The sequence below is a fragment of the Furipterus horrens genome, unplaced genomic scaffold, assembly GCF_987537825.1.
Source record: "Furipterus horrens unplaced genomic scaffold, mFurHor1.1.pri manual_scaffold_5, whole genome shotgun sequence".
Lineage (NCBI taxonomy): Eukaryota > Metazoa > Chordata > Mammalia > Chiroptera > Furipteridae > Furipterus > Furipterus horrens.
Genome location: NW_028327175.1, coordinates 139,647,616 through 139,719,704, shown reverse-complemented (window position 1 = coordinate 139,719,704; position 72,089 = coordinate 139,647,616). Strand labels below are relative to the sequence as shown.

Genomic DNA, 72,089 nt, shown 5'->3' with positions numbered 1-72,089 from the left:
TTTATATCTTTGTTTGTTGGGCTTCCATACAGCTCGATTTTCTGGAACTTCTGGTTGTCTCTAGTTTTGAGGTAGTTGTATTGCTTCTTAGTTGTGGAGGGAGACCCAGCATGTCTGTCTAGGCCTCCATCTTGGCCGGAAGTCCAATATGCTTTATTTTTTTTAATGCTAATAGATTTAAACCTAAAATTGGTGACTTGCATATGCTCTAAAACTCTGTTAAGTGGTCCATGGATATAAAAAGTTAGAGAAACATGGATTGATGGTAAGTATGATGACAAAGTGTTTCGATCTGTGCCTCTGAGTAACACTAATTCACAACTAGCATCCAAAGTTTCAGGAAGGAACTAAAATGACAGAGTTGTTCTCTTCCTAGGTATGAGTCACGGGAATAGGTGTTATATACTATACTATACTATACTATTTTTATAAAACAAAAAACTGTGATTTAGGTAAGTAAAATCAATAGTCACATAAACCGTACACACCAGAAGCAGACATAACTCAGGTCTTCTCACTCCTAATTCAGACCCTGCTTTACACCATTCCTTCTCAGAACTGGAGCCTTTTGGGTGCATTTGGCATAGCACAATGCCTTAGTTATTTAAACCATCAACTTAAAGGACTACTTATCCTGGTACTCAAATTGAGTTGATGGCTACTAACTAGTTGAACTTTCTGTATCACAACTAGGTGCTAGTTGTTCAGCTTTCATTGTGAAACTTCCTTCTATCCCACAAATTGTCTTCCTCCTGCCGCCTTGAGAGAGCATTCAACATAGCTCAAAGCAATGCCTACTGGAGTCCAGAGCTCTTATTCCCTGGACTTTGTACAAAATACCAGTTTATTTTCCTACCCTGCAGCCTGACCTCCAATTTCACTTCCAGACCTGGACATAAGATAAGGAAGTATCTGAATACTAGGATACAGATATACAGATATATATAATCTTTTTAAGCCTTAAACCAGCATTGCAGTTTGGAGTTGAACTGAAGGTTCACACTCATTATATTTGCCCATCTTTTAAAAATCAGTAGTAACTATTTCCACTAGATGGCTGTCTTTACCAAGAAATGTAAAAGTGATGCCAGATTGTGGCAATTTCCAAGTTTTAAAGTCTGCCTTTTACAAAGGTATGCATATGATATATGCAGCCATTTAGTAAACTTACACATTCAAAGCTTAATGATTCCATTTTTTAGCCTCCACTTTGGAAAAAGTCAACAAATGTTAAAAGTGTAATGTACTTTTAAAAAATAGACATTTTGTTTCAGATGGAAATTTTTCTTTTGTTAATTAAAATATATTTGACTTATAGCATTGTGTAAATTTAAGATGTACAGCCTGTTAACTTATTAAACTTACATATTATAATATACTTGCCATTGTAGTGATAATTAGTACCATTATCATTTTACATAATTATCATTTCTTTTTAGTGGATGGAATAATTGAGTTCTAGTTTCTTAGCTAGTTTGATTATTATAATACAATATTGTTGTCTATTGTTGTCTCTAGGATTTATTTGCAACTTGTTTCAAGTTTGTAGGCTTTAACAACATCTAAAAATTTTCTTAAAGAAATAAGTTGTTTCACCCAGAAAAAAAAGACTGAAAGACACGTATGAAAATTATCTCTGGGACTGTTGTTCATATTTTCAGATAAAAAAATACTTGTTGATTATAAAAATTAAGTGTTCAATATTTGGGATAAGAAATTGGCTATTATTCCTTAGTGTTGGCATTTGTTTTGCATCTTTTCTCCAGGTGATAAACATTATTTGTAAGTTAAAATATAATCTATTGAGTAGACTTTATCATATACTAAAATTTCTACTCTAATCATTAATGAGATTCTTACCCTCACATACTTTGTTATTTATTAGTTTCCATTGTGATTTCTTATTGGAGTCATAACTTATTTAGAATTATATTGCTTAATTTCCTAAAATCTTAGCGTTTTCCAGTGAACAGTTTTTGATTTCTAAGTGGATTCATTATGTCAGAGAACACATTCTGTACTATTTCAAGCCTTTGAACTTTTGATGAAACATGTTTTATGACCCACTATATAGTCAATTTTGATCAACGTTCCACATGCACTTGAAATGAATGTGCATTCTGTTGTTGGTATGTGTAATGATCTTCGTATGTCATTTATGTTGTTTTGTTAATTATGTTGTTCAACCCTTCTTTATAGTTACTGATATTTTGTCTGCCTGTTCTACCAGCTATTGAGATCACTATGTTAAAGTGTCCCACGATGACTGTGGACTTTCCTATTTCTCCTTTAGTTCTGTCAAGTTTTTGCTTCAATATACTTTGAAGCTATCTAATTGGGTGTAAAATTGTTATATCTTCCTGAAGAATTCACCTTTTAAAGATTATCAAATGTTTCTCCTTATTTCCAGTAATGTTTCTTGCCTTAATATGTTCCTATCTGATACTGATATAGCAGCATCAGTTTTCTTTTGATTAGTATTTACATGATATACTTTTTAATTTTTTTACTTTCAAATTTTCTATGTCCTTATATCAAAGTATGTTTCTTGTCAGCAGCACATTGTAGTTGTTATTTATTTTACATTCAATTTGACAAGTGTTTTATTAAAATATTTGGTCCATTTACATTTAATTATACTACATGTACATTTAAGTGTATTAAATGTACATTTAATGTAATGATTAATATATATTATGACAATGTCTACTATCTTGTTACTTGTTTTATATCTCACCCCAGTGGTTTTTATCTTTCACATCTTATCTTCTTTTGGGTTAATTAAATAATACTATATGATTCTTTTTCCCATCTATTAGTTATTTATATTTTTAGCTATTCTTTTAGTGGTTAGACTAAATATTATAATTTATTATGGTCTGTATTAGTTTCCTAGGGCTTCCATAAAAATTACTACAAACCAGATGGCTTAAAACAACAGAAATGTATTCTGTCATAGTTCTGGAGGCTTGAAGGCCAAATATCAAGGTGTCAGAAATATCGGTTCTTTCTGAGAGCTCTGAGGAGAAACTATTCTATGCCTCTCTCACAGTTTCTGGTGATAGCCAGCAGTCCTTGGCATCCCTTGGTTCATAGATGTACCATTAAATCTCTGTCTGCATCTTCATATGTCATTCTTCCTATGTCTCTGTATCTTCACAGGACTGTTTTCTTACAAACACACCATGTTGCCCAAGACTTTAATTGGTTCCATCCTACTGCAGTACAACCTCATCTCTACTTCACTAACTACATCTGCAATGACCATATTTCCAAATAAGGTCACATCTGAGTACTGGGGGTTAGAATTTCATGGTATTTTTTTGGAGGAACACAATTTAACCTTCAATACTACAACCTTAAATTAATTATTACTTTTACTACTTCCTGACAATGCTGGGACTTTAGAACACTTCAACTCAATTTACCATTTCCTGCCACTTGTGGTCTTGTTATCATGCATTTAATTTTATATATTTTAAATTGCAAAGAACACTACTTTTCTTTTATATAGTCAAAATCCATTTACTTTTACCCATATTTTTAGCTTTTTTCTTTCCCTTCACTTTTTTCTGCATTTTCTTTTTCCATCTTGGAGCATTTGCTCCCTCTTTTTCTCCTAGTGTGCTGAATCTTTCATTACATGTATGTTAGACCTGTTTGCTAAATCCCATATGTGAACATCTCTTTTTCATAATTGATTTTTTCCTTTCTGTTTTCTTAAATATATTAAAGTTATATTTAATATTTGACTGATATCCATAAGTCTGAATCACCTGCTCTTTCTCTTATGTTTTTGGTCATTTTGTCCTATTTCTTGATCTGCCTGATACTCTTTAATTGGCATTTAGATACTGTGTTGAAAAATGGTAGAACCTGTAGATGAAGAGGACATGTCCAGAGTGAATCCACCATTTTCTCTGCTAGGAGGTAGATTTAGAGCTGATCACTTTAATCCAATCAGGGACTAGAGTTCTTGCTGCCTCTTAATCCTTCCCACAGTGGAGCATAGCCTAGAGACTGAGTAGTTTCCCTCCTCCATGACTTGTCTTGAACTCCAATCCTCAGCAGCCTGGGACAGCCAGAAACTCCACTCTGCTTTTCAGAAACTTTCTGCCTAGCTTCTGAGCCTCATTTCTGCCCTTCACAGCTTCAGAATTCAGCAAAATGACTCACGGGAAAAAAAGAAAGAAAGAAGGAAGGAAGGAAGGAAGGAAGGAAGGAAGGAAGGAAGGAAGGAAGGAAGGAAGGAAGGAGAAGGAAGGAAGGAAGGAAGGAAAGAAAGAAAGAAAGAAAGAAAGAAAGAAAGAAAGAAAGAAAGAAAGAAAGAAAGAAAGAAAGAAAGAAAGAAAGAAAGAAAAAAAAAAAAGAAAGAAGGAAGGAAAAAGAAAGAAAGAAAGAGAAAGAGAGAGAGAAAGAAGGAAAGATGGAAGAAAAGAAAGAGAGAGAGAGAGAACGAAAGAGAGAAAGAAGGAAAGAAAGAAAAAAAAAGAAGAAAAAAAAAACACTGAACAATTGGGCTGTTTTCTGCCCCTCCGGCTTCCAATCTGTGTCACTTTAGACCCAGAAGATTGCCAAATGCTCTGATGGTTTCTCTGCCTTCCAGCAGTGCCCTTTGCCCATGACTTTAATTGGACTTTCAGCCACATTCCTTGAGCACAGAATTGTGGAATTCCCCATGGAAAAACATGGCTGTGGAATGTTATTAGTTCAGCTCTTCATGGTTTTCCCCTCTCCAGAATCTTGACCTCTCAAATTCTAAGTTGCCTTAGCAGCTTACCAATATGCATAAAGAGATTTTTTTTGTTTAACACAACTTCTCTGGTTATTCTTAAAAAGTGCATTTTTCTGCCATAAGCTACACTATTATGCTAAATGGAGAAGACCCAACCACAGAGTTTTAGAGCTTCCCCTTCAGTGAAATTATTGGTTATGCTTTGGAAAGTCAAACTACTAAATAAGAGAGTTTCTCATTTTTTAAAAATCAAGTATATGATTGCCTCTAAATCCCAGATGCATAGTAATTAGTGTGATCCATGGCAAAATGTGAATTTAAATAAATTACAAGAATTTGTCACTGAGCTATTTTGTTAAGAAACAAATGAGAAAAATAAATATACAAAATTTAAAAACAAATATATAATTAAAGCAAGTTGAAAACAAATTTTATGCAAGATTGGAGAGAAAAAAAACTTGCTAAGTTTTTCACAGAAATAGAAATGCTTTTATTACTAAATGTATGATGCATTAACCTTATAAAATAATTTGCAATTTTTTAAAAAAGTGAAGCAAAATGTAAAATTTATTTCATTTACTTCATATTGGTATAGATAATCTAACTAAAATATTTATAAAATAAAAATAGAATTATTTCAAAAAGTATTACACCTCAGTAATTATTAGCGGAGTCTTCTTTTTTACTTCAGGTGTATAGAATTGAAGTGAGTATATTAATTTTATGGCAGGTTAGTATTATCCATGTAAGTAAAGCCCCGTTGTAATTTTTTTTTTAATTTATTTAATGTCTTTTTTTTCTTTATCTCTATCTCTGGCTCCCAACTTCATTTTTTACTTTTTCATTGCCCTTCACTTTTTCTGCATTTTCTTTTCCACCTTGGAGAATTTGTTCCCCCAAGATGAGAGCCTGCATCCCTTCGTACTGTCTCTCTCTTATGTATTTAATGTACAGTAGTCCCTCTTTATATCGCAGTTCACTTATCGCGGTCTCAGTGTATCGCGGGATTTTTAAAAATATTATATTTAATTATTTATCACGGATTTTTCGCTGTATTGCGGGATTTTGCAGTACTGTATACGTATGTTGTTAAAGTTATGTAGGTTTAAAAGTGTGGAATGTGTTTAAGAACATAAGTAGTGTTTATAAAAGTGTGGAAAAGGTTAGTAAGGGACTGGGAATGGTTTATAAGTGTGTGGGAAGGGTTTATAAAGCCTTAAAATACATATAAATATTAAAATAAATGTAAGGTTTCTACTTCGTGGATTTTCACCTATCACGGGAAGTGGAAGTCTAGAACGTAATACCCGCGATAAGTGAGGGAATACTGTATGCTCTTCCAATCTACTTTTCATACATGTATTTGTCCTTGAAAATATTTGATAGTATTTTTGTGTATTTCTTAATTTACACACATGAAAATGTGCCATCAATTGCATTCTTTCTAATTTTTTGTACAACCTTGTTCGCACTGTTCTATGAAAATCCAGCTCATTTCTTCTGACCATTGCACCATATTCAATCATATGCTCATATACTTTCCTTATCCATTCTTTTATGACGGACATGTAAACTGTCCCCAACTCTTGGTTACCATAAGCAACTGCAGTAAACATCCTGTGCATGTCTCCTTGTGCATCTATATAAGAGTTTCTCTGGGGTAAAAACTCCTGAGAGAAAAAACAACAAATATTTCCTGTAAAAAAAGAAAAATGTAAAAGTTCTTCTTACAAAATAAGATGATAATGCATTTCTATCTGCTTTAGCAATAACAAAGCATGCCAAACTTTCTGCCATGAACACAAAATAGCTAAAATGGAAAAGCCAAAGTACCATTCCTATTTATGTAGAGAAATTCAAAGGAATACAAAAGATTAAAAATAAATAGGCATATAATCAATTCCCATTAAGGTAACAAGGTAAACACTGAGCCAAAGCTTCCTCACTAAATCATTTTGCAGTTGCTGTCTCATTCTCAAACCCCTGCAGCATCATCCTTAAGCAGAGGTCACTTGGTAACTTTTTTTAATGCTCTTTTCACTTATTCATTTAATCCACTTTCTCAGTCCGCCATGTTCTTGTGAACTTTCAATCCTACACATACCCACGTTTGACAAATATTTCTCACAACAATTAGTGGCTCTGAGTATTAATTTCCTAGGGCTGCTGAAAGTAAGTAGCACAAACTGGGTGGCTTATAAAAACAGAAATTTATTCTCTCACAATTCTGGAAGCTAGAAGTCTGAAATCAAAGTGTCAGCAGAGCAGAACCATGCTTCCTCTGAAACATTCTATGGAGGACCTTTCCCTGCCTCTTCGAGCTACTGGTGGTTGCCAGTAATTTTCACACTACTTTTTTCCCTGTGTTTGTGCCTGTGTCTTCTTTCTTTTCTTGTAAGGACTCCAGTAATTATATTTAGGGCCCATCTTAATTCAATATGACCTCAACTTAATTATATTAGCAAAGACCCCATTTCCAAATAAGGTCACATTCTGAGGCTCATGTTGGACACGATTTTAGTATTCAACTCAGTATATTCTGCCTTCTGGTTCCTCAAAACTCACGTACATCCTATGCACAAAATACATTCACCTCCGCCACCAAATCTGTCAAAATCTTAACCTATTCCAGTATTAAATCTAAATCTAAAATATCATCAACTCAAAAAAAAGTTCCAAATCTCATCATCTAAATCAGTATTGAGTACAGTCCATCGTGGGGCACAATTCCTCTCTATCCACAAACTTATAAAACTAGACAGTAAACTATCTGCTTTCAAAATACAATGATGGGACAGGCATAGGATAGACATTCTGATTCATAAACTGGAAAAAAAAATGGAAGGAATAAAGGGATTATCTTTCTAAAACAAGTTCACAAACCAGCAGTGCAAATTCCAAATTTCAAGGCTTAGGAGTAGTCCTTTGTGGCCTCTCAGCCCTCTGAGGTGGAAGCTCCCCTCTCTCTGGCCTCTGCACCCATGGCTCGGCCCTTAGAGTTATTCTTGCTCCATTTCATCCTGTCTCTGTTCCCTTCAGTTTGAGCTAGCTGCTTTTGCTAGTATAAAATTCTCAAAAATCTTGTCGATCTTCTGTCAAGATCGATATGACATGATTATAATAGCAATAAAACTAGGATGTGCAAGACCTATATGAAGGGAACTACAATATTTTATTGAAAGTCATTAAAAAACACATAATAAACAGAGATATGTCACGTTCAAGAATGTGAGGACTCAATATTCTCAATACAGCATGTATATTTATATATGTCAACTAATTTATGAATTCAGTGCTAGTCTTATGAAAATCCCAATGGGATTTTCAAGGAATTTGAAATTCTGATTCCAAAATTTATATGGGAGAGCAAAATCTCAGAAAAAACAAATAAGAATAAGGTGTGAGAGCTGCTCTAGCAGGTATCAAAATTTATCATAAACTGTACTGAGATAGTATTAAAGGATATATTTAGATGTATTGGAGGAAGAATACAAATATATAAAATATGGAAATCAATCAATGCAGTGACAGAGAATTCAGAAACAGACTCATGAATATATGGGAACTATAAGTGGCACTGCCACTCTCTTCTGAAAGGAGGGAATTCTTAATAAATGTTGATGAGACAATTTGTTACCTATATGGAATAAAAGCAAAAGAAGAGAAAATACATACCATACTCCAAAATCAAGTTCAGAAGAATTAAGAATTTAAGTATAAAAGGCAAAATTTTTAACCTTTAGAAGAAAATAAGAATAGCTTTGCCACTTCAAGCTAAGGGAGAATTTCTTAAACACACACAGACACAAACTCTAGTTGAAAGTACTTATAAATTCAAGTTACTAAAATTGAGACACCTTTCCATTAGGAAAGTAAAAAAGCAAGCTACAATCTCAGAGAAGATATTTCCAACACATATAACTGACAAAGGATTAGCATGTGGAATATATAAAGAATGTTCACAACTCAAAAGCAAAAGGCAAACAACCCAATAAATAAAACAGGGAAGAGATATAAATAGGCATTTTACTGAAGAGGAAATACAAACAGACCATTAGTAATAAAAAGATACTCAACTTAATTTGCATTTTTAATACTATCTTAACCATTTTTAAATGTACAGTTCAGTAGTGTTAAGTATATTCACGTTGTTGTACAATGTCCAGAATTTTCCATGTTGCAAAACTGAACTTCTATACCCATTCAACAAACCCTATTTCCTTTTCTCCTCAGCCCCTGGTAACCATCACTCAACTATCTGTTTCTATTTATCTACATTTGATGCCTCATGTTATGAACTGAACAGTAACCTCCCTGCAAATTCATGTTGAAGTCCTAACCCCCAGTACCTCTGAATGTGACTGTCTTTGGAGATAATGCCTTTCAAAAGAAAATTAAGGTTAAATAAGGCCATATGAGTGGGCCCTAACCCAATCTGACTTGTGTCCTTTTAAAAGAAGACAACATTTGGACACACAAACACGAGGGATGCATATGAACAGAGGAAAGTCCACATGAGGACACAGCAAGAAGATGGCTATCTGCAAGTCAAGAGAGAGGCCTCAGGAGAAATAAAGCTTGCCAACACCCTGATCTTGGACTTCTAGTCTCAAGAACTGAAAATGAATTTCTGCTGTGTAAGCCACCCATACTGTGGTATTTTATTATGGCAGCCCTAACAAACTAATACACCTCACGTAAGTGAAGTCATACAGCATTTTAGGGGGTGGGGATGCTGGTTTATTTCACTTATCATGTCCTCAAGTTTCATCCATGTTGTAACATACGACAGGATTTCCTCCTCTTTAAAGCTGAATAACATTCTAAGCATACACTACATTTTGTTTATACAAACACCTGTTTGTGGACATTTCAGTTGCTTCCACCTCTTAGCTGTTATGAATAATGCTGTTATGAACAAGGATGTGCAACTATCTCTTCAAGGACCTGCTTTCAATTCCTTTGTCTATATGCTAAAAAGTGGGATTTCTGGATCACATAATAGTTCTATTTTAAATTTCTGAGTAAATGCCAGACTGTTTCCCATAGCCATTGCATCATTTTACTATCCCACCAGCAGTGCACAAGGGTTCCAATTTCTCTACATTTTTACCAGCAACTACTATTTTACTATTTTGTTTTTTTTCTTATAGTAGTCATTTTAATGAATGTGCAACAATATCTCATTGAGATTTTGATCTGTGTTTATCTAATGATCATTTGATATTTTTAAAAACCCAGAGTGTGATGATTTTGGGGGGGGTGGGGGTGGAAGATGGGATAAGGGGGATAAATGGAAATGGAAAAAATACAACAAAAAAAATTTTCAGACTAAGACCTCTTTGAGATACCACATACACCCACTATATTTGAAAAATTAATCTCATAATGCCAAGGGTTGATGAAGACAAAATTTTTTAAAAAACATCCTCCTACTTGTTGCTGCTGGGCATGTACATTATTAATAATCTCTTTGAAAAACAACTTGGCATTACCTTGTAAAATGACATTCACATTCCCTATGACTCAGCTATTCCACTTCTATGTGGTCCTTTCTAGCAATTTTTCAAACCTTAGGTCACCATTCATTTGTGAGTTCTGTAACCCATTTACTGAGAGTCAGTCACAACTAATATTTTTTTAAACATTGGAAAGGTGAATATTGTAGTATTGTTTCAGTTTGTGAACTTTTATATATGTGCGTGTTTACCAGTTGAAGACACCAATCACATTTCTTATATTATGTGTCAAAAAAATTGAATGACTCTTGTTGACACAGCAATGAATGTCACCCACTGAGAAGCGTCCCTGTTGGCTAACTGTGCTCAACTTTATAAACAGGCCTCTCACACATACCCCACTTCAGGGAGAAGCTTGCAGTGAGCTGCCCACCTCCTGCACTGAGCTGCCTGCCTGTGCTGTGTTCCTGCTGTCTTAGCCAACCCTTATTCTTAGGCATACGACCTGGGTTCTGGGAATTCAGGTCAAATTTTAGCAAGCCCCAATAAATCCACTCTCCCCAAAGAAACTGCTAATGCCAGTGACTGCCTGTGCCCTTCAAAGATATCTTAGTCTGCTGGCAAGAATTCCATAACTTCTCTGCTTTAGTAACTTCTTTCTTCACAGAGCCAACACCCCCAGAGCCATCTGCAAAAAGTTCCTTCAACTCTCTCTCCCCCTTTTCCCTTTAAAAACCCCTACCTTACTATTGTTTGGGGCTGACACCACCTTCTTGGTCTCGGCTTACCTGTTTAAACTCATGGACCTGTTCTCCTGTCATTTCTCCTCTCACTCTGCTGAACCAACCTAACACTTATAAAGGAATTTCTGGAATCGTATTTCAACCAATAGGACTAAGACTTTCCCTGTCTAATTGGAGCTCATCGTTATAGCTCCATTAGCATCTTCACCTACCAATCAGAGCACCTCCACTATAACCAATCAGGACAGTGCTTTTTTGATTAATCAAACTCTGAAGATTTGGAGTCCTTATTTGCCTGAAGATGAACCAAGCGGGGAACAGGGGCAGGAACTTCTTTATATATGTCAGTTCCCCTCTGACTCAGAGTGCACTTCTCCTTCCCACAGAAAACCGAAGGCTGGAGCCCAAGCAGGTGGAGCAGGCAAAATTCTCATCCCAGGCTACCTCACTGCCACGTTTTCTATAGCCACACTCTTCATAATTGAGCTGTGAACACTATTGTGCTGTTCTCACAGCCATGCTATAATACAATTGAGTTACTTGCACTGAATAAATTTTCCTTCTTCACATACCTCAAATTGGGGATTCCTGTTGGCATTGAATTGGTTCCAACAACCATTGGTTGTCACTCTCATTTTAAATTTCTGCACATGTATACCAGGAGAATGTATACAAATGTTCATAGCACTATTATTCATAACAAGAAATTGGAAACAAACCAAGTGGCCAGTAGAATTGTAAATTTTTGGTATATTCACACAAGGCAACTCTATAAAGCAATGAAAATGAATGCATATGTATTACATCTTAAGTGATAAAAAATCACAAATAATATGTTTATAAAGCTCAAAAACAAGTAAAACTAAAATATGTTGTTGAGGAATACACACATGGAAAAGGATTAAAAGCACAAATAATATTGGGATATATTTGGCAAGTGCATGAATAGGGGAAGAAAAAGATAGATGCAACGGTGTTAGTCGTATTCTAGTTCTTAGGTGTGTTCATGGATATTCATTTTATTAATATGCCATATAATTTAAATTTATACTAAATATATTACGTACATATGTATCTTGATAATGTACATATTTCTAAAAAATGTTCCCAGTATTGTACATCGTATACCTTTGAGCACAGTAGTGAGTCAACATTTCTAAACAAAAAACTTAATTTCCTGAAAAACAGTTTAAGAAGCTAAGGCAACAGCGGGGAAATGCTTGTCAGCTTTGTCAAAGGTCAACATGTATCATTTCAGGTAAGCATATCTTTCTTTTAAACAGTTTCTCGAGGCCAGGGCATGCTGTAGGGAACAATCATAAACAGCTATATCACTACCTTTGACATGAGAATTTTGTTTTTCTTGCTTGATCAAGAAAAACAATTTTTTTTTGCAATTCATTAAAATCTGTCCTATATATCCACACCTCATTTAAGTTAGCATGGTATTGATTTATGTATGGGCTAGTTAGTCCTCAGCTAATAACTATGTAAAGAGTAATTAATGAGGGCTATATCTTTCAATTATTAATTGAGAATTGGAACCAACTTTCATTGCTTTCCTAATTTATTTTAAATGATTTTGGGACAGCTCACCCAAACTTCCCACCAAGTGGAGAACAATGCATTGATTTCCGGGAAGTAGCTTACAAGTATCAACAAAACAGCAGTTGTGCGGGGAGGGGAAAAAAAACAATAAAGAAAACAAAAAAGAAATGCCCCAGGAGAAAGGGATTGTGGAAGCTGAAACAAAATGGAAAATTTCCACACTAAGAATTCCAAAATAATGCACAAGATCGCGGTGGGTGGTGGGGTTCAAGGGCTTTTTTTCAGTGTAATAGCAGTAAGCAAGTTCAGGTGAGGAAATTCACGCTTTAAAAAAAGGGCAATAAGCAGAGTTGTTCGACTTCAGCAAAACCCACCGCAAAGATGGCGGTGGTACGAAACCCCTTCTCCGCCCACGGCCAAAGGCTCTCGCCTCAGATTTCCCACAAACCCCTCCGCGCGAACCCGCTCTCCGAAAGCTCCCCGCAGGTCTCTGACTACTGCGCAGGCGCAGCACGTCGTCACTTGTGCTCCCAGGACTCCGTGGAGCTGGCAGGAGGGGCCTTACCAGCTTCCGCCGCCGCGTCGCTTCAGGTCTCGAACGTCGAGTTCGCGCTGCCTCCGCCGCCGTGGGGCAGTCGGGGGTCGCGAGGCCCAGCGAGGGGCGCGCAGCGGCGTGGCCATGGGCCAGCGCCGATCCCGGTGACAGCAGGGAACCAAGCGGCCCGGGCCCTGAGCACGTCTCCTCCGGGGGGCCTCGCCCTCTTGCTCGCGGGGCCGGGGCTCCTACTGCCGTTGCTGGCGCTGCTGCTGGCAGCGGCGGCGGCCAAGATTATGTCGGGCCGCCGCTGCGCCGGTGGCGGCGCGGCCTGCGCGAGCGCGGCGGCCGAGGCCGTGGAGCCGACCGCCCGCGAGCTGTTCGAGGCATGCCGCAACGGGGACGTGGAGCGAGTCAAGAGGCTGGTGACGCCCGAGAAGGTGAACAGCCGCGACACAGCGGGCAGGAAATCCACCCCGCTCCACTTCGCCGCAGGTAACCCGGACGTCGCCGCCACCTCGACTCGCGCCGGACCCCACTTGCACACCCGGGCTCGCAGGCTCAAAACCAAACACAGTGCTCTTCTGCCCCAGCGTACCGCCCCCACCCCCACCCCGGGGACTCCGCTCCTCGTCTTCCCGTTCCTGTCTAGTGGGGAATTGAGATTGGAATAAGAGCTAGGAGGAGCGTGCCGCACTTGGTGAAAGTTTTTTCTTTTTTTGGCTTTGTTTTGTATCAACAATACCTGTATCAACTTCCGGTCTTGCTGCCCTAAAAGGCCTCTACCCCCCAGAAGGCATATGGGACGTAGTAGACCTTGTGATCTGAAAGGCCAGTTATCTCCAAAATCTTCCGTTCTTGCGAGTTCCACTATTATTCTTATGAATCCTTTGGGCTGAGGTGTTAAAGGCCCTTCGTAAAATGCAAAGATGTAATTTAGAAGTAGTTCAATTGCTCTTTGACACTTTTGCATTAATGTTAGTTATGTAGTCAGTCATTAGAAAGATTTTCGTGAGACTAGAACTGGAAATTGTCAAGGTCGGGAGAACTGAGGTCTTGATTTAGGCTACGTCCAGGATGGTGGTCTGTGCCACGCAGACACGCACGTTGGGGTGAAGAGTACGGTGAGAGGAAAGATGCTGCAGGTGCTTTAGCTTGGATCTAGAGTTAAATTGGGACTAACCTCGGTTCATTCTGAGACTTAGTGGGTTTGAATGACTTTTAATATTTACTAGGTTTATTTTATGATATAAGCACATTAAATTTTATCGAATTTAAAGAACTAGAAATGAGACACCCAGCTTATTTCTATAAAGCATTTATACTTTTCACTTTGAGGAAAGATGGTGGCTCTCTCCTCATGATTGACAATGGGAGTAGGTTCTCATACGATAATCCTGGTGTTTTATTTTGTGTATTATATGATTGTTTAAAATAATTTTCTACTTACTGATTTTAGAGAGAGAAACAGTGATTTGTTGTTCCACTTATTTATGCATTCAGTGGTTGATTCTTGTGTATGCCCTGACCAGGGATTGAACCACAACCTTGGCATATTGGCTGATGCTCTAACCAACTGAGCCTACCCAGCCAGGGCTAAAATAATTTTTTGAAAAAGCAGAAGGATATGCTTTAAAGTACTCTTTTGGAGTAGGAATAATGAACAGAGGAGGAGCATAAGAAAGATTTCCTTGTTCACAGACATTGCTTTTACACTTTCTGCCACCAGATATTTGTTTACTTTAATCTGTACATCTTTTAAAGTGTAAGTATTATTAGGATATATGCTTTCTTGATCATTTACAACTTTGTTGGGTTCCCACTGGGGAGGCTCGTTTGAAGGAGTATCTGTGAAAGAATTAGAAACAGCCTGTGGACGGCAGAAAGGGAAAGATACTAAAGTCACATCTCACCTGTTTAGCCATTTTGCCTAAAATTTTGGTGTGCACTGCCACCTTTTCTCCCTAATTTGGATTGCCCTGTGTGACCATGTAGTCAACATTTAAACAACTGATTTGGCAAAGTGTCATAAACCAACTGATATGTAATCCAAAGGGTAGTGTTACTTAGATTCTGTTCACTTGATCTGTGGGATAAAAATAACCAAGGAAGATCTTAGTTGCTACCTTTCAAGAATTTGGTGTATTAATGAGTTCATATCTGAAAATAGTAATATTTAGAGGTTTAAGATAGGGATTATCTTCTTATCAATTTTTTCCTCTCCTACCACCCCACCCTCAGTTTTGTCCCAACATTTCAAAGTACTTCCTACATGGGTTTCATTGTGGTTTGTTTAGACTGAAATGGAAAACTTATTTTAGGAACAAACCCATCCCTCACAATTTACTCATATTAACAGTTACAGGTTATAAGATTAAGAATTTAAGGTATAAAAACATACTAAAGATCGTTAATGGTCTACATTAAACAAGAGCTTTAAAGCCCTGCATTTCAAACTAGATATATAACATGTTCATAAATTATATAAATGTCTAATCACCATGTTGCACACCTGAGATGAATATAATATTGTATGTCAACTGTAATTAAAAAAACTTTTAATTAAAATTTTTTTTTAGTTTTTATGTCACAAAAATGTTATGTAGAAGTTGCAAATGCCAAATCACAAAAAGGAAACTTATTTTTAATTAGTTTTGTAAATTCAATCTAAATTATTAGATTAATGAGAGAGAACTTGCTTTCTTAATTTCAATATAAATGCATCCAGCTGCATTTTCTCTTAACTATATGGAGAATATGTTTTATATCTTTTGTGGGTAGTGAGTTATCAGGCATGTTAATGTGCATCTAAACATGCCATTGTAAACTCAGCATAGGTGGTGAGACTACATAGCTGCCTGACCAAGCAATTTATTGGGTTTGTACATTATAGAGTAAGCTATAGAGGAAAACGTCATTTTTTTAGCCAATTAAAGTTTGGAGGTTTTACTGGAGCAGGTGGGGGGAGCATGTTTTTATCTTTTGAAGAATGAGAGATCTGTGCAGACCAAGGAAAATGAATCATGATAGAAAAACAGTTCAGAAAAAATTGTCTTTTCATCTAATATATCCAGTTACAAGAATAATCAGTTGCCATCCCCGAAGGAGGTCTGTTAGTGAAAAAGCAGTCAACATAAACTGGGACTTTTCTTCTATTAGGTGTTTTTATTATTTCACTAGATTACATTTCTTCTAGGTAAGTATGCTTTAAGAAGTCATTTTTATGAGATAAATTGTTTCTTCTTCAATCCCGCTACTGCTAGCTTCCTTCCCCCACCCCCTACCATCCCCCCCACGCACACAGAGGATATGAATGAATTTTTTGTGACATGTCACAGAACTTGTAGAGGCAAGTTGGTGGTAGGAAGGCTGCAGCTTTAACTTTCCTGAAAGCAATAGCATTTGAAATTCTTGACAGTGTAATCCCCTAGAAAACAGTGGATTTCAGTAAAAGGGATTGCTTTTCTGAACTTGCTTCTGAAAAATAAAGAAGAGGGATAAAAATTTTGGGAGAAAGTCATCTTATTGTCCACCATAGCCAAAGAAAGAAATACATAACATTCTCTGGAATCTTAGAACTGGAGTGGGGGGGAATCTAGCAGGTAAAATAGAATTTCATGGCTTGAGAATTTTAAATATTTGGAGGGAGGTGTGCAGAGAGGTAGCATTCAGTAGAGAAATGTGTAAAATTGTTTATTAGGTTTAAGGAATTTAGATATGGAAATGGTGGAAAGAGATGGTTGATATATATACATGAATAGCAAGTTGAAAAGAGCTTGCATTGGAGGATTCTAGCTAAACAAAGTAACACTTGTTTTGTATTTGTAGTGTGTTAGGTTACTATTCTGTATTTATAGTTTGCTACTCAGCCATGTACATTGGACCAGTCAGACTATTGTATTCAATAGTGTGAATTTGCATATAAAAAATTTTTTTTAATTCAGATAAGGGAAGTGGAGTTAGAGCCTCTGGAATTTATTACACAAGCAACAGATGAAAACTAGAGTTACTTGCTCTAGAGATGAAAGAAGACTAAAGTCAGACAGTGTACTGTCTTCACATACATGGAAGACAGTCCTATAGAAAAGTGAGTGGATATGATTGATATATGGCTTCAGCAGTCAAAACAAGGACCCATAGATGGAAGCTTACAGAGGCAGACTGCTTTTAATGCACTGTTGGGCTGTGGAATTAGCAGTGGCTGGACTGGCATCTCTCAGAGATGTTGTAGAAAGGATTTCTGTATAGGCTAGGCAATAGGACCAACAGGTCAGAATCTGACTGGTATAAGAGGGCTGAGCTCTGACTGGTGTGGATTAGTTAGATGTCATCCTGCCAAGTGAAGGGTTGCCAATTGGATTCCCAATCCACGTGTCTGGGTTGAGGGTTCAGTCTGTGGTCGGGATGTGTATGAGAGGCAACCAATTGATGTTTCTTTCTCACACTGATGCTTCTCTCCCTTTCTATCTCCCTCCCTTCCCTTCTCTCTAAAAATAAATAAGTATTTTAACAAGAACAAAAAAAAAAAAAGAAAGTGGAGTGATTCTCCCAGCTGAAGGCTATAACAACTCAGCTACCAAAGATACAATAAATTTTGTACTTGTCATTCATATCCTTTCCCAAAAGGGTACTTTTAAAGACATCCAATGACATTTCAATAGTATTTTCTTCTTTTATCTATAGGCCAATGGCATAATTATGGGAGATGCACAAAGTGTACCCACATTCCTACCTAGGACTGAACTAGAGATTATTGTTTCCAAGATTATTTTTTGCTGTGGGAGGGGGGTTAAATTTTCCATTATTAGAAAACCCTGGTATCAAATAAACACTAGTGTATTTAAGAATTCAGAACCTTTCATGATTTAGCTGATCTCCCAGTGTATTATCAAGACTTGAGCTATATTTTTTTCCTCAACTCCTGCTGGACTTAAAGGTAGGTGATTGACTTCCTTAGCAGCTAGTTTGGAGTATTTGTTTCAGTACATACTTCCTCATTTAGGTTGTCAGAATTTCATCATTCCAGAGGTCATGGCATCCTTTTCCAAGTTTCTCCTAGTCTGACTAGAGAGATGGTATATCTGTCCCAAATTGAGCTAGGCAAAACCTTCTCCCTTATATTCCTCTCTATAGAAATATATGTGGGAAATACCTTTCTTAGATCATTGCTAACTGAAATAACTGGTAAGTTTAAAATGACATCCCTTGGAAAAATCTGACGAGTTCTGGCTCTATAATCAAGAGTTTAAGACTGCTTGATTATACACCCCATCTCCCAAACTGCAGGAACCTTCTCTGTTCCGTGGCATTTGTTGACATTTTCTGTATCTGAATGTTTTCTTCTGACAAAGCCATAGATGACACTAGCCTACCTTTAGATTGTCAAGACAGCACTGTCATTTCATATTGGGCCGGTTATATCATCAATGGCCCACCCATCTTCAGACTGTAAAAAGTGGGAGGTAGCAGCTCTCAGTAGAACTTCCTGAGCATTTAAGTTGGTTTCTCTGTGGTGACTTCCACTGCTTTATAGCTTTTTGGAAGCCATTCAGATAAAAAGATGTTTCCCGTGTAGCAGCAAAATATACTGTTAACAATAGTTGTGGTTAGCAAGACAGTTCCTGAAACTGCTGAAACTTATGGTACCTAGATAGTAATGAAACTTGGCAAGAAAGAAACTGAATAGACTGCTTTTCTTAGTGGTCACAAATCATCAGTTCCATCGTCTCTGTGAGGTTGTTTGCTTACTATTTCAGCAAAGTATTAAACATGCACTAAGCAAATGTTTATTAAGTTCTGTATGCTAGATCCTGGCCTTGGCCAGTGAACAGAAATGAACTGGACACAATACCTGCCATTAAGTGACAGTTTATTGATCAGCAAATTTACTTTCCAATTATGCCTGCTTTGTTTCACTGTTAGTGCTTTATAATAGATTCAAACTCTGTATGATTTCATCAGGATTTTCACACATAGAGCAGTGTTTGAAGATAAGTGCTCTTCTATAATTATAAAATAAACCACAGTATATCCTGAGCAGCCATGACTACTAACTTTAAGCTTCCGATTCCTTTGTAAAGAGATCCTTAGGATATGGAGATTGGCATTGACTCTTAAGGATATGTCTATTCATGTTCTACCTGGCCAGTGAGAACATGATCAGAATATACCTGCAAAGCTATTTTTCCGTCAAGAAATGAATGTCTAACAGATGCTTTGAACTATTCTTGAGGCCATAAGAATGGGGATTTCATCAGGGATTAGCCTGCAGAGTTTAGGAAGAATCTTGAATCTAAAAGTTTCCCCAAACTCTTAACAATGGAAGATTTTAAAATTTTAATTAGCTACATACTGACCCCCTCCAAATTATTTTGCCAAGAAGTGACCTCTAACATTCAACATTTCAGACTCTTCGTCAACTCTCTCAGTATAGCAACATGACCTCCCCTCACATGTTATAGTCCTTACAATGTGACTTTGAAATCATGCTGATATCTGCTGTCAGTCTCTAGACAGGTTCCAGACATCTTATGGCTGAGGGATCATGTTGATACAAAGTTATAGAAGTTACTGTGTCTTGGAGTGTTGGTAACTATATGAATATAATCACTTTACCCTTTCTACCAATCTTAAGCTTCAATTTCAGTATTTAGTCATACATGTCAGTATTGAGTATATGTCTGTTTCATCAATGAATTCTTTAATCATTGAATCTCTCTTATTTCCCATCAAGAAGCATTTTAGCATGGCTTTTACTCGTTCATTCTGATTTGATGTGTTTTCTTTGGAGGACTTAAATATGGATAACTTGTTTTCTTTTAGGTTTTGGGCGGAAAGATGTAGTTGAATATTTGCTTCAGAACGGTGCAAACGTCCAAGCACGCGATGATGGGGGCCTTATTCCTCTTCATAACGCATGCTCTTTTGGTCATGCGGAAGTCGTCAATCTCCTTTTGCGGCATGGTGCAGACCCAAATGCTCGTGATAATTGGAATTACACTCCTCTCCATGAAGCTGCAATTAAAGGGAAGATTGATGTTTGCATTGGTAAGGCTGTTTACTTTCCAGAATTTTTCTGAAATATAAAAATAGTTTTAACTATTCTAAATCTAAATTGACTTCATTTGTTAATATGATGAATTCCTGCCAGGATGAATTTAAATACTTAAGAACACTTCCCGATTTAAGCAGACCACTATATACTGTCATTTTGTGTATAGTACTGGGTTTAAGTTCTTTAGAGAATAGAGACAAGATTTCTGTTTTCTAGAAATCTTGATTCTGTTCTTTAGAGAATAGAGACAAGATTTCTGTTTTCTAGAAATCTTGATTCTCTTGAGAGGTAGCACACACAGAACCGGATAAAGTCATGGCAGAAGTGAACCGAAGTGTTAGCGGATAATGAGAGCAGAGAGTTGGCTGGAGTCCTGTGACTCCTTCTGGGCGTCTTTCAAGGAAGTAGTGGGAGAAAGGTTGAAAAGGTAGGGACATCTGTATAAAGAACTTTGAATTCCAGGTTAAGGAGCTTCATATTGTCATGTAGGTTGTATGGAATCATTGAAGACTTAAGGAGGGGAACAACAGTGTGATGAGAGTAGTATATTTTAGAAAGAGTGGTCTGGTAGGGGGCTGGTAGAATGGATAGCATCAGGGAGATTAGCTAGGAAACTGTGGAATAACCCAGAAGAGAAAAGATGAGGGCATGAACTAGGGTTGGCAGGATAAGTAAAAAAGCATTTAAAGGAAAAAACATCTATTTGACCAACAGGTTGATCATTGACAGAAAATTATAATGTGAGAAGGCTGCGTATTGGAGAGTGTTTATTAACCTGGTATTGATTTTTCTGAGACTAACATAGTCAGGGATTTTGGACTCTGCTACCTTAGTTCTATTTCCTGATATAAAACAGGAACAGTTGAAATCCTTCAGGCAGATAGAAAGCCAGTTCTGTGTCTTAGGAAAAATCCAGAGGCTTTGTGCTAGACTTGTATTATTCTCCCTGCCCTCCACACACCAAATCACTATTTGTACCAAAGTCACCAGCTTAGTTTAAATTGGGTAATTTATAAAGATACAAAATAGATTACCTGGTTACCTCTCCCCGATTCTCCTTCCCTATGTGTTATTTTATATTGCTACTGCCTTCTGCTCATAATCTTTTCCTAGTTTCTGGGTCTCAGACATATAAATAATTAGTTTTAATAATGTAGGGTTTTCCAAATACAGTTATAGATCTACACTATCCAGTGTAGTAGCTGAGGATTTCTAATGTGGCCAGTCGAAATTGAGGTGTATTCTAAGGGAAAAATATACTGGATTTCAAAGACTTAATACAAAAAAAAGGAATGCAGAATGTCTCAATTTTATATTGGTTACAATATAAATGTAAATATTGAAATGACAGTTTTTGCATATGTTGGGTTAAATAAAATGTGTTAAGATTAATTTAACCTGTTTTTTTTTTAATGTGGCTACTAGAACATTTTAAATTACATGTGTGGCTCACATTAATGCCCTACATTTTATTTCTGTTACAGGTAGGATAGAGTACAGTGAACATTAACCCTATCAAAGAACAGAAGTTAAGCTTCCCTTTCTGCATATATTTGCCTGTTTTCCCCAACTCCTTATTTATAGAGTATGCTATACTATCTTTATATAATAAATAACAATACAGTATATAGATAGCACAGGTCTTTTCTTGTATGTGCTTTGGGTTGTAATGTAGCAGTTTTGATTTGGGGTTTGTTAACCCTTCAGAGAGTACTTTTCTTTTTTCTTTCTTGTTCCTTTTTCTTTTAAGAATTTGTGTGTGAATTTTTTTTCCAGTACCACAGATCCCTATTCCTGGGCTATTCATAGGTTTAGAAATTTCATTTTTGTTATGATACAACAACCTTTCTAACATAGGCAGTATTCATTTGGAATGAGAAAACCAACTTTCAAGCAGACTTACATTTTATTTTCTTACACATTCTTATCTGTCTTTAGTCACTTGTCTAGCAAAGTAAAATCTGACTTTGAGCTTAGTGGTCATTCAACGTATATAATACATTAAATATTAAAGTGTATTATGTAATCTTATCTATAAAATATAACATTTACCACACTGTCGGGGTACGAAAGATCTTCAAATAACCTTGAGACCTCTGATGTGACTCAGTGGGTTGAGCGCCGGCCTGTGAACAAAAGGTCCCTGGTTCGGTTCCCAGTCAAGTCACATGACTGGGTGGCGGGCCAGGTCCCTGATTGGGGGCGTGCAAGAGGCAACCAATTGATGTTTCTCTCACACATCGATCTTTCTCTTCCTCTCTTTCTCCTACCTGTCCCCTCTCTCTGGAAATGGCTAAATAAAATCTTTTTAAAAAATAAAATAAAAAGTAGTATTGCTATTTTGCAGTGCTCTTACAGCATGGAGCTGAGCCTACCATCCGAAATACAGATGGAAGGACAGCATTGGATTTAGCAGACCCATCTGCCAAAGCAGTGCTGACTGGTAAGTTTGTGTACTCTCTTTGGGTATTACAGGAAGAATATAAAGAATGAGCTTGCTAGATAAATAGTCAGCTTCCTGTGGTTAATGACCTCAACTAGATTTTTTAAATAGTGTCTGTTCGGCTATTTATTTATTTATTTATTTATTTATTTATTTATTTATTACATCTGGATAGTTGGCATTTGATTCTTGTCTAAGAAAAGTAAACTTTTTTTTTCTTTTTAAAATTGGTGTTTGGCCTTCACTATTCCATGCTGTTCTCTGCCTTTATCTTTTTAAAAAAGTATTGGGACTCAGATGAAGCCTTGCACTAGTAGCCAATATACAATTTATATTGTGGGCAGCAGTTTGAATTTCATTTCGGCAAATCAGTGTAAACTATCCATTTTGTTAAATTGTGTTTATTTAAATTGTATTAATTTTAAAGGGTTTTTTTGTATTGTAAATATAAAAGCTATAGAGTTTCTATTTAATCCTGTTTTTACTTGTATACAGTTGTCCCTTGGAGTCCACAGGGGAATTGATTCAAGGACCCACCCCCCACCACCCAAATACAAAAATCTGGACACCCAAGTTCTTTAAGATTGTGTAAATCAGTGCATACAGTCAGCTCTCTTGAGTTCATAGATACCCAATCATACTATTTTCACTCTGACGTTGGTTAAATCTATGGATACGAAACCTGCAGAAATGGAAAGCCAACTACTTAAAATAACATTATAATAAAAACAATTTTAGTGTTGAAAAATCTTTTGGACTCACAAAAATGTTAATGATTGATTATGTTCAATTGGTGATGCCATAGGTTATCTTTTGTCATTTCTAAATGGTGATATATAGGATTTGGGAAGGGGGTGGCTTTTGAATGAAGTTGTGGATGCATTTTGTGTGTTAAGTGAATAACATATTGATTTTAGATAATAACTTAAGGAATAAAAAGGAAAGGTTCTCCTATAATTTTCCACCTAAGACAGACTTTATTTAAATTTTAGTATATTTCCTTCTTGGCCTTCCTTTTTCTATATAAATTATTTTCTATATGATTGCAGTCACACTTGATTATATAACATTGACTTTTTTTTTTTCATTTTTATACAAAGGTGTTCCATGTTCTTCATATAAATATTTTTAAACTGTACAATGTACTGTTGATTAACTATTTTCCATTTATTGAAAATTTATTTCCAAATTTATGTATTTCAAGTATAATTCAATGAGCATGTTCATGCATAAAACTGTCTTTTTTTTCCCCCCTCATTCACAGGTGAATATAAGAAAGATGAACTCTTGGAAAGTGCCAGGTGTGTTATAAACATTTATCATGAAATCTTCACCATTAAAATGTTTTTGGCAATAAACTATAAATGAAAATTAATTTTTTAAATGTTCGCATAAATGTCTTCAGATAGGATCTAATAAAGAATAAAAATTGCTAATGAATTTTTTTGTGTGTGTTAGGAGTGGCAATGAGGAAAAAATGATGGCTCTCCTCACACCATTAAATGTCAACTGCCATGCAAGTGATGGTAGAAAGGTACTTCCTTTAGCAACTAAGTTTGTCAATCTCCTGCTAACATGAAAATGCATCTATCTTATTATAAATTAAAACATTTGATGAGAATGCTGATATATTCTTTTAAGCAGTAATTTGGATTAATTTTTAAACTTAGTAAAACATTGATAATAAACATTTAATTGTTTGCTTCCTATTTGCATTAATGAACTTATACTATGCCTTTAATAATATGTTGGATTTTTAAAAACCAAATTAATGACTATTTATTTAGACAATAAAGTTACAAAGCTTTTTGGAATTTCGGTTTGGATTTTTAGCTTTTCAGACTTTTTAAAACCAGTATTTGAATTTCGTTCATTTTTCTGATTCATATTTTAGTCAACTCCATTGCATTTGGCAGCAGGATATAATAGAGTAAAGATAGTACAGCTGTTATTGCAGCATGGAGCTGATGTGCATGCTAAAGATAAAGGGTAAGTATTTGAACAAATATTAGGATTTCTTTTTTTTAATTATTTATTTGTTTGTTTGTTTGTTTATTTTTAGAGAGAGGGGAAAGCAGAAAGAGAGGGAGAGAAACATCACTGTGTTGTTGCCTCTCACTCGCGCCCCCAACTGGGGACCTGGCATGCAACTTAGTCATGTGCCCTGACTGGGAATCGAACCAGCAACACTTGGCTCTCAGGCTGACGCTCAATCCACTGAGCCACAGCAGCCAGGGCAAATTAGGATTTCCTAAATGTTGCTATTCTTATAATAATTTCTGTAACCTTATACAAATCATATTTTTTACTAAACAGCATAAGCATTTATTGAGCTTTTATAGTGTGCAGATTGCTCTGAGGATACAGGGAATTATAAAACGTTAAGGCAGCCACTTTTAGGGCTTACACTACACTTCAGGAGGCATAAAAAGATACCTAACAATACAAGTTCTGTACTAAGTGTGAGGTGATAGAGAGGGATGCTACTCTAGGAATTCCCAGGAATGGACTCTCAGTGATAGCTGTAGTGATTGTAAAGTCCTTCAGGATGAGATGGTACTTGACCTGGACTCAGTTCAAGAAAGCAGAGAGTTTAGGAACCATCACTGTGTGCAAGATAATTGGTGTGCGAAGAGAGTGCTAAATCAGATAGTACAGCATATTTAGGAAACAGTGACTAGGCCAGCTTGGCTGAAGCAGATTGTTCACATCAGAGAGAAATGAATGTTAGGGTTGGAGAAACAGGTAAGAACAAAGTTTTAGAGGACTTGTTATTTTAGCCTAAGGATTCAAACTTCATTCTTTGAGCCACATTTGCCATTGAAGGATCTTAAGCAAGGGGAATGATTATTCTAAAGGAGGAGTTACAGTAGGTACATTCTGGCAGCAATGTGTCGAGTAGATTAGGGACTGGGCATAATGAAGATCTGTAGTAGTGGTGGTAGATCAAGTGGAAATGAAAAGCAGACACAATAAAAGAGGTAGTTCAGTGTAAGAATGGATAAGACTTGTTGAATGTCTGGTTGTGATAAGAGAGAAAGGAATGGAAAGTTAATTACATTTCAAATTTTGAAGCTGAATGAGTGAGACCCAATGATCCACATACTAAAATCCAAAAGGGAAAATTATTTTAGGGAAGCATTGAGTTCACTTTTAGAACTCTTGGATTTATGAGATGATGAGGGGAACTCAGGCGGGGGTAGCTACTAAATAGTTGGAAATGAAATTAGTGGTCAGGTAAGTAAGATATTATGTAACCAAAAAAAAAAAAATGGGAAGAAAAGCCATCAGCCTTTAAAGAGGGGGTACATAGAACTAAAAACTAAAGCCATCATGATAGTGTTTGTGGTAATTAATTGTGAGTAATTCCCACAGAGGAGCAGCTTAAAGATATGTAAAGATTTTAAGGTTCTACTGTACCTTCTTATATAGAAAGTCTTCTTCCATTGCAGTCATAAAGATATTAGGTTTTGGTTTTATTAAAAAACATGAGATCTCAAAGAAGAATCCATGTTTGAGCTCTGAGTTTGGAAAAGGTATTTAGAAGTAAGCCAGGAGGGAGGGAAATCTATCCTACATCCAGGGGATAGTCCCGTGTAGAGGCATTCAGGGAACGGTCAGTAATTTGGTGTACTGTTACTGAAGGAGAAGGCTAGAGAGGGTCAGATCATCCATCACACGCCAGGCTAAGCAGTTGGAACCATCTTTTGAAAACAAGGAAGAACCAGTGAAGGATGTTAAAACAAGGAATAACCACATTAGATAACCTTTATAAAAAATTGGGCTGTAGCTTGAAGAAAATATTTTAATGGGGGTTATTTCATTAATACAGGGAGCAATAGTGAAGGCCCAAATCAAGGCAGTGGCAGTATAGTGGGGGGAAAAAAGATGGATTTGAAAGAGACTTGGGAGTTAGGATTGCTAGGATTTAGGGTTCATATAGATGTTATTAAATTTATATATGTTTTTATTAAAAGGTCGCATGAGCCATTTGCTATTTAAATCTAACTACAAATTTAAATTAATTAAAATTAAATAAGTCTAGGGAATTTAATAACAGGCTTTTCCCCCTCTTATATTGTAGTGATCTGGTGCCCTTACACAATGCCTGCTCGTATGGTCATTATGAAGTAACTGAACTTCTGGTCAAGGTTAGTTTTCTTGTACTTTTCTTATAATTATATGTTACTCTAAATAGTGTGTCTATATTCTATGTGTTTTTAGTGCTTGGTGGATATAGGGGTATTTATAATTATTATAAAATGTAGGTAATTGATAGGTCAGCATTTGCTTGAAATTTTTGAGATACCATAAGATTTTAAATATAAAGTGGCACTACCATCTTACGAATAGCATATTAAGTGATTCTATAATTTGTAGCTAAAGTGACATTTCAAAACTTGAAAAATATCAGAGAGCAATTTTTAGTAAAGCATATATTATTAAAACCACCAGCTGCATTTGTACTTGGAATTGGAACAGGCTCACTTGGTAAGCTTTGCCTCTTCCAACATGCTAGATTGCTATTGTTTAACAAGCAAGTTCCCAGAATGGGCAAGAAATTCCTTATTTTGCTCCCTTGCAGATGAGAATAGAAGATATATATTCTCCTTTGAGTCGATCCAAGGGTATTACCCACATCCCAATTTTTTTTGTCCCCCAGTCTCTATACTCTCACTCTGCCTGCACTCATTCTGCCCCTTTTCTGTCGGCGGTTGTCATAAGAAGGGAAAGAAGACGTTTGTTTCCAATGCTTCTATCCTTCCTTTGGGGCATGTGCTACCACAGAATACATCTTTCCATACAATCAACTTCATTACAATGATTAGATACTCTTGAGCAGCCCATAAGCCTTTTTAAATTTATAATATGGCTGCAGTATTATACATTTTTAGCAGTAATGCTTTTGCTTGTTGTAAAACTGAATCTTGATTTCACCAGAATATTTGGAATGTTGTTATGGATAAGAGTGAAACATGAGACAGATTGTAGTGGTACCTTTTCAGACAACCGAGTGGTGTTTCTCTAAGACCTTGTGCTTACCAAATAAGAATGGGAGGCTGGCCAGAGGTTATACATCTAGAGGAGGTTAGAACAGATGAGGGTTCAAATAGTAAACAGTAATCAAGTCCAGGACAGTCAGGAGACAGCAAGTGAGACAGAGACAGAGAATGCAGGCATAAGTCCTGAGCAACACTAATCAGTAGGCAACCCTTGCCAAAGAGTCTGGCTAGCACATGCTGGCATTTAACAGCAAACGTGCAGTGACTGCTTTTCATGATCTGGGTATGTAGGGACTGTGATGTGACTACTTGAAAAACTAACATAATTTTATGCCAGTAGAAGTATAGTGTCAGGACAAAGTATAATAATAGATGCATTATACTTGTACAGTAAAACCACATTGAGAATCTGTCATTATTCTAGGCCCTTAATATTTTTTTAATGAATTTTTTAAACTGGAGTATATTTAGTTGAGGGCCACTAGGGTGATAGGAAGTCTAGAAACCATCTGATAAGGATGAGTGAAGAAGAAGCTGAAGTTGTTTAGATTGGAAAAGAAATGCATAGGAGATGTCTTCAAATAACACAAAGAAGAATATTGGTCTTTTTTGTTCCAAGGATGACTAATAAATTAAAGTTTAAAGTACATATTCAACTTAGTAAAAGAGAACTTTTTCACAGAAGCTATCTAGTAAGTATAAAACGTTATGTTAGTTGAGAATTAGTTTCCAGTTATTCAAAGCACTAAGGGTAAGTAGCTTGTTCACCTTCTGCAGGTATGCTATGGAAGGAATTTTGTGCTTGATGAGAGGTTAAACTAGAGTGACTTCTGTGGTCCATCCAACTCTTAACATTTGGAAATGGCTAAATTTTAAAAAGACTGACAATACCAAGTAATGACAAGGCAGTGGAGTACTAGAACTCAAACACTGATGGTGGCAATGCAAAAATAACACAGCCATTTTAGAAAGGTGTTTGGCAGTCTCTAATAAAACTAAATATATCTACCATATGACCCAGCAATTCCATTCCTAGGGGTATATGGAAAAGAAATGGCAGCATATGTCCATAGAGAGACTTGTACATGAATGTTCATAACAGCTTATTCTTAATAGCCAAAATCAAAAACTAGAAATAATCCAAATGCTCAACAATAGGATGATGCATTAGTAAATTATTGTACATCTTATACTATGGAATGCTACTACTCGGCAATAAAAACAAGCTACTGATACAACAACATGAATCTCCAAAACACTGTATGTGAAAAAGCTAGACACAAAGTACATACTGTGTTACTCTGTTTTTATGAAATTCAGGAACAGATTAATATATGGTGCTAACAGTCAGAATGAGGGCAAGAATTGTCTATAAAAGGAGCATGGGAACGTTCTGTGATAATGAAAATTTCCTCTCTTGAATTGGGTGATGGTATCACAAATATGTACATTTGTCAAAACACATCAAACTACAGTAGTCCCCCTGATCCCCACCCCATCCACAGTTTCATTTTCTGCAGTTTCAGTTATCTTCAGTCAGCTTTAGTTCAAAAATATCTTAAGTGAAAATTCCAGTAATAAACAATTTATAAGTTTTACATTGCATGACATTCTGAGTAAGTGTGATGAAATTTTGCTCTATCCCACATGGGACATGAATCCAGTGTATCCCCATTGTATATTCTACCCACCCATTAATCATATGGCAGCTGTGTCTGTTATCAGATCAGTTATCCTGGTATTGCACCCTAAAAGCAAGAGTAGTGACACCAGCAATTCATGTATGCCAAAGAGAAGCCATAAAGTGCTTCCTGTAAATGAAAAGGTGAGTGCAGTACAATAAGATATTTTAAGAGAGACCACATTCATATAACTTTTATTATAGTATATTGTCACAGTGGTTCTATTTTATTATTGTTGTTAATCTCTTACTGTACCTAATTTATAAATTAAACTTTATCATAGGTATGTATGTATAGGAAAAAACATAGTATATATAGGGTTTGGTGCTATCCATGGTTTTAGGCATCTGCTGGGAGGATGGGAACAATCCCCTGTGGATAAGGGGGAACTACTGTATATACTTAAGAACTGCATTTTACCATATGTAAATTATACCTCAAAAGAAAAAACTTAGTTTTTGGAGAAGATGCATGTTAATTCTAAAGCTTCATTCTCAACTTTTTTTTTTTTTTTTTTTTTTACAATAAAAGTGTTACATAGGCCTTTGTGGGTAGGCCTAGCAACCAGCTACTGTCCTTCAGTGGGGATAGAAATATATTCTTTTCCTGAAATAATTGGTTTAAAAAGTGAACTTTGGGAACATAACCTGTTTAAGCTTGCATGATGTTAAATGACAGATTACTAATAATTCTAAATTCTCTTAAAAATTGAACACCAAATATGTGCTCCCTTCCCTACCAGCATGGTGCCTGTGTGAATGCAATGGACTTGTGGCAATTCACTCCTCTTCACGAGGCAGCCTCTAAGAACAGGGTTGAAGTGTGCTCTCTTCTCCTGAGCTACGGTGCAGACCCAACGCTGCTGAATTGTCATAATAAAAGTGCTATAGACTTGGCTCCCACACCACAATTAAAAGAAAGATTAGCATGTGAGTATAAAATGACGAATATTTAGCTAAGATATTATATCAATAAGTTAAAAATTATTTCTTTGTTTCCAGAAATGTTTAAACAATAGAGTATTTTCCTTAACCATGGGTATATGTTGTTTTGACTAGCATATTTAATCTTGTGGAAGTTTCTACTCATTCTGCTCTTAAGATGCTATGAAAAGAAAACGTATTTGTATTCATTTCTTTTTAATCGAATTAAATGCTTTTTATATGTACTATAGATGGTATGCTTTTGAAAAGAATTTGGATTTGCTCCTGTCTGTGTAGTGAAATTGCCATGATGTTCAAGTGTTATATATAGGTTGCTACCTTGTAAACATAGTTCCCAGATTTTACCATTTAATATTCTTTAGTATCTGGGTAGGTCTGTGGTTTTCCTCCCCTTGCTCCTTTTTTTTTTTTTTTAATTCTTTTTTGTTTTTAAGTATAATTTAATTGATTATGGTGTTATAGTAGGCCCAATTTTTTTCCCCTTTGCTCCCTTCTGCCTAGTACCCCTCTTTCCTCCAGCAATCCCACGCCCCCCTTAGTTCATGTCCATGGGTTGTGCATTTAAGTTCTTCAGCTTCACCCTTTCCTATATTATTCTTAACTTCCCCCTGTCTATTTTGTACCAACCAATTATGCTTCTTAGTCCCTGCACCAAATCCTCCCTTTCTCCCCCATCCCCCTCCCAGCTGATACCCCTCCAAATGATCCCCATACCTATGATTCTGTTCCTGTTCTGGTTCCTTAGTTGGATTTTGTTTTTATTTTTTAGATTCAGTTGTTGATAGTTGTGACTTTATTGTCATTTTAATGTTCATAATTTTGATCTTGTTTTTCTTAAGTAAGTCCCTTTGACATTTCATATAATAACAGCTTGGTGATGATGAGCTCTTTTAGCTTTACCTTGTCTGGGAAGCACTTTATCTGCCCTTCCATTCTAAATGACAGCTTTGCTGGATAGAGTGATCTTGGTTGTAAGTCCATGCTTTTCATCACCTTGAATACTTCTTGCCAGTCCCTTCTTGCCTGCAAAGTTTCTTTTGAAAAATCAGCTGAGAGTCTTATACACATCCCTTTGTAGATAACTCTCTGCTTTTCTCTTGCTGCTTTTAAGATTCTTTATCTTTAACCTTTGGCATTTTGATGATGATGTGTCTTGGTGTGGTCCTTTCTGGGTCTAGCTTGTTTGGGATTCTCTGTGCTTCCTGGACTTGTATGTCTATTTCCTTCACCACATATGGGGAGTTTTCCCGCACTATTTTCTCACACAAGTTTTCATCTTCTTGCTCCTCCTCTTCTCCTTCTGACACCCCTATGGTTTGGATGTTGGCATGTTTAAAGTTGTCCCAGAGGTTCCTAAGCCTCTCCTCATTTTTTTTCAATTTTTGTTTCCTCATTCTGTATTGGTTGACTGTCTTTTCTTCCTTGTGTTCCAGATCATTGATTTGAACTCCAGTTTCCTTCCCTTCACCATTGGTTTTGTGTGGATTTTTCTTCATTTAATTTAGCATAGCCTTCATTTCTTCCCTTATGTGTTTGCCGTACTTAAGCATATCTGTCAGTCCTGTGAGCATCTTTATCACCAGTGTTTTGAACTCTACCTCTGTTAGGTTGGCTGTCCCCTTGTTTGTTAGGTTGACTATCTCCTCATTGCTTAGTTCTCCCACTGGAACCTTGATCCATACCCCCTTTTGGGCCGTACTTCTCTGTCTCCTCATCCTGACAGGCTCCTGTGTTTGTTTGCCTCTGTGTCTTAGGTAGAGCTGTCGCACCTGTTATGTTGTAAGGGGCGGAGCCTTAGGGATTCATCAGTAAAGGGAGACCCATTTCACCACATTGTGGCAGTGTATGTGGGGGAGGGGTTTGAGAGGGAACATTGCTGCTTGCTCAGCACTCACCCCTTTTCTAGGCACTTCTCCCACGTCTATATGGGCCTGGCGCTCCTCTAGCTGTTGCCCTGGCTATCGTTCCCAGAATGGGTGGGTCTGCGGACATTCTAGGACTGTAGGGACCCTTTAAACAGGCGGACTCTGCTAAGAGACTGGCTTTCTTCCTCTGCCCCAACCCCCACTGGTTTACACAGTCAAAAGCAATGAGACTTTATTTTCCCCAGCACTGGGACTGTGAGCTGCAGGGTCTTGTCTGGTGCTGGTGCTGGTGCTGGGAGTGCTCCCCAGGTGTCCCTCCCTACTTTTTAAAACATGTGACTGCACTTTCCCCTGGCCCACTGCTGCCGTTGCTCCTGCCACCACCACACTGTATCATTCTCTCTGCTGTTCCGCCCCTCCTACCTGTCTGGATGACTATTCCTTCTTATATCTTTGTTTGTTGGACTTCCATGCAGCTTGATTTTCTGGAACTTCTGGTTGTCTCTAGTTTTGAGGTAGTTGTATTCCTTCTTAGTTGTGGAGGGAGATGCAGTGTGTCTGTCTAGGCTTCCATCTTGGCTGGAAGTCTAGTTCTGTGGTTTTCTGTGTATAGCTGAAGTAAACATCATAAGAAATAGCCATGTAGTTCAGATACAGTTTGCTACATAAATAGGAAACATATTTTGGAGTATTAAAGGATAGTGGATGGTTTCACAAATCTAAAGAATAAAGAAGAGGAACCATAAAATATGGAGGTGCCTTTGGAACTATCCAACTTGTCTAGTCCCGCATTCTCTGATGTGTGAACGAAGCCATCTGCTATTGCTGTAATGTTAGTGCAGGGACTATTATCACCCTCTATTTTTACTGAAAAGTTCTGTTTTGGAAAATTCTCAGTACTCTCTGGTCTAGGAATTTATTGCATTACTCTACGTACCTCCAGACCAAACAGACCTTGAGTTGACCATGGGTTAAGTCTGTGATACAGTTGGGAATGAAGTGGGTCATAACTGAAGGGAACTGTAATACCACTGTTTCCCTTTTTCAGGGGTTATATTTGGAGACTATCTTTAGACTCTCAATTTGGCTATTTTGGTAGATAATTTTGAAAATAATTTCAAGAAACATACGCTGTCTTTTACTAGGTGAGTCCTATCAATTTGTTAATTCTCATGCAGATTTAAATACTTTTCTTCATCCAGATGAATTTAAAGGCCACTCTTTGCTGCAGGCTGCACGAGAAGCTGATGTTACACGAATCAAAAAACATCTCTCTCTGGAAATGGTGAATTTTAAGCACCCTCAAACCCATGAAACAGCATTGGTAATGTTTCAGATTTAAGTTTTTACAATACAGTAACCAAAATCATGCAAAACTAATCATAATTCCTACATCTTCTGATTATACAGGGTAGCTACCATGATGGCCTACATTTAGTAATAGCATTGTTTTTAAAATCTGTGCTTTTAAAAAATTAATACCTGCACATATATAAAAAAATTATCAAAGAATACATAAGAATAGACAACCTCAGCCCCCCAAAAGGCCATGCTATTGTTCATTTGAGTATACTTACAGAAAAATGTTTTATTTATATACTGGCATATATTGTGTATAATTTTTTATTATCACGAATGGTACATATAATTTGCTTTTTTATTATAAAAATTGTAACTGTTCTGTGATTGAGAATTTGGAACCCACCCTGACCAATGTGGATCGATTGGGTGTCCTCCCACAAAGTGAAAGGTCTCCAGTTCAACTCCCTGTCAGGGTGCATTTCTGAGTTATGGGTTCGGTTCCCAGTTGGAACATGTGCAAGAGGCAGTTCATCAATGTTTGTCTCTCATAATGATTTTCCTCTCCCTTTCTTTCTCCCTCCCATCTCTCTCTAAAAATAAGCAAATAAAATCTCTAAAAAGAAAATTTGGAACCCACTGAAAATGAGAACGAAAATAATTCTACCACAAGATAAAAATCACTTGGTTTTCCTTGTAGTATAATAATTCCTTCAAAACTAGATCTAAAGTCTGTGTATCTTCCCTCTCTACTGTGTGAATAAAGTGTGCAAGTAGAGGCTACCTACCTCCCTGATAGAAGTAATAACCATTCTCTGTGGAACTGTAACCAAGTAAATGAGAACCAAACAGTCTATGGAAAAGCCTTCAGAAAGCTGGGAGCTAGTAAGTATAAGTGATGGAAGATAGGAAAGAGAATGGTATAATCAGAAGCTACCTTAGGAGCAGAAATTTAAAAGTAACCAAATCCTGTGGTATGAATTGCAGAATGTGCTTTGGGTGAGGGAAGATGGCGCTAAATAAATTATTGTGTTTAGGGGGAAATTTAACTCATAGTAGTCTTACCTCATATCTTTTATGCTTTATTTTCTTCCCTACAACCGTGATGTAAACTATGTGAAGGTTATGTAGAAACCTATCTACAAAACATTGTAGAACTTTTTTGCTACTTAAATTGTAAAACATATCCAAGTAAAACAATAGCAAAGCTGCAGACTAATAAGAAGTGCTAGTGCAAAATTAAAATCATAGCAGCATTAAGATGATACAGAGAAACTTGGAAAGACCGACATGGAAACTTTTCTGGTCTGAAGAGCTAATACTACATGTTGCTTTTCCCTAAATATTCTACTGTTAAACACCTTATTTTGTTATTTACCTTAAAACTTACTAGGAGTTAAGTACTGGATAGTTATGGTCCAGCGGCAGAGTCTTCCAGGTTTCCAGAACTTAGAGGCCCTATCCCAGGAAGGGGCAGAGGAATAGGGGAACAATTTGAAATCGATATGGTCAAAATTCTTGGAAATAAACTATTTCCAATCTGTGTACTATCCTAATAGATGTCTTGGGGTGATTACTCATAACATAACATACCAAAGGAGCTATGTTCACCAATTAAAAAAGATTTTATTGAGAGCAAAGAAATGATTTTTGTGACAGCAACAGTATCAGAACGAATCTGAAACAAAGTCATGAAGATTTGGATAAGCTTTATAATTAACAACATACCAAAATCAGAGGACAAATTTCGTATGTACTGTGTATTTAGATGTTGAAACAGCTTAAAAATTATCTAGCAGTGGATTGAGCATCGGCCTGCGAGCCAAGTGTCGCTGGTTCAATTCCCAGTCAGGTTGCACGTCAGGTTCCCAGTTAGGGGCGCGAGTGAGAGGCAACCACACAGTGATGTTTCCCTCTCTTTCTCCTTTCCCCTCTCTCTAAAAATAAAATAAAAAACAAATAAAATTTTTTTTAAATTATCTGGCACTTTTATTCCATGAATTTTCAGGTTTCAGTTTTATCATAACATACATATATACATAAACATTGATTTAGTCATTCACTCTTTTAGACATTTATTGAACATCTGTTGTGTACGAGTGTCATCCTGGATGTTGGGGATGAAAAGATTTGGGACATGACCACAATATACTTTCTAGGTTTATAACTAGTGAATCCCTATCTTACTCCTTAATATATCATCCACATAGATGCTGCCACATCCAGCTTGAAGTGTATCATTTTCTACCATTGATTTTTGCCAAACAGGTAATCCAAGCTCCTTATTCTGCTGGAGCAACTGGTTGAAAGAGAAACATACTACTTGTCAAGAAGTACTATTCCATCAGTGCTATTAGCAAACAGAATCCAGAGCTGATGAGTGCTGTGTTATTTCTTCATGTAAAAAAACCTCAACCTTTGAGACATTTTATTAATTAACCTTTTAAAAATAAAAATAACAAACACTTCTCAATGGGAAGGTTTGAATAGTGGTCAAATTAATATAAATTTTTTATCACATCAGTAGAAGCTTTTTCAAATATGTAGGACAACTATATAAAGCTTGATCAGAGTATTTAGTAATAGATATTATCTAGTAAATAAGATTTTCAGGCCCTGCCAGAATTTGATTCTCATAGTACATTCTATCCAATAGAAAGTCTTTGAGTAGCAAAGTTTTTAAAAAGTTAGTCAAGAATAAAGCAAAGAAGTGAAATAATTTCTTGATTGGAAACACAAATATTCTTAAATAAAAATCAGTCACGTATAGTCCTTGATTAATGCTACAATTTAAATTATCTAGCATTGTGCTGCCGCATCTCCATACCCCAAAAGAAAGCAAATATGTGAACTGTTGCTAAGAAAAGGAGCAAACATCAATGAAAAGACTAAAGAGTAAGTATACTTTTAGTAATTAAAAATTATTGACATTTTATTTTTTGAAAAATGCACTTACTGTCTGGCTGGCTTTTTCTTTTTAAGATTCTTGACTCCTCTACATGTGGCATCTGAGAAAGCTCACAACGATGTTGTCGAAGTTGTGGTGAAACATGAAGCAAAGGTATTACCCTTTTGGTAATCTTTGGTAATTTAGCAGATGAAATGCCTGACTTTCTAAACTATTTACTTGCATAAGTATTATTTTTTTCCTCTTAATACTTAAAAATATTCCCGCAGATACTTTTTCTTTATCAGATTTTTTTCTAGAAATCCTATGGATTTACTCAGAATCACATTATTCCTGTGTATCCTCCTTTCTCTGTTTTTTTAACCACCCCTCACTGGTCAAGTTATCCTTAAGGACTTTTTCTAACACTATACTCTTCAGGAAAATATCCCCAGCTAGAGAATACTGATTCTGACCTACCATGTTGTCCAGTGTTCTTTGCTCATATCTTCTGTTCCTTGGTTATCATGATAACTCCTGTTATTTACCCCAGCCACAGTCTTTCTTAGCCTCTGTTATTTCTGTGACTAAGTCAGAGAACTTGAGACAGAAAATGAATTATTTCAATAACTTGACTAAAAGCTTATCTCCGCATATTGGGAAATAAATGCTACTCATATTGAAAAGTTAATGTTTTATAGTTGGTATTTGTGCATAATTATTGGTTGAATAATTTTGTTTTCATTCAAGCTACAAATCTTCATTTCTTACCCAGTTACTTTAAAAAATAGTACTCAATAAAAAAAAGATACATGGCATCCCAGATTAGAATGACAGTCACCTAATTCAGCAGTCTTTACAAGTTTTTTTTTTTAAAGATACACTTCTTGTTTTTAATCCTCACCTGAAGACATGCTTATTAATTTTAGAGAGGGGGAAAGGAGGGCTTATTAATTTTAGAGAGAGAGGGACAGGAGGAGAGAGAGAGATCAGTTGCTCATACATGCCCCAACCAGACACCAGGCACCACAACCCAGGTATGTTGCCTGCCAGGGCAGTTTTTAGCCACCAATGCTTGCTTTTAACCCTTTGAGTGCCGTGAGTAATTCGAAGTTTGGATAAACATGAGAAAAAATTATATCAATATATAACCTGAGGTACAAAAAAAGAGAACAAAACATAAAATACGAACTATTCCATTGTTATTTACATTTATTGCCATCAAAAAAAGTGTCACTGGGAGCGACACTGGCCCTTTTGGGAAAATTTGTCAGTGTAGCTCACGGTGACATAGGCACTCAAAGGGTTAAACAAAATCTTCAATAGAAATTCATTATGTAACAGAAAGAATGGAGCTACTCTGAGTAAAAGGAGAAAATGAAATACAGATCCCTTTCCCCTTAGGTCTCCCCCAGGCTCTTCTCTAAATGTACTTCCAGAATAGTTTTCTGATCTGTCCTTCCTTGGATTTTCCACACAGGAACCACTTAGAATTCTACAATTTCTTTTTCTGTTGCCTCTCAGTGTCTTAATTTCTTTTCGATTTGGGAAAATTCTTGATAATGTATAATCTTCATCTTTCCTATTGTAAATTATTGAATAAAGTTATTTCTGCTTGACTGTTTGTCACATCTCATTTGTCTGTTCTATAACTTTACATTGTTTGCTTTTTTATGCATATGATGCATTACTAGAAGAAGACCTGGATGCATATTAAATTTGAGTTGTCAAACTCAACAAAACAGTCTTAACTAGGGTGGCCAGCCATCCAGGTTTGTCCAGGACTGAGGGAGTTCCGAAAACACAGTACTTTCAGTGCTAAAACCGGGAAAGTCCCAGACAAACCAGGACAAATTGGTCACCATAATCTTAAAACAGAGTGGTACCCAAATAAAGTTTTCAAGTGAGTGTATTTATTTCATATTTTAGTGAGTTTTGGTGTGTGACTAAATAGATTAATTACCCTGAGCATTTTAAATTGTGTTTTCAGGTTCCATACGCCTGGAGATGAGCCATTTATATGTAGTCTAGTCTTGGATTCATTGAGAAAGTCTTACTACATTCCTGTTTAAATTTTTCCCGATTCCATTTGACAGTGTCTCAAAACACACCAGTGGCTACAGGATTGATTACTAAGGAACTTAATTTCTCACTTATGTTTTGAAGACTTATTTCCCTGGTAGGGAGGGGTAAAGTGGGGATGAAATGGGGAAGTGTTATAGGTGATTTTTTTTTTATGAACATTTAAAAAAAGTACAAGTTGAAAGAACTTTATAGAGAATATATGCCCACCACCTAGGTTCTGTTACTAACATTTTGCTATATTGCTTTATTAGATATCATCATTTTCTCTATCAATATATCTTATTTTTTTTGACACATTTCAAAGTAATTTGCAAATTACTGTGCACTTATCCTTAAATACTTCCACATGGGCATCATCTAGAGGCCAATATTCATTTACAGCCTTTTTTAAATGTATAATTTACATGCAGTGAAATGCACAAATCTTAAATGTACACCCACTGAATTTTGACTAATGCATACACCTGTGTAATCAAAACTCACCAAGATATAGAACATTATCTATGGCAGAGGCAGGACCCCATCAAGGCAACCTCCATTCCTAGAAGCAATGGATCATTTTAATTTTTTCTTACATAGATTAGATTTCCCTGCTTGAGGCCTTTATGTCTATGGAATCATACAATATGTACTTTTGTATAAGGTTTTTTCCTCAGTGTACTATTTTGGGGATTCATCCATTTATCAATAGTTTATTCCTTTCTATTGCTCAGAAATATTCCATTGTGTGAATATACTATAGTGTGTTTATCCATACAGGTTATATTTTATATGGTAAAAAAAATGGTAGATGATTAAGCCAATAGAAATAAGTGTTTTAATGCTAATCTAATCTCTGGATTTGTTACTGACTGTTGTCTGTCTTTGGGTTATTTTCCACATTTCTGGACCTCAGAGATCCATAAAACTACATGAATTAGACTTTCTAAGGCCATGTCTAGCTCTGAATGGGGTGAACCTATTAATACTTAAATGCTAAACACAGCTGTTACTCAACATCTCACACTTTTAAACCAAAATTGAGTCTTCCTTCTGGTGTCAGCCTTCATAAATTGGTGAATATATGTTCTAGATTTGAGCATAAATATTTGCTTTGAATAGGCTTCTCAAGAGAATAATAGAGAATTTAAAATTACAAATGTTAAATACATGATTAGATTATTTAAAATTTTACATTGAAGGCTAATTTCAGCTTTTTCTGCATTGCTAAGGTTAATGCTCTGGATAATCTCGGTCAGACTTCTCTGCACAGAGCTGCACACTGTGGTCATCTACAAACCTGCCGCCTGCTCCTGAGCTATGGGTGTGATCCCAGCATCATATCCCTTCAGGGCTTTACTGCCTTACAGATGGGAAACGAAAATGTGCAGCAGCTTCTTCAAGGTATTAAGTGCTTCCATGGAAATTATTATTTTTTAAATTAACCTTTACATTTTTTTCACATACTATGTAAGAGTTAGTAGTAAAAGGAATCTTTTTCAGAATTTTTGGCTGTTATTTCTTCCTGACTCATTTTAATGCCCAAATGTTGTTAAATCTTAGGATTTTATTTCAGTAGCATTTTCTGCCCAATTTCTCTAGAAAGCTTTTAAAGAGTATGATACAATAGTAGCTATTCCTTTTTAAAGAGGAAAACTTTGAAAGGTAGTTGTCTTAGTAGAGCAACCATAGTGATAAATAATACTGTAAAGACTAGCCCTACCTCGACACTCTTTTTAAAGATTTTTCATATGTAAGACATGTAGACGTATAGATTTTATACAAGGTAACTACCTATTTGACTTATTAAAATATATTTACTGAATTCACCTATTCATTATATTTTAAAATATTTAGGTTAAATGTATACATACAAGCTATAAATATCTACACATATCTTTAATTTTAGCCTAGAAATCTGGTCCCATGATTTTAAAGTATCTTGGCCTGTACCTCTACATTTTACTAGAATTTAATAGTGTCTGACATTTCAGAACTTTTAATGAGAAGAAATGTAACAGATCAAGCCTTTTGTATCTTTTCTTTTAAAAGATTGTATTTATTTTTAGAAAGAGGAGAAGGGAGGAAGAGAGGGAGAGAAGCATCAATGTGTGGTTACCTCTTCTTGCGTGGTTACCAACTAGGGACCTGGCGTGCAACCCAGGCACATGCCCTGACTGGGAATCAAACCAGCAACCCTTTGGTTCACAGGCCAGTGCTCAATCCACTGAGCCACAGCAGCCAGGACTGTATCTTTAATTGCACTTCATGATCCTTATACCTGTAGTCTAGAAACCACATTTTGAGAAAAACACTCCTTAAAATAGATGAAGACGGGTTGATAAAACCTCCTGGAAGCTGCCAACACTACGAACTAACTACAAGACTGCTTTACTTCCCCACATACCACTTATTTGTTTTAGTGTCAGTTTTAGGGATGTAACGCTAGTCCTGTTCAGTTGCCTAGTGAGGGACATTTACAGTCTTGGTAGTTTTATGTTAAATGTTATTACTTACTTTTCCAGCTAATTTCTTAGAGTAAATTATCACAGTACAATTCCCAAGTCAGAGGATAAATGTAATTGTTAAGTCATCTTCTAGAAATTTTATGTACCATTTTATACTCTGCTACTAACAATGTATGACAGGATCTCTTTTTCTCGTCAGCACTAGTTATGATTCTTAATCTTCTCCTTGTGTGAATTTGTGTATGTGAATTACAGAAATAATGATATGCTTTTTTAATGAAAATTATAGAAATGCTGCCTTATAGCTCCTCTATTTCCTCTTTGCCCACTAATGGATGAAAAAGAAAAAGTGTCATTAGTTTGCAGTTTTACGATATATGTTGCAGTATTTTTCCATTTTTTTCTTTGTCTTATAACTTCGTTTAATGCCTAGCAGATATTTTTTCAAATCAATTTTGATTCTTTTGATGTATTATTCTAGGATGCTTTTTTTTTTTATTCAAGATAATATTTACCTATAATTTCTTCTATTTAAGGTTTAATTTTTATACTTAAGTCTTTAATCCATCTGGAGTTTATTTTGTTCTGAGATACAAGGTACATGTTTTTTTCTTTCCTATGGGATTTATATAAGCTATAAAACAGAATTTCAGACCTGAAAATGAGTTTAGATGTCTTCTGGTCTGACTTTTCTCTTTCTAGAACTGAAAAAATCTGAGGCCCAGAAAGTTCAGGTGGCGTGCCTGTCAGATAGCTAGCTACTCTCAGAACCAGGGTTAGCTCTCTGGCTGCTGCGCTGCTGTATTTTCCACCATTCAACAGGCTTGGTTACAGAGCAAGCCATCTGTCATCAGCTATTTTATGTTCCTTTACATGGTCTGAATCACATTTTATAATTACATTTACATATATGTCACTTATATATGTTTCAAAAAAAAGGTTTACAAAAGTCTTACTGTTTTTTCTCTACTACCATAGGTATTTACTACAAAAACTAACCAATTGTAAAGAACTCTACTTTCAGATAAGATGCCGCCTTTAAAGCCTGGTTCCACCTTCTAAGTAGAAGTTAATTACTCTTTCCTTCTCTTTCTCTTTTTTAGAGGGTATCCCATTAGGTAATTCAGAAGCTGATAGACAATTGCTGGAAGCTGCAAAGGCTGGAGATGTAGAAACTGTAAAAGTAAGATACGATCTTATGTTTTTAACTGTGGGTTTGTACTTTGACATTGTCTAATGAATCTATACTGTTAAAATGAAGAGCCTAGTTACTTATATGCATCTTGTTTTAAAAGGTAAACAGTGTTAATTTAGTTCTGAAAATAAGAATCATTAAGTAATAAAAGAAACTTTAGTTTTACATACATTTCTGTAAATGCATCACAGTCACAAATTTAAATAAACTGCATGTTTACGGAAATGAATTTTGTTTAAAGGACCTGTACATTTGGCCCTTTAAAAGAATAAGGTATATCAGCCTAGCCGATGTGGCTCACTTAGTTGGAGCATCATCTTGTAGACCAAAAGGTCGCAGGTTCAAATTCCAGCCAGGGCACATGGCCTGGGTTGTGGGTTCGGTCCCTGGTTAGGGAGTGTACAAAAGGCAGCCAATCAATGTTTCTCTCTCACATTGGTGTTTCTGTCTCTCTCTCTCTCTCCCCCTCTCGTTTCCCTATCTCTAAAATCAATAAGCATGTCCTTGAGTGAGAATTAAAAAAATAACAAGATATATCAAATTATTGTTCATTATTATTTACATTTGACATACAAAACAAGAAGGGAGGAAAAAACTAAACAGTGCCTTATTCTGTCTACACATTTCTTCTGTGAGGACCCAATGTTTAAATATAGTAGTAAAACAGTGTTGCCCGTTTTCAGAGCCACTGTTTCCTTGTAATCTTTAACTTATCTAAATAGAAATTTTTTTTTCTTTCTCAGAGGAGCCAACTTCAGCTTTTATATGACCCATCTCCTAGAGTAGTCTTCCCTAGAGTAACTGGTTACTTTCTTAGATTTTGCTTTACTTTTCATCATAGAATTATATGTAATATCTTTAATGCCTATCCCAGACATTTCTGTTACCTACAGTAATTGTGTATGCAGGTAAATATGTAACTCAAAAGCCTAACATTTTTGCAAGAGCAAGACTACTTTTTAATTTAATATAAATTAAGATTAACTCAGCATGTTTTATGAGTTTTAGTAGTCCAATAATTTTTTCACTTTGGAAAGCTTTTTTTTTTTTGGCAATTATACTATTTTAATTTCCAAAGCTGGTTAAGAGGAAAAATCTTTGTTATGCCCCCGTATTTGCCCCATTCTTTTTCAGAACAGTGCTGGTCCTTTTTTTAGGGGTCATTAATAGGTAGTACTATAAAAACCTAAATATATTGATTTGATTCATGGCAGACGTATCTATTTAAAACAGTATCACTATATTTCCATATGGTGTTTTCCATTCTGAACAGCCCCACCCCACAAAGACAATTTCAGATTTTCTGAGAACAGAATATGAATGTTGGTCTCATCTGAAATTGAACACTGAGAAAATTTATTCACTGTCCTTTCAAATAAAGAGATCTCTGGAAGTCAATTTGAAAGTTCATGGGATCCTGTCCTACTGCTTTATTTATGTAGGTAGTACAACTATTCCCAAATAACTTTTCAGTTTTATTTTTTAAGTAATTTCATTTTTCAAAGAAAAAATAGTATTATAATTGCAATCCTAATTTTTTGATGAGTTTTATATTTAATCCTATTCTCATATTCCATTACTTTTTTGTCTCTGACTCCAGAACGTTTCTTCTTTTTCTCTTCTGGATAAGGCTCAGAACAAATATCTCCAGCATTTTTTTCATGGTTATAAGCTTCCCTTTCATCTTTATTCTTCCCTTTGTCACCAAGTTCACTCTTTAGGTTGTTTGCAGATGGTGGAGATTCTGCAAGGGCTCTCTTCCACAAAAGACCAGTACTTGCAGTTACTGCAGACTCGCCCAGGAAAGCCACTACCATTAGTCGCCACCTGATCTGGGTGGGCTGTGATCCTCCGTGGTACCATCGAGAGCCCAGGGCTAGTTCATTCCCTTAAGTAGGAAGCTAATAGGATATTGAAAGGAGCTTGTTACTATTACTGACTACTGGTTTGTGGAAAAACAAATCACCTGAGTTAAAGGTAGTGAGCCGAATTGTTGTTTCCTGCAGAAGTAATCAAAAATTAAGTTAAAGGCAACTAGTTAAAGGGCAGTTAACTGAGTTTTTGGTTGGGGGTGGGTAATAAGAAAAATGTTTAAGTGCTCTTCCACTTACATATATTTAAGAACATAAAACTGAGTTCAGTATGCATAATAGTCAAGACAAGGCTGTTTTTATAAAGCTAGAAAGAGTCTAGAGGGAAAAATAGGTAAAGAGATGAAATTGGGGGCAGTAATTGGAGTTAGAGAACAAATTATGTGCTTGGATTGAAAAAGACCTTTCTCTCTCCCTTATTCTCTGAGACTAGTCATCAGGCTGTGTCTCCTCATCTCGCCTTTTAAAATCACTTCATGGAAATTTATCTCATCTACTTTTCTATTCCTTATCTATCACTTGTTGGAAATTTATCTGCATCCACTCTTCCTTATCTGGCTGTAGACAGGTGAATCACTGGGACAATAACATCTTTGTGTTACCCAATGGATACTTATGTGCTCGATTGTGTTTTTGGCGATTGTAGACTAGATACTTCCTATAAGAAAACCTTAGCCTGGACAAAACCAAACTGACAAGTAGGGAGTAGGCGTCCTCGTCGTCGGCAGCCGTCCGTCTCGAGAGACGATGGTGTAGCTTCTTAAGAGTCTATCTGCACCGCCGAGAATGGCTGTGCAGTCCGACTCGGGAGTGACACGGTATCTGTCTCCTCCCGTGTTGAATCGACATCTTGCGATGACGCTGGAGTGTCCTCTCCAGTGAAGCTGAAGCTACAGAGCCTGGGCAGGGTGATATGGAGGGTCTGCTGTTGCCCATGCAGCAGACCCCCCCTCTCTTCGCAGCTGAAGGGTCCAAGGGAAAGACAGAGTCAATACAGCTTGGCTTCAGGTGCGCTGCAGGAGTTGCCGGTGTTGACTACAACGTCAAACCGCCTTAGGGACTCCGGCTCCGGATTTTCTGTCGGGGTTTACTCCCCTAGCTTTCCCCTAAAGAGGTATGCTGCAAGGCAGCGGAGGTTTTTTGGAGTCAGAGTTTTCCTTCTCTGATGTACCCTGACTGGAAGATCGAACCAGCGACACTTAGCTCGCAGGCCGACGCTCAATCCACTGAGCCAAACCAGCCAGGGCAAGTAGGGAGTAGTATGGCTGGTATAAATACCAAACCTAGCATCTGGTGTATGTGTTAAAAAATACTCATTCTTAGAGCCTGACATCAGACACATGGAATGCCATCTCTCAAATGGGACCCTGAATATATATATCTGACAACCTCTTGTTTGGATAGCATAGAAGAGCCTTATCAGTACTGTGATTAAACACTCCTTGAGGTTGAACCCCTGATAGGTGATCCTTTAGTTTATTGGCTCTAGATTATCCTCCTTTTAGGCTAGGATAGTAAAGAGAGTAAGGGTTTTTACATATATTGATAACATTTGATTTTTTTTGCGCACCACGATTTATTATTGGTGTTGCTTTTATTCCCTAAATGTTTATACTTTTCATGCAAAACACTCAAGTATTTTGAGTGTTACTCTTACAGCCTTTCTCAGCTAGGCTTTGTCATCTAAACCAAAAAACACAAAAAATTATTTGATTATTTTCTTCTCCCAAGAATGGTACATAAACAATGGCATTTTATTAGTTAATTCATTCCACAGAGTGCAATATAATTCTCTAAATGTAATTCTTTGACTACCGGCCTCAGCACCACCTAGGAACTTCTTAGAAATGCAAATACTCAGGCCCCAGCCCAGGCACAAATAGTTAGAAAGGCTGGAGGTGGGGCTGAAGGCACAGGAAAATTTGAGAATCGCTCATCTGGAGCAGTGCTTCTCAAAACCTTAAAGTGCTTATAGGTCCCCTAGGGATCTTGTTAAAATACTAGTTTTGACTCAGTAGATGGAGGTCTGAGATTTTGAGTTTTTAACAAGCCACGGGTAATGCTGATGCCTTTATGGTGCAGTGTACTTCTAAATATATTTGCCAGAAATGCAAGTTACAATTGCTAATAATTCATATTTAGATTGCCTTTAAATAGTAGGAGTGGTAATGGTAAAATTGATCTGCTAGTTTTAGCAAAAGAGGATGAGAGGACCAGAGGGATTCCCAATAAGTGACAAGATGAAATAAAAATAAATAGCACCCTGGCCAGTATGGCTCAGTTGATTGGAGCATCATCCTATAACCAAAAGTTTGCGGGTTCGATCCCCGGTCTGTGAGCGAATGAGAGAGAGTCGGTGCTTTTCTCTCGCATCGACGTTTCCCTCTCTCTCTAAAATATGGAGAAATGTCCTCAGGTGAGGACAAAACAAAAATTTTTTAATGAATAGGTAAATAGTTTCTAAGGATGCTGATTTGATGAGAAAAGAAAATAACTCAGACATTTGAAATTTCTACTAAATGAATGAAAACAAGAAACCAGAATGTAGAGCATCATATGTATGTTGTGTTCCATCCTATAGAAATTGTGTACTGTTCAGAGTGTGAACTGCAGAGACATTGAAGGGCGTCAGTCTACACCACTCCATTTTGCAGCTGGCTATAACAGGGTGTCTGTGGTGGAGTATCTGCTGCAACATGGAGCCGATGTGCATGCTAAAGACAAAGGGCAAGTACTGACAATTGCTGTGACCTCTTTCCAGTATGAGACTTTTTTAAGAAAATCTGAAAATATTTTTATGATAGTTGTCAGCTCTTTATTTTCAGGGATGTCTGTTCCCTAATATTAGATTAAATTTAACTTCTTCATTTTAGTTAAGATTTCATTCTGGTTAGCATTTATATTTAGAATTATTTGCATAATGCCTTATATTTTACAATGATCAAAGAGTGCCATATTAGTGTAATATTGATTTAAATTTTTTTCAATTTGCTTTCAGGATATTTAAATTCTTCCAGTTCATCTTAAAATTATTTTTCTCTAAAAAATACATTTCTTAATTCTAGATATTGAGTATATGTTTGCTGTAGTCTCTACAATTTTAAATATTTCCTCTTTGCCTACTCCCCCAAAAATAATTCCACTTAGGCTTTCAATAAACATTTGTGTTTTATAAAATATAATCAGCATAATGCCTTGTAGAGTTCAAGAAATTTATCAGCTATATGTAATTATTTAAATTAAAACATATCTTTGTGTTGCATTGCTCACTTAACTTTTTTTTTCCAGAGGCCTTGTACCTTTACACAATGCATGTTCTTATGGACATTATGAAGTTGCAGAACTTCTTGTTAAGCATGGAGCGGTAGTTAATGTAGCAGATTTATGGAAATTTACACCTTTACATGAAGCTGCAGCAAAAGGAAAATATGAAATTTGCAAACTACTGCTCCAGGTATATATAGTACTTACTATTGAAAGATTACATTACATAGAATATGTTTGATATTTCTAATGACTCATATAAACTTAAATTCATAATTATCTAGATTTCAAAATAACTGTCAGGAACAGTAGTTTGAGCTATGAGTATGTAACAGAACCCCTGGGCTGCTCCGACTGAAACAGAACCCACGGGCTGTTTAGTTAGGGGTCCGATTGCCCGCCGCCAGAATCATAACTCTGAATACCAGAGTTTGGTGAAAAGGAAAAGAATTGTTTATTTACACAAAGTCCTGCCTCCCCCTCCCAGACCTGGCCAGTCTTAGGAAAGTCAGAAACACCGTTTCCCTAATTCCTGGGCACAGTTCAGCTTTACCAGTAGCTGCCAATCACTCAGTTCTGATTGGGGAGGTCCTTTCTGTGCTGTGGTGCCCTCCAGCTCTCAATGCAGGACCGCCTGGATTCTCAGCCTCCTTGTAAACTGCCTTCTTCCTGCAAACCAGGTGGGTCTCCTCTCCTTCTCAAAGCAGTCTGGCAAGAGCCTCTTCTTTAAGCAGCCTGGAGATCCCTTCTCCAAGCCAGATGGAGGGAACCCACAAGAGCCAGAGAGTGAGGGCATGAGGGCCAGAGAGAGCCCAAAATGTCCGCAGCTGCTTCTCTTCCTCCCTGCCTCCTCTCTCCCCCTGCGTCCTCTCACGCAGTGGGTGTTGCAAACAGTTCTGACCATTCACAGAACCCTCCGTAGGCTCTGTCTGCTTCTTCCGTCCCAGCCCACAGTCCAAGATCCCTCCCATCTTCATGAGTCTTGGAAGTAAAGCGGATCTTTGCAACAATGTATCCAGCCGCTAGCTCCAGGCATGCAAGGGCATCCTGAAAGCTGCTTCCTGCTCCCTATCTCCCAGCCGCAAACTCTGGGGTTTGTTTTTGGACTCCCCTGTTTCTGTAACAAGTATGTTTGCCACATATAGATTTATTATTGTATAAAGTCAGGTATCATATAATAAATAGTTCTCTGATAAATGTTAATTTTCTTATTTAGAACTTTAACTTCAAAATAGTTAATGGATTGTGTGATTTATAGGTCAGATTTATTTAACATAAATAGAGTTGATAGCACTGGTTCAATACAGGTACCAGTGTAGATATTTTACAGTAAAAACAAAAATAAGTTAAATTTATTTTTTATTTCAATGTTTTATGAAAACTAAAAATGACATACATGGAAGTTAATTTTTAATGAAATACTTCAATGTAGTTTAAGTTTTTGACTAGTATTGCATTATAAAAGCTCAATAATATTTAACAACCTCTATATTCTTCTTTATGGTTTTCTGTATATTAAATAAACATTAATAACAATCATGTTAATAGTCTCAGTGGAAAATCGTTTTTTAAATATAGTTACATTGACTGTTTTCTCATTGACCAAGGACAAACTTTAAGTCAATTCCTCTTTTCCTCTTTTTCACATGCCCAGCATGGTGCAGATCCTACAAAGAAAAACAGGGATGGCAATACTCCTTTGGATCTTGTTAAAGATGGAGATACTGATATCCAAGATCTACTTAGGGGAGATTCAGCTTTGTTAGATGCTGCCAAGAAGGGTTGTTTAGCCAGAGTAAAGAAATTGTCTTCTCCTGATAATGTAAATTGCCGTGATACCCAAGGCCGACATTCAACACCTTTACATTTGGCAGGTAAGGCAATGAAGTTCCACACATTTAGGCTGGTGACATCTAAGATTCATTATACCTGAGTGAAATATTTTCCACAAGTAAACATAAAGAATTCAAGTCAAAATCTAATACCACTGTTACACTCTAGTGTATCTGTACAGGGCAACTGTACTTCATATTCACTTCAGTACTAGTATGTTACATTCAGTAAGAATAATTGAAAGAGTCTCTGCAACTCATCATGTACTTTGGAACTTTCATTTCAGGTCACCATATTATTTGAATCATCTTTGGTGCTTGAGTTTTGGGTACAGAAACTTGAAAAATATGCCTGCTTGAGCCAGCCTTCCTCATGGGAAGCTAAAGCTTTCCATTCTTCTGATGATAGCTGTTAAGCACAAACAGAAAAATAAATCTTAAAAGACTTTCAGAAGTTACATAAACCTCCTGCCAAAGTTATTTCTTGTATTTGTTACAAAATACTGCAGACTGGTGGCTTAAACAACAGAAATGTATTTTCTCACAGTTCTGGAGATCAAGATGTTAAGGATTGGTTTCTCCTGAGGCCCCTCTCCTTGGCTAGCAGATGACCACCTTCTCACTGTGTCCTCACATGACCTTTTCTTTGTTGTGCACACATTCCTGTGTCTCTGTCTATAGGTCCTAAACTTCTCTTATAAGAAATCAATCAGATTGGATTAGGACCTACTCTAAATGGCTTCATTTTAACTTAATTGCCTCTTTAGAGGCCCTGTCTGTAAATAGTCACATTCTAAGGTACTGGTGGTTAGAGCTTCAACATAGGAATTTTGGAGAGCATACTTGAGTATATAGCATTTGTTCTAAGTTTTCAAAAAGTTGCTACTATGCACCTTTGTTTTAGTGCAGGCATACAGCATTGTGGTTTCAGTACAGCTTTTTCAAGTGCATCAAAGATGCTAGAGAATGGGCCATTAAAACCACTGAGCCACAGCTAATATTCAGTGGACTTGTGTCATAGACATATTTGAGTCTAAACTTTATCTAAACATTCATGGTTTAAAAAGAGAAAATAGTAATGCAGGTGTTTCTGCCTCTCTGTAATATGGGAAATGGAAATCTACTCTTCTCCCAGTTCATTTCAGTCTCAGTATGAGTAACTGAATGTGGTCCTAGTATTTAAGGGATAATTTTGATTATATATAATTTTTACCTTTAAATTCTCACCCCATGTAAGTTGGTACCCCACTACCCAAGGAGAAGAATTACCCCATCTCTTTGTCTTTTAGAGAATTTTGGAAATGATAAGCCACAAATGCTAACATGGTGAGGAAAAGCTTTTCTACTTCTACTGGAAATCAGGAGTTTCTAGTTCATGCAAAACAAGATGTGACCTAATGTCTGATTTATTTATATTAGCTTTTTATATTTTTATGGAAGCTTAATCTAGAACATTTAACATTACTAGTTAAGTCTGTTGTCTTTGTAAGTGGTAAATATGCTGTATGCACAAAATATTTCTGCCCATCTGGGCAGTATTATACCTTGAGACCTGGAAGCACTTTTGGATTCAGTGTAATACTTAGTTTATGACAGTTTTATAGTTTTGATTTTCTTTATTTGATCTTAATAAAAAATGTTTGCTTTAGATCCTTCAAAAAAGAAAACTACAATAAGAAAATAAATGTGAATAAAATATTTTGAACTTTTTTAAAGTTTCAAGTCATATCTGGTTTTATTTTAGCCAGGTTCTAGATTTGCTTTCAATCTATGAATGTGTCAAAATATACTTCACCATAACAATATGTACTAAGAAAGATGACAGTTCCTAAGATGACAGCTGGAGAGCTTATGACATTTATAAAATAGTAAGTTTCACTTCATAACAACAAGTAGGCTCTGCTGTCAGACTTGTAGAGATGTGCACCACTGCGTTCTCTAGCAGAAAGCCTGACCTTGTGGCATTTTGAGGAATTGGGGTCCTGAGACCCATACTGGGTAGCTGTCTCCTGCTCTGCCAGCCATTTATGTTCCTAATTTAGCTTTTATATGTTTGAATGCCTTTTTCTTATAGCCCTTAAGACCATCTGAGTTCTAGAAGTTGTCTATAACAACCATGAAGGCAGGGACTTTGGTAAGAAGGTTTTAAAAGATACAGGCAAATCAATCAGAGGCTCTAAAACAAATGGGTATCATAACTGAGGGCGTCTAGCTTGAGGCCAGATAAATGTTTAATAGACTCCAATGGGGAATTTCAGATTTCTAAAATTTATGTAATTTTTATCTTAACCATTAAAAGTAATTTTACTTCTTTTCTAAACCAGCTGGTTATAATAATCTAGAAGTTGCAGAGTACTTGTTACAACATGGAGCTGATGTGAATGCCCAAGACAAAGGAGGACTTATTCCTTTACATAATGCAGCATCTTACGGGGTAAGTTCTTCATGTTACCTTTAAAAGTCGCTGAGATTTTCAAAGTGAAAATCGTTATTGCAGTTCAATCGTTATTGTTTGACTTCCTCATTTTATAGAGAAGTAAATATGAGGACTAAAGAGGTTAAATAACTTCCAAGTTTTAGTTTTGAACCTGTTGTAAGCTTGTTGTGTGATGCGCAGCACATTTTTCATTTATTGCCGTCCCACCTCTTATTTTCTCTGAGCTGTTAATGTTTATGTGTTTGTTGTTGCCACGAATTCACTGGGATTCATAGGAATCTGTAGGTTCAGATAAGTTTTTCCTGACTTTATAGCCCTAAATGTCACAACCAGTATTGACTCTCCTCAGTAGTGTAATTTGAATAATTGAGGAAGGTTGCTGATGTATACGTTGATGTTCAGGAGTTACAACACCTAAATAATTGAGAAATTGTTAAGAAGTCATATTGGTTTAGTGCCTTCCTTTGTAGAATTCTTCATATTTTCTAGGTAGTTTCTCAAATAATTTAAATGTCTACTGCAATTTTAAATTAACTACCCATAAATTATAATGTTGGGGAGAAATAGTTTTTCTTTTCCAGTCTAAGTATGAAAACAAGGAAAAATAGGTATATGGCTAGTTTCTTTTCAGAAACTCAAGTGTGATAAAATTTCAGACTGTAACAGAAATATCTTCTTTTACAGCATGTAGATGTAGCAGCTTTACTAATAAAGTATAATGCATGTGTCAATGCCACGGACAAATGGGCTTTTACACCTTTGCATGAAGCAGCCCAAAAGGGACGAACACAGCTTTGTGCTTTATTGTTGGCCCATGGAGCTGATCCTACTCTTAAAAATCAGGAAGGACAAACACCTTTAGATTTAGTTTCAGTAAGTGATGGGCTCTTTGAAAAATCTCAATGCTTTTCTCACTTTTAAAAAATACCCTTGGTATATATAAAATGTCTTCATGGTGAATGTGTAAAATCTGGTTTTTAGCCCTATTTAAATGTAGGACTTTTTGGTGTTAAAATATAATAACTAAATAGGATTATCTGTTACTGTGTTTTAAATAGTTTGGGAAATGGAAAGAGATGTATAAGGTATAGCTGCTTACATTAGTTAGGAAACAACAGGCGCAGGCCCCCACCAAACGCTGTTACAGCGCATGTGGTGCAAGGCAGTACAGGACATGGGCCTTGATGAATCTCTCCTGCTGGGAACATGGCCCTCAAGGTGCAGCCACAAAGCCCGCTTCTAGTAGATTCCCTTCCACACTACCTCATCCCAAAGTTCCTTTTTCTTACCCCACTAAAACTGATCACAAAACAAGTTTGTTCCTCTAGTTTTCTACAGAAGTCTTTTCCCCTCTTAAGGGAACTCCCGTAGGAGTCTGCTCTAGCCTCTACCTGCTTTGACCACTGTAACACAGGTGTCTCTCTTGGCTCCACCACTAGGAAATTGACCAGAACAATGGAGGGAAAGGGAGTAAAAATTCTTGAGGTAGGAAGGGAAGTCTCTTCTGCAGACTGCTCTCTACCGAGAGGGAGAGTCCATTGTTACAAGTTAACATCAAGAAGCTAATTCAGTTTGGTTGCATTGGGGGTTACATAGATTTTTCTCAGGGTGACAGCCCAACCACATTTGCAACATTTTTTTTCAAGTTAGTCTTTCCCGTTCCAAACTACCTTCAAAGTGAACTTTTCGTGTTCAATCCACTCATTTATTAGTCCACCAGATATAACAGACAATGAAACATAGTGCTCTAGAGAATATATGTGGGCTTTAGAGTCAGGGTGCCTTAGAATTCCAACTCTTCCACTTATAGTTGTACAGTCTTGCAAGTTGCCTAACTTCTAAACCTCAGTTACTTCATCAATAAATGGGGATAAAATATATCTGGTTAATGTGAGAATTAAAGAGGGTAATAGTGTACTTAAGGTACTATTACCTGACATGTAACAGATACATAAAAAACACCCAATAGCCCTGGCTGGTGTGGCTCAGTGGATTGAGTGCTGGCCTGTGAACCGAAAAGTTGCTGGTTTGATTCCCAGTCAGGGCACATGCCTGGGGTGCGGGCCAGGTCCCAGTTGGGGGCATGCGAGAGGCAACCACACATTGATGTTTCTCTCCCTTCCTCTCTCTCTAAAAATAAATTTTAAAAATATTTTAAAAAATAAAACACCCAATAAATAGTGCTAATGTTATTTTAAAATGTTATTTACAAACTGTGAATCCCATGAGAGTTCTCAGACTCAGGGGAACAAAAAATTGAAGATCAGAATAGGTAGTATAAATGACTAACCATGAAAACAAGTACTGATTCACTTCTTGCTGAATGTTAACTACTTAGTGTCTTAATTGAGCAGTGGGAAAGAATTGTATATGTCACTAATTAAACAAATTAATGTACCAGTAAATTTGGGGATTTTTTTCATTTCTAGCAAATTTGATAAAATGATTATCTTTGTTACCTCCCTTCAAAATGTTCAGTTTTGAGGAACAAATATATTATTGAATATTTTCCAAGAAACAATCGTTGTGTTTGTTAAAGTTCCATGTAAGTTGAATTACTTCTTTCAGAGTAATTGTGAGTGTTAAAAGCTCTTACCTCTTTAAATTGATCTTTTCAAAACAAACTGAACTAACAAGCAAAACAGAGACAGACTCATAGATAGAGAGTAGGCCGACAGCTGTGGGGGTTGGGAGTGCGGAGATGGGTCAAGTAAAAGAAAGAAAGAAATCATGGACACGAACAACAGTGTGGTGATTGCCAGGAGGATGGGGTTGGTGGAAGTGGCAGAGGGTATAGAGGGGATAAGTGGTAATGGAAGAAATAGAAAATTTTTTAAAATCTTTACAAATTAAGATGAAACCATTGATAATTTCAAATGTATCAAAATTATTATTCTTTTCATGCTTTGTCACATTTAATAGCTTTGATTCTGTGTCTTAAAAGAGATGTTCTGAATTGTTTTATATTTTATAACAGTATAGCTGAATATCGCTTGCTTCACTTTTTAAAATGATCATTTTTATATTAAAAGCAATTCTAGTACAAATGTACTGGGGTTTTGTCATATTTTAAAATGCGTTCTATTTAAAATGTATTCTATTCTAGAGTAGAATTTAAAAGTGTGCTTATTACAGATTTTGTCTCTTGACATGTAACCCAGGCAGATGACGTCAGTGCCCTCCTGGCAGCAGCCATGCCCCCTTCTGCTCTGCCTTCTTGTTACAAACCTCAAGTGCTCAACGGCATAAGAGGCCCAGGAGCCACTGCAGATGCTCTGTCTTCGGGTCCATCCAGCCCATCAAGCCTTTCTGCAGCCAGCAGTCTTGATAACTTATCTGGGAGTTTTTCTGAGCTGTCTTCAGTGGTTAGTTCAAGTGGAACCGAGGGTGCTTCCAGTTTGGAGAAAAAAGAGGGTGAGATTCTGTAAAAATAACTTTCTAACTCACATTGTAGGCACATATTTGACATTTATAATGCTAAAAAGTCATTTTTTAACTTTAAATATAACTTAATATCAGATTAACATAGTCTAAAAGTTTTAGCCTTTTATTATTTTTCTTACATTATTATATTTCCTTATGACTCCTTCTCCTTCCAGGTTGAGACTTGATGCTGCTAACCCACCCTTTAGATGTAAATATGCTTTTTTAAAGACTTAGAAACCATTTTGGTTGAGTAATTATGCCTTTCTTTACCTCTTCCAGTATATTATTCAGAGTTCGGGAGTACATTTTATCCTGTATCAAAATACCCAACTTAAGATGATTTTTTAAAAAGTTAAAAAGATACACATACCTGCAGTATCTAAAAGCTCTTCTTTTTACCTTTTTCCTTTCAAAACTTATCTCACCTTATGTAACATTATAAAACTTTTTTCATAAATTTTTTGTGAAGTAATTTACATCCTCAAATATTGGGATATTTATTTTTAGTGGAGATAAAATTGACATATAATAGTTTCAGTTCTATGAAAACTTATTTTAAAGATAATTAAAAATAAATTTTCTAATGAAAAGATTTTTTTAACCTGAGAGTGTCTTGTTGATTAACTTTTTCTTCTAATTATGAACTCTTAGAGCATTCTCTTTGCAATTTTTGACATTTTTTCAGTATTATATCCAAAGTAGCTATTAATATTTTGCTTCATTTTTAGTTTCTTCATGTATATAGTAATATTACATGACTTTCTGATGATGTTCATATCTACTATTCTGATGTGAATTTTTTTGTTGTTCTTCCGGATTTCTTATTTTCCAGTTCCAGGTGTAGATTTTAGCATAACTCAATTTGTAAGGAATCTTGGGCTTGAGCACCTAATGGATATATTTGAGAGAGAACAGGTGAGTTGATGGATTGTTATGCTTGGTTTGGAGTTTTATGGATCATAGGACATGCTTGAAATGCTCAGCTTGTTTGGGGGCAGAAGGGGGATTTTTTTTTTTTTTTTTTTCTTTTTTAAGAGACTGGAAATCAGTTACTTTTCTAATTTGGCTTGATCTTGAAATTTCTGTTCAGTTTATTAGCGCATCAAAATTGACTTTCGTATAGTAATAGTAAAATAACTTTCTTGAATGAAAAGTTTATCTTACTCAACCCTATTTGTTTAGATCTGTTGCGTTAGTCACTGTAAGCCTGACACTTCACTAGCCGCTATATAGGTATGCCAGCTATATATCTAGGCTTCTCTGGAATAGTCCCAGTTTACAGTAGTCTGTTACAATATAATTACAGATTTTTGGTTCAGAACATATAGTTATTATAGACTTATACCCTAAGGAACTCTTGTACTAGCTATGGATCTATAACAAGAACATATGAAGAGTTAAGTTTTTTGCATGGATTTTGGAAAGTCAAAGAAAGAAAAGATTACTGTGAGCTGGAATCATCAGGGAGAGCTTAATGGAACATGTGTAAATAGAAGAGGATTTTTTAAAATGTCTTTAGTTTCACAAAGTGGAACCTGAAAGAAGCATTGTATAAAAGGGCTGAATGTAGAGGGACGGTGGAAAAGATACAAAACTGTACCTGAGTGTGATTAATTTGAAAGTGCTTTTTTTATTTTTTGCAGTTCTTCTCGGGTTCTTAAACTAAATGATAACAATCTTTTCAGTAGTTTGTGACTCAACTTTGTTTAATTAAATTAGCTATTAGCTAATTAGCTGTAGCTTTTCGTATTCAGTTTCAGTTTAACTGACTTACTTTCATTCCTAAGCTGTTCAAAAATTAATTTGAAGTAAACGTGTGAATCGAATACATTGTGAGATCACCAATATATCAATGTCCACCAAATAAATAATAAGACTTCTAAACAATTTTATCCTCTTTTTTAAGATCACTTTGGATGTATTAGTTGAGATGGGGCACAAAGAGCTGAAGGAAATTGGAATCAATGCCTATGGACATAGACACAAATTAATTAAAGGAGTTGAGAGACTTATCTCGGGACAACAAGGTATTTCATTTTAAATCATTGCTATTGTCAGTTTAACAGTTTCCATAAAGGTGGTCCTCAATTTAATTTACCAACTGATAATTTAAAAATCTGTACTAGTCCATTTGATACAAAGAGCTTCAGGAAACCTGGAATCGAGTCTTAATTCTGCTACTATTAAGCTTCCTGAGCTGCTGCTGTTTACTGTAAAATTCCTGGGCCATTCAGAAACTTGAGAACTGCTTTAGCTCTGAAGTTATTTCTGTTATTTCTACGCAGTTGTTTCCGAAGTTATTCTAGCTCTAAGATTTTTATTCTAAGTGATCTAAAACTTGACTATCTTGTCTTATGGTAATAGGTAATGACTAGGTATTCAGGCTTGCCCATAAAATGGTTTATAAATCTATTTTGTTGTAAAGAGCTAAATTTTAAACACTTGCAGTGAAGATATTGGGAAACAATAATGTTGCAACTGAGGAAATTTAACAAAACACAGTTAAATAACATTTTATTTCTCCTGGATGTTGATACTTAAGAAAATACAGATTGCATTTGTTCAACAGATGTTAGCACTTTGTATGTACCAGGTCCTCGGTAAAAAAGGTGAATTAATTTGAGTGTCAAAAATAACATTTTAACTTCATTGTTAAATTGAAGAAGTGATTTACCCTGGCGTCAGAAGCAACCGATCACTGAAGTCCTGGCTGTACAACTACGGTTAAAGATAAACCTCTACTAGCAAAAATGAAGGAATTTTCAGGAAAAACTGTATACCTGACAGGATAGGGTCTATCCCTTGAGGAAGGGGAAAAAGAGTACCTCTAAAAATTAGGTGATTCAAAGTAAAGAATACTTTAAACTGGGATTCTGGTTTAGGATCAATTAAAGGTAGATGCACTCTACTTGTCTGGTAGGGTCTAGGGCAGAATATTTCAAATGTAAGAGAGTCTTGGATATTTATAGTATAGATGAAAAATTTTCATAAGATAAAGAGGAAGGAAAACCCATGGCTCCCTGGAATGTTAGTATACAATATAAAGAGCAACAGAAATGAAGAGAAACTAGGACCCTCCTACAACACTGCCTTCGTGACACTGCATCATGACTCCTACAACACTACCCTTTGGTAGGGTAGCAAGTGTGATGGCATACGTGGAACAAGGGTCATTTAGGAAAGAGCCAGGTTAAAAGGAAAGTAGGCAGTGTTTTACATGAAAGACATCATAGTATCTGGCACACAGTTACTAAGACTGCTTTGAAAAGCTCAGGAAACAATGATGGAAACAGAGACACTGCCCCCAAGTGGCAAGTGTTTGTATCCCCATGCCACCTCTGGTCCTGACTTATTATTTAGTGCATCAAGTCAATATATTATTTGTCCTGATATTACAACACTAATAAGCGTCTTTCTTCAGGATAGTCCAAAGATGCCTTAGTCAAGTATTTGTGACAGTCTTTATTCTGTAAAATAGTCACCTCTATGTAGTCTCTCTAATTCCTATAGACATTGCAATTCAGCCATACCTATAAGTCTTTATCAGAGTTTTGGCATGTTGATGGTAATCCAGTTATTCAGACCAAAATTCAGAATTAGAGTAGTGCTCTTAATTTCTAGAGGCAAACTGCCATGCACTGACCTAGCAGTAAAGAATTTGATCCCTACCTGGGAAAGCAGCAGAGCTTTGGATTTCTTGTAGAGATTAAAGGAGAATTGTTACAAATTACCAAATACATGGGGAGATTCTGTTTAAAATTGCATTTTAAAAGATTTGGAGAGTAAAATTAGAAAAAATATGTCTGTCTGGACCATTAATATTAGGAAATATGACAAATTCATTGCATTGGATTAAAGACTCTACTATGGGTTAGAATAAGCATTCAGTAGTTAGTGAACATTATGGACTTCTCATTCTAGGATGATTTAAAATTAGTTGAGGTCATGCAAGTTTCCATCGTAATTCTTCGTCATACTTACAAAAGATAAAGGGACTAAATGCTGAAGGGGCTGTACATTCAGTAAAGGAGATAATTTGAAGAAGACAGACTCATTAAGAATACAGGATAAAGAATAGAAAGATTTTCTGAACCATTCCCATAAAATCCTTGTGACTTGTCAAGTCAAAAACTAGTAGTTTAAATGCAGTGTGATGTTCTGATTTGGATCCTGGAACAGAAAAAGAACATTAGTGGGAAAAACTGGTGAAATCTAAAAAGTTTTTAAAAATTGGTAGTAAGCATCAGATAAATCAGATTATTTTTGGTTGATGGTTTTTTTGTTTTCTTTTTTGCAAATGAATTTTTACCTTCAAATTTCATTTGATAGGTCTTAACCCATACTTAACTCTGAACACTTCTGGAAGTGGAACAATTCTCATAGATCTGTCTCCTGAGGATAAAGAGTTTCAGTCTGTGGAGGAAGAGGTATGTTCACATACCTTAAATAAATGTTGGTTCAATAACTAAGTTCCCTGGAGGTTTTCAGGTCTACTTGAAAATGTAATAGGGTATTTTAATTGTCCCTAACTCTTTTCTATCTGGAAAACTGTCCAAATCAGCATTTAAGATACACTCCCTTAATAAACCTTAATTTTGGTAACTTGGTTCAGCATTCCAGTTAATACTAACACGGAGGTTGCTGTTATTTGAAAGAAGATGCTAATGTCACCCTCCCTTCATGAAGGTAGTTGCAAAGCCCAGTATCTCAGACAAGACCCAGACAGGACAGTGGATGACACTTATCCAGAAAATTTGTCTTCCAACATTTCTTCTATAAAATTCACAGATCTACTGAAATCTTATTTTTAATTACTTTTTTAAGATTTTATCAGAGAGAGGAAGGGAGGGACAGAAACATGTATCTGTTGTGTTTCATATGCACCCTAATCAGGGACTGAATCTGCAATCCCAGAACCAGCCACCCTTTGCTTTGCAGATGACACCCAGCCAACTGAGCCACATTGGTCAGGGCCCCACTGAAATCTTTAATAGTGCCTTACACTTCAAAGAACATGTACCCTATATATGTGTGGGTTGAGTACAAAGATAAAAATTGAGTGAGATTTAGTTCTAAAACCCAAGAAACTCCAGCTCTCGATGAAAACAAATTGTACTTTATTAGGACAAAACAAATGTAAACAAATAAATCTTTGTTTTTAGTATATCAAGTGGTTAGCTCTATATGTTTAGCTCACCTATGAATCCAGTTTTTTCCTTCCTTCAGTTTGCATTACATAGTTTTCACCTATGTATACTGTTTTCAGATTGATTGTACTAGCTAACAGCCATCACTAGAAAAAAGTAATTGTGAACTTATAGAACTCATATTTCTTAAATGACAAAAGTATTAAAAACTCATTTTATGTTCTCAAAAATAGAATCATATAAGTCAAGAACCATGTTCACCAAATCAGAAAAGACACAAATGCTAAATATTTGAAATATTTTTCCCTCAGATGCAAAGTACAGTCCGAGAGCACAGAGACGGGGGTCATGCAGGTGGAATCTTCAACAGATACAATATTCTCAAGGTAATACGTTAGTAAAAATGACGTTTGCTGAGAACATAGTGTTCAAAGCCCAGAACCATAATTAATCACGTTTACTTCAAATTAATTTTTGAACAGCTTAGGAATGGAAGTTAAATTTGAGAAAGGTATGCTCTTTCTTCCTCTATAATGGTACTTTAATGCAATATTTAATAAAAAAAATTTCTCAGTGACGAGACTTTTATATTTGTTACTTTTTTACCTAAATGAGATCTCTTTGTGCCAGTAGTGTTCCTTGATTTTGTCCATGGCAGTATACTGAATTATTTTCAGCTCCCAGATGTACTCCAGGACCAGCAGGAGGCTGTAGCACCTTTAAACACAGCTAAGAAACACCTGTAGAGTTGTGAAAGTTAACATTGCAAATACTCCAAATGAGACTAGCATCCATTTTTAACCCTTCTCCAGACAAAAATTTTAGAAACTGGAGGGATAGGGAAAGGTAGAATGAGTAATAGGGGGTATGTGTGTGTATATTTTAAGAATATTTTTTGGTGTGGCTATTTAAAATATTTCTAATTAAGAACAGATAAAGATCGTAGTTAGAGCCAGATAAATCGAGGGGGGTAGATATAATATTCTCTTTTTAATACTTACATACAGAACTCAACATATCTGATTTAGAGGTATTTAGTAATAATTGTAAAGTAATGAGAATGGAAGTATTTTAATCAATTAATGGTATTATTGACTTTTACATATGGCCATATGTAGCTTTTTTCCCTTTGATGTTTTCAGTTTCCGAAATGTAGCTATATTTCCATATTTATGGTTGTGACAAAGTATTTTTAGTTGACTAAAATAACACAGTTTACATTTTATAGAAATGTTTTGCCTCTTCTGGCTATGTGGCCCATTTTTGGTTAAGATAAATAAGAAAGTAATTATTATGAACTAAAGATATTATTTTTCTGGTTTCTTTTTTAGATTCAGAAAGTTTGTAACAAGAAACTATGGGAAAGATACACTCACAGGAGAAAAGAAGTTTCTGAAGAAAACCACAACCATGCAAATGAGAGAATGCTATTTCATGGTAAGATTCCTTTCCTCCTACCCTACAATCATTCTCTATGCTAGAATAGTTTTTGTCAGGTATGGCTTAGTTGGTTGGGTATCGTCCCATACACCAAAAGGTCACTGGTTCAATTCATCGTCAGAGCACATGCCTGGGTTGCAAGTTTGGTACCCACCCAGTCAGGGTGCATACAGAAGGCAACCAATTGATGTTTCTCTCTCTCATTGATCTTTCTCTAAAATCAAAAATAAAATTTTTTAAGAAAGAATAGTTTTTTGTCAAATATGAAATAATAATCTGTATAGTCCTCGTGTTATTTTATTTTATTTTTAAGATTTTATTTATTTACTTTTAAAGAGATGGGAAGGAGTGGAGAAAGGGAGAAAAACACTGATGTGAGAGAGAAATATCCATCAGTTGCCTCATGCACCCTGACCAGGGACCAAACCCGCAACCCAGGGATGTGTCCTGACTGGGAATCAAACCAGCAACCTTTTGCTTTGCGGCACACGTGCAAACATCTGAACCACACCAGTCAGGGCCCTTGTGTCATTTTTTAAAAAATAAACATTTATGTAAATTTTACATTTATGTTTGTATTTTCAACCTCTTTTGAATTTGTATATTTTACAATGGATTATTTATAAATAGAATTACCATAATGGAAAAAATGTAGACATGGGAATGTTGACTATTCATATTTTCCATTTTTCTTTATATAGTAGATTTTGCTTAGTTTGATCACTCTGAGAAATTGTTTTATTTTTAACTAGTTGATTGTGTTAAAATTAAAATAAGATTTGCAAATTACTTGAGAAGAATATATGCATTCTGTTCTTGCATTGACTCTTAAGTGTCAAAACTACATTTAACTTGTCATGCGCTATTGTCATTGAACTTTTATGTTTTCTGAAAACTTCTGTTGAATTGAGAGCACCATTACTTACAACTGTTGACATTTCTGGGTGGTTTTTGGTTTTTTTTAGTGTTGGAAGTTGGCAGGTGTTAATTGGTCTTTCAAGTTTATAGTAAATGTAAATATTAATGTAGTATTATCAAGTCTTCAAGCACATAACCCATAGTAGCTCAGATCTGTTCCTTCATTTGGCCTTGATTGCAGAAAATTTTTAGAGACCTGTGAAGTTCCATAAAACACAGCATTTAAATTTCACAATACTTGGAAGAACGACTATTGCAGTCTGAAATGGTGTAAAATATCTTAATGGTATTTCTCATTCCAAAACCCTAAAAGTTACCATGATACTCCCTTGGCACAAAGCAAAATACTTACGTGTTGACTTAATGGCTATAAAGAATGGTTTTTCTGTTTTAAATGGTTTTGGTTTTCTAGTTTCAAATAAGTGATTCTATTCTTCAGTATTTCTGTACAGTGGAATTCATTGTATTTTCCTGTCCCTTTATGAACAGGGACACTGATGTTGATGAATCAGTTATGTTATATTAGCTTTTCCCAGCTCCCACCCTGACTCACTCACTGGCCTGGTTCCCATGCTCAGTACTTCCTCTCCTTTGGCTAAGCTCACCTTCTTTGCACTCATGCAAGGACAAAGGAGAAAGAAGTCAATATGCTGGGAATGAGGGCACACTACTCTTGCAGATGGAATCTATTGAAGTAGATGATGAAAGACAGAGCATTGGAAGGGTATGAGAGATGAGGTATAAAGAGAATGAACATGAGAAGACAACTGTGGCCACTGCTGATATCTAAAAAAAGTCCATAGACATTGGTGTCATTGTAAGCCCTAATCAGCCTTGCTGTATTAGGGGAATTATAAGACTCTTCGTTCTGATTTGTATGGATTTAGGGTCTAGAATTTGATAACTCTAGCATTGGTATTTCAAGTGATCTGCTTACTATTCTAACTAAATCTGTATATGGCAGCTGAACCACCACCACCTTTTTAGAACATTTACTTTCTCAATTCCTCTAAAATAGTTATTTAAAGTAGTGAACCGCTGACAGTTAACTTGTTATCCTTTATTTTGTTTTATTGTAGTGGTTGTGTATGTATGTTTAAGAATTTTAACTTGTAAGAGGCTTTAGTTTTTGTTTTTCTTCTTAGATAATTTTAAATTGTTATTCATCTGTATGTACTTTAGGGTCTCCCTTTGTGAATGCAATTATCCATAAAGGCTTTGATGAAAGGCATGCCTACATCGGTGGCATGTTTGGAGCTGGAATTTATTTTGCCGAAAACTCTTCCAAAAGCAATCAGTACGTATATGGAATTGGAGGAGGTACTGGGTGTCCAGTTCACAAAGACAGATCTTGTTACATTTGCCACAGGTAAGAGCTGACTTGTTCTCATTTATTTTGATAAGAATCAGATTAAGAACTGGTTTCATATTTCAAATTTTGGGGGGGCAACGCATCATCTTGGACAATTTTAGGAATCCAAGATAGATGTGTTTTGGGTTGCTTTTGACCCTCTCACCAGTTATAATAACTAGTATTTATCTAATGGTCTTTATGGGCCAAGCACAGTTATAAGCACTTGATCTGTTTAACTCATGTAATTATTAGTACATTTGGTGCTTTAAAGATAAGAGATTTCATTGTGGCTCTTGAATATTGTGGACTCCAAAAATTCTAGTATTTACATGCTAAAATTGTATTACTTGCCAAGCCTAATTATTTCATAGCAATGCATAAGGGAGTCTCTTCGTTTTGATATGACCCTAATCCTCAATTTGTGATTTCCTACTTGAAAAGTTATAATACAACACATTGATCCTTTAGAAAGTACATAATTATCAAACAACTACTTTGTGTGCTCACTTCAGCAACACTACTAAAATTGGAATGATACAGAGAAAATTAGCATGGCCCCAGCACAAGGATGACACACTAACTTGGCTCTAATTGGTAAACTCCTCACAGATAAATAAATTATCTTTTGCCATTTGAAAAATCTAGTAAGATTAATTATTGAGATTTATCCTACAGTTAGGGCATTTCTTATAAAGTTCTGGAGCAGTAGTTATCAAACATTAGCAATCTGGTTGAAGTCCAAATTCCTAGGCCCTATCTTCTGAGTTGCTGATTTAATAGATCTGGGGTGGGCCCTAAAACTTGAATTTCTACCAAGGTCTCGGGTGTTACTGATGCTTCTGATCAATGATCTAGAAAAAACCCTAGAGTAGTAGTTCTCAGTCTTGGCAGCACATAAAGCTTTAAAAACTGTTTGTTCCCCCTCCCCTGACATCCTTATTTAATTGGTCTGGGGTATGGTCTGGCCATTTGGATTTTTAAAGGCTTCCCAGCTGACTTTGAAAGGTTACCAAGGTGAAGAACTATAGTCCTGGAGAGAGATGTCTATTTTTGTTTTGTTGTTCTTCTTGTTTTCCCCCTAAATTTAGACTTGTGTAGGTGTCTAAAGTCAGCCCTCCTGGGTATGACCTTCCACCCACTTCTATTTTAGATCATAAATTGGACTGGTTAGGAGGCTTATAATTTCTTGAGAGCCTATAAGTTGAACACTACTGTTTTTACTTGTCATATATTCTGGAACAGAGAAGGAAAACTCTGATTCCAAAAAACCTCCGCTGCCTTGCGGCATACCTCTTCAGGGGAAAGGCTAAGGGAGTAAACCCCGACAGAAAATCCGGAGCCGGAGTCCCTAAGGCGGTTTGACGTTGTAGTCAATACCGGCAACTCCTGCGGCGCACCTGAAGCCAAGCTGTATCGACTCCGTCTTTCCCTTGGACCCTTCAGCTGCGAAGAGAGGGGGGGTCTGCTGCATGGGCAACAGCAGACCCTCCATATCACCCTGCCCAGGCTCTGTAGCTTCAGCTTCACTGGAGTGGACACTCCAGCGTCATCGCAAGATGTCGATTCAACACGGGAGGAGACAGATACCGTGTCACTCCCGAGTCGGACTGCACAGCCATTCTTGGCGGTTCAGATAGACTCTTAAGAAGCTACACCATCGTCTCTCGAGACGGGCGGCTGCCGACGGTATTCTGGAAGCTAAATAGTTCTGGTTATTAGTAATAAGCAATGTTCTAGTAACTCTTTTAACTGTCTTTGGAGCAGAACATTTGGTTTGGAAACATAAGACTTCTATATTCTGGTTTATCACAGGACTGATTGTGACTATAATAGGAAATCTCTTAGAAATGCTAAGAAAGTTTCCAACAGGCATATTTAGGGAAAAAAAGTATAGAAAGCATCTGTTTGGAGAATAGAATTATCAACTGTTTCACCAAAATCTCCTTTTGTCTCCTCTGAAAAGAAAAGAGATAAAACAGTGAAGGAACTAAAGGAAGGGTGGGAGGGCCAGTTCATTGAGACTTAGGAAGGCTAATCATGTGCCTGAGGGGAATGGGAGAGAAACCTACTTAAACTTTAGGTACAGGAAGACCTAGCTGAGAAAGTGACATTGCAGCTGAAACCTGCGAAGTGAGTGTTAGCTAGTTGAAGAGCAGTAAAATAGATGCCATTCTACATGGTAGAGGAAACATGCAACATGTATGATAGCCATGGGGTAAGAAGGTTTGACCTGTATGAAAAAAGAACATGTGTCTGTGGTATAAAGAACACAAGATAAAAGGATTTGGAGCCATTGTAATTAATTTAGATATTCTTCTAAGTACATTGGGCAGCCTCTGAAAGGGACTAAGCAGAAAAGTTATGTGATCTGATTTATGTTTTTTTGTTTTTGTTTCTTTTCTGAATCCACTGATTGCTTGGATGAAAAGTAATTTAGACATGAATTAGAGTAGAAAAAGGAAGACGAATTCAGAGGTCATTTTTATAGTCCAGGTGAAAATTTAAGAGAAGAGAATGGGATTTCAAATATATTTTGTAGGTGGACTCCTCTGGACCTAGTTGGAAAAACGTCCTCTTTGCAAGCCACTTCATGGAATCCCCTTAAATCTCCTCCTTCCCTCTTGGGCTATGATTGGTGCTTTTGCTTGGATACAAACAGGATGGCTGAGTCTGTATATCTGTAAGGTTATTACATTTTCAGGTCTAACAGTTAATTAAAATGGCAAATTCCTTCATTAATGAGCACAGTAGTAGACATTTTCATAAAGTTCTTTTAAGGGTAAAATGATAAAGCATTCCTAAGTATTTATGTATGAATGCATTAAAAAGTTTATGCAGCATACACAGATAAAATTGTCATATGCTACCTTGTGTTCAGAGAGATCTTTTCCTTTTCACATTATAGGCAGCTGCTCTTTTGCCGTGTAACCTTGGGAAAGTCATTCCTGCAGTTCAGTGCAATGAAAATGGCACATTCTCCTCCAGGACATCATTCAGTCACTGGTCGACCCAGTGTAAATGGCCTCGCATTAGCTGAATATGTTATTTACAGAGGAGAGCAGGTAATTTAATTTTATTTTTTTATCTTCAAAAACGCTTTAGAGCCATACTTTAACTTCTTCTTGCTATTCTCTTAAATTAATAAGGTGTGTTGCCTTAAGGAGTGCGTTCCTTTTTCTTTTTTTTCTTTTTAATAATTTCAGATTTATAGGAAAGTTGCAGAAATAAAGAGAATTCCCTTATGCCCTTTACCCAGATTTTCCAAGTGTTAACATTTTAATATCCTCCTTTATCAATTTCTCTCTCCTGAGTGTGTGTGTACACTTTTTTTTTTTTAATTTTTTTTTTTAATGTTTGAGAACACAGTTCCTTTACCCTTAGGAACATAGGCATGTTTCTTTACCCTTAAACACATACTTCAAGTGTATTTTTTAAAAACAATGAGGAAAATACCATTGGTATATGATAAATACAGCAGGTTATATTTAGATATTGCCAGTTTTACTGGATTTTTTTTTCCAGCTTTTCTAAACTACAATTAATCAGAATCCTATATTCAATAGTTGACCTATCTATAGGAAAGAAATGCGTAATTCCGTTTTGCTCTTAGTGACACAGATCCAGTCAAAAGCATCTCTAAATTGTGCTCTGAATTGAGGATGTGTATCAGACTCACCTAAGTTATTAAAAACAGACAAACCCATACTTAGTATTCATTCCAGACCTGCTGATTCCAAATCTCAGGGATTGGGATCAAGGTAAGGATGTTTTGAGAAAATGCCCTTACATTATTCTGATCCATAGCACTGAGTTAGAACCTCTTTCCTACAGATTAGGAACTCTTATGGGACATCTCCTTTCAAAAAATTTGTTTATCAATATTTGAATTAATCTTTCTCTTCTAGGCTTATCCAGAATATTTAATTACTTACCAGATTATGAGGCCTGAAGGCACGGTTGATGGATAATTATTTTAGGAAACTAACTTCACTGAACCGAAAATCATCTGAGCAGCTGGTGGCCTCTTAATTTTTACTCCTTGGCTGAGAAAAACCATCTTGTTCACAAGCCTGTGGCAAAAGGATAAAAAAATGTGAAAGAAGTTTAACACTCTGACTTGATAAAGCTTTAATAATGTACAGTGTTTTCTAAATATTTCCTGTTTTTCAGCACTTTAACAGATGCCATTCCAGGTTAAAACTGGGTTTGTCTGTACTAAATTATACACAGTTAACTTGAATCTTTTATATGTCATGCATTGATTCTAACAGAAACTGTAATCCCCTCAACAGAACTCATTTTACTAATACAGTACTGTGTTCTTTAAAACACAGCATTTACACTGAATACAATTTCATTTGTAAAACTGTAAATAAGAGCTTTTGTACTAGCCCAATATTTATTTACATTGCTTTGTAATATAAACCTACTGTTTTAGAACTGCAGCGGTTTACAGGTTTTTCATATGTACCGCTCATCTGCACTTCATTCTGTGTCATCATGATTGAGTGATCTTTACGTTTGATTTCAGAGACTATGTTGACTTGTCAGCAGAGACTTTGTCAGTTGAGAAAGATTATCACATTTAATTTGCTAATGGAAGCATTTATCGCTCATTAGAAATCTTTCCCATTTAAGAGTCTGTTTCATGAATTCTCTTGGGATTTAATTTGTGCTACCTTTGTTCGTATAAGATACATTCCAAAGAGCTCTAACTATAATAGTCCTGGTTATTATAGATGCTTCTTTACTGGCATCAAACTCTGGGTTTCATGTTGGAAAAAATTCTCATGTTATTTTGTGAGAACTAGAGCAAGTGCTTTTATTTTTTAGAGAGGTTAAGTCCTGCCACTGAACAATTATGGTGTTCTTTTCATGGAATATAAATAGAAAATTAAATTTCAGAGGTGGGAATGGTAATCTTGAATAATTTTCCAGTATGTTCTAATCACCTTAGATGTAAATGGGGAAAAATAGCAAATGGAAATGGGTGGGCTTTTTGTCCTAAGTATTTTTTTCCTGTTCTTTTTCCTTGGCCTTACCGCTATATTAGAGCCAGTCTATGCACCATAGGTTAGCTCCACCCAGAACGTGAAATGTAGGTGTCCCCGTTCTCTCCTAGGCTCCCGAATGGGTAGGTGCAGTGAGAAGGGTGCTTTCCGCTCTGGGTTGCCTCAACATCATGTTACACCCAGTTGGAAATACACTTTGTGTGCACCATGTGGTGACCAGGCTTGTTTAGCAGCTGCGGAGAGAATGCTGTCCCATAAAATGTCATTCCTATTTGTAATGTAAAATATCTTTTCCATGAAAAATGCTAAAGCATCTTGGTACAGAGGTATGAGTTATAAACTGTCAGTCTGTTCATTGACTGTCTTCCTCATAAGTCAAGGCAAGATTTTTACCTTCACTCTATACCAGTTTATTTTTGTTTTACATTTTATTCAGACTCTTAACTAACTGGCCCTTTACAGTAACTTGTACATAAAGTGCTAGAAAACCATGTTTCTTGCCTTGAGTAAGAATTAATCAGAGTAAATGCATATCTGGAGTTTCTATGATATAAATTGTGATTATTATTTAAGAGGTCAATTCCTGACCTTTAAGTGGTTTTTATACAGTTCTCTAGGAATTGCAAACATGATCCTAAAGTCATTTCTTGGAACTCAAATGGAGTATGCCAAATTTTATATCATTTTTCAGGTTCTGGAAGCTTCCAGATTTTATAATTAGAAGATAATGAAATGAGTTAATGAAGTTTATATTTACATACCTTGTCTCTCAACATTTAGTCCATAATCTTCACCCTATGAGTGAATCGAATTGCCTATCATGTAAAATTATTCGTGGCCTATGAGTTTACAGTATTGCAGCCTGTGTTGTTCCATCTAATCCATTGCTTAAATTAGTGTGGTGTTTTTCTATGAATGATTATATTGTGGTTAATATGTTAGCATGGCAATATTCCAGATAGTTTTTTGTTGGGAGGTTGGAGGGGGGATGGAGGGGTTAGGGGATTTTTTTTGGAGTTTTTGCATGAAATATCTTACTTTATAATGATGAAATCGCTTTTTCTTTTGTGAATTTTTTTTGAAGTGAAATTTAACTTTTTGTGTGAGTAGTACTATTATATTCATCTTGAGTGTCTTGTACTGTATCACATTCCATACCCTCACTTAATTTTAATAAACTGTTCACTTGTTTTTCCAGGTAATTACTGGAGTAGTATAAATGTGTTGAATGGACTGTGAGAAAATGGATAAGATTACAATAAACCACAATTGCAGGAAAACATTGTATTTCTGAGTCTAATGGTGATAAAGAATGCAATTTAAAGGTTGGAATATTGAAAATTGTGGCCATTATCTGCTCAGTTGCTTTAAGATTGGAAGTAGCTATTGAAAGATGCTTTTAGACGTTTAGTGCGTCCAACACAACTTTTTGGCAAACCTTAAAGCCCATTCCTGGGAAATCCATCCTCTAAACTTCTAAAGAGGAATGGATTTTTATTTTCTATATTATATAAAAATTCTTTATAAGTTTTCAAATCTTAAAGTTAGTGGTATTTATTACTCTTAAAGTATAGTAAATGTACTTTAGATTTCAGTATGCTAAAATGTCCATGTGTGTGATCAATTTTCTGCTTTCCATAGTAAGAGAATGGTGCAAATAACCCATAAATCACAGCTTTGAAATATTTTTCGGTACCTTTATCTTCCTGCTTCAAGTAGGATAATATTAAAGTGTTTGCTAGTTCCTGAGCATGCATTCCCAGTGTGTGATGTGATCCAGTTGTCTGCAGGGAGATGGAGAAAGAAAACATGCAAATACATTGCCCTAAGCTTTTGTGATTAGTATTCCTGACTTGCCTTTTACCTACTGTTCTGTCCTGTTAGAGGACTAGCGTGACAGAGGAGCAAGTTGTAGTGCCCATTCTTCTCCAGGATAATTGTCATTTTTTAATAAAGTTAGACTATCATGTGGCCTTTTCACTCTTGAATCTCTACCACCCATCTCCCTTTTCATGCTTGCTGGCTTAGGCAGACTGTGACCTAAAACACTTAATTATACCTTCTTAGAAGGTTCTTGCTCTCCACGTACAAGCCAGTGTCTTCTCCAATTTATTTTCCACCCACAGTTGTCATGCTCATCACATAGATGTATACAGAGCCCCCCAGATGGCCTGCCATGATACTGAAGAGCAGTGCTATGCCAGTGTGGCCTGCAGGTGGCGCTGATCTCCAACCTTTGTTACCAGACCATGCAGAGATGAAGAAAATTGAGAGGAAACTTAGAGCAGGTAGACATTTCTGCACTGTTTTTAATTTCTTTAACAAAAATACTGGTGAGTCTGCAACAAATTAGAAATTAAAAGGGAAAAAAATAAGTCCCCCACAGATGATTTAAAAGGTCTAATAAATCGATTTTGTTTACCACTAAGCCCATCACTTAGCACCTCCTGGCACATAATAACTTCTCAGAAAACTTTTGTTGCGTCAATAAATAAATAGTAATTAAGTGGGCTCTAAGGCCAGATGGATTTAGATTTGAATTTTACCCTATCTATCCCTCACCAACTGGGCACTCTTGAACAAATTACATGACCTTGATAAGCTTAATAGTATTTAGAGTTGTTGAGAGAAATGAATGATATTCTGTATGTGCCAGTAAGTGCTGTACTTGGCAATAACTGGTTATTGTAATTAATATTATTATTATATCCCTGTAGGTAAAAAAAAAGATCTTCCTATTTACACATGAAAAGCAGTTGTAAGATATGAAAAGACCCCATTTATAATAACAAACATTTGATATGTAAGAATATACAACAGTAAAAAGAAAATACTTAATGTTACTTAGAGACAGAAATAAGGCTATCACAAATAGAATACCGTATGCTATTGAACAAAGAGATTAGATATTACAGTATAATGATTTCATATACATTTACTGTAACCTAATAACATCAGTTCTTTTGAGGGTAGGGGTGGGAAACTATACAAATTCTGAAACTACTATGGAAAAATAAATATACAATGATTCTTATAAATATCAAGGAATACTGAAGGGCTACTAACCATATCACAAAAATATTTTAAAACTCTTATCAAAACAGTAATGTTACTGTCAGTATTTAGCTGGAAAAGGGAAGCAAAGGGAACTAGACATTGAGCTCAATAAAATGGGGAACATAGCCTGCTTCTTCAGCCAGGAAGCTGCAGCTTCCCACTCCAGGAGATTACAACATTGCTCAACCAAGGAGATTAACAGTCCTCCCTTTCCCCATCCGGTACTGGATTGTTGAGGGGCACGCAAGGAGGTGCTAGACCAAAGAGGCCTGCCAGTCTGACTAGAGGTTGGAAATCCACAAAGGTCCATGAAAGTTTGGGAAGGTCATTGGCCAATTTGAAAAGGCACCTGGTCCATCCCCAGCCCAAGATGATGTAATCCCAGGGGAACGAAGAAGCTCTCTTCC

General features: G+C 36.2%; 1 protein-coding gene and 1 non-coding gene across 4 annotated transcripts; both read left to right on the top strand.

The window, feature by feature from the left end:
• Positions 1–13,047: 13,047 nt before the first annotated feature.
• On the top strand, positions 13,048–68,762 carry TNKS2 (tankyrase 2). 3 transcript variants are annotated; one of them, XM_090277979.1, is made up of 27 exons: positions 13,048–13,515; positions 19,843–20,067; positions 22,422–22,517; positions 23,782–23,818; positions 23,976–24,051; positions 24,412–24,506; positions 26,602–26,668; positions 29,945–30,131; positions 33,214–33,335; positions 36,114–36,205; positions 36,293–36,371; positions 39,494–39,665; positions 41,833–41,912; positions 46,377–46,522; positions 47,084–47,249; positions 48,714–48,933; positions 51,216–51,325; positions 52,013–52,201; positions 54,490–54,742; positions 55,587–55,669; positions 56,661–56,781; positions 59,084–59,181; positions 60,213–60,287; positions 61,233–61,338; positions 63,442–63,628; positions 66,519–66,675; positions 67,519–68,762. In XM_090277979.1, exons 1-27 carry the CDS (start codon positions 13,317–13,319, stop codon positions 67,579–67,581), a joined length of 3,501 nt encoding a protein of 1,166 aa, XP_090134105.1. In that variant the 5' UTR covers positions 13,048–13,316; the 3' UTR covers positions 67,582–68,762. The 3 variants fall into 3 exon arrangements, with proteins under 3 accessions (XP_090134105.1, XP_090134103.1, XP_090134104.1); XM_090277978.1 differs by lacking the exon at positions 52,013–52,201 and having other exon boundaries at positions 13,270–13,515; XM_090277977.1 differs by lacking the exons at positions 36,114–36,205; positions 36,293–36,371 and having other exon boundaries at positions 13,269–13,515.
• On the top strand, positions 64,113–64,217 carry LOC150009985 (U6 spliceosomal RNA). Its single transcript, XR_016511498.1, has one exon. It is a non-coding gene; the product is annotated as a U6 spliceosomal RNA (small nuclear RNA).
• Positions 68,763–72,089: the final 3,327 nt, after the last annotated feature.

Coding starts and splice junctions, on each gene's coding strand:
- TNKS2 (XM_090277979.1), top strand. CDS start 13,317: ATGTCGGGCCGCCGCTGCGCCGGTGGCGGCGCGGCCTGCGCGAGCGCG. Junction 20,068..22,421: donor GAAGATTGATGTTTGCATTG/GTAAGGCTGTTT, acceptor GCTATTTTGCAG/TGCTCTTACAGCATGGAGCT. Junction 61,339..63,441: donor TGAGAGAATGCTATTTCATG/GTAAGATTCCTT, acceptor TATGTACTTTAG/GGTCTCCCTTTGTGAATGCA.